Below are 72089 nucleotides of genomic sequence, written 5' to 3'. Positions count from 1 at the left end.
CCTTGGCAAATAAATCCACACACTGGTTTCATTTGTGCATAATGTGTAAGTGATAAAACCAGAGTTTTCTCTATGATGGAGACAGTCCTGGGCCAATTCATAATAAAATAGTTCTTTGGGTTCTATGCAATGTTTCTGTTTTTCATTTCTCTCTTTAAAAATGTGGTGAGCAATCTCAAACTATAAGCATTTCTATGAAAGGAGAAACTGGACATGACCAGGCCTCTAAGAATGTAGTGTGACCTCCACTGATACAATTAGGAAGATCTATCTTGACATCTCTGCCTTTCCCTTTAGAGTGACCAGACACTGGTATTTAGATGACTATGATGAAACAAGAGAATTCTTGTCACTACAGTTCTAAAGCCTTACCCTAACTCTTCTTTCTCAGTGGGCTCTAAGCAGGGAGACCATTCATACTGTGGCAGACTGGAGAGTTAAAACCATATTATTAACAACTGTGTTGGTACAACAAGAATGTCCTAAGAAAACTAGGCCCAATTTTCACCACTGCTCACAGGGAAGTTTGAGAAGATTGGATGACAATCTGAGTTAATTGGACATATCGATTCTAAGAGCAGTTTTTGAGATGATCTTTCTCACAGTGTCATTCCCCAAAGTATGTCACAGAAAATGCCAAAATCACATCAGGTTTAACATAGAGCACACAATCTCAAACACATTCAGAGTGTGTCTCTGTGACACATTAGTTTAATTCCCCAAGACTTTAGGATTGCTCTCTTGACCACAAGAATTTCTCCATGAAAAATTTAGAACAAGTTTAAAAACTATAGGCAACAAGGGGTGTCACTTCTATACTGCTCTGCAGTCCCCAGATTAGAAAGGTCACTAATGTTTTTGCATAATTATAAAGGGAAGGGACAACTAGTCATTTGAACTAACTTCCCTGTTATTTGGTTAAAACACAATAAATAAATTAAATAGTGGAGGTACCCTTCAGGTACCATAAGACAACAAGAACATTTTTACAAAAATCAGTTTTTATATATTGGTGTTAAACATATGACAATGACAAGTTACAAAAACAAAGGCTAGATTTTTTTTCCCTTAAAACAGAATTAACACATAAAAGTCACAATTTTCTTTCTCCTATACACACACACACTATATATATATTATTTTCATAATTTTTAATATTTCATATTTAAGATATGAAATATTTATATTTAAAATATTTTCAATATTTCATTTTTATATAGTTACAAACTTACAGGGAAATTTTCAACTATCCATGTATGTGTGTGTATGTCTTTGTGTATGCTTATACATACATATTAAAATATCTGAAGCTAATATGTGTATTTGTCTCAGCACAGCTACATTAACATGATAATGTATTTTTGTACAACAGTATCATATGTAGTACGTTGACAATTTATTTTTCCATATTTGTTGTTTTATACATACATTTATTTCAAAATTCTCATTTCTTTCTCACCATTGTATGCTGTCCTTGGCTATAATCTTTAAATTTAAGAATTTTTTAACTAAAGTGTTCTTTCTTCATGTGACTTTAAAGGCATCAAATTGTGTATAAGAGATATTCTTTGCAAATGATTATAAATAATTTTTAAATTAAACTTTGAAAATGAGTATCAGTAACTAGTACCAATACTTGAAGAATATACCATGAAGGTCTCAAGATAATTTCAACAGAGAGCTTTTATAAAATAGGTATCTTGTGACTTATCTGTTCTAATTTTAGTCATCTGTGACTTTCAGTTAAAAATTTTGACCTCATTGGATTTGAATGAGGGAATGGTTAAGAGATATAGGTCTTATTTTTATGTCTAACTTAATAGTCATCTTGCAGCAGTCAGTGGCCCTGAAGAAATGGAATTCGGTACACATGCAAGTTGGCTATTGGAAGAAGATTAAGAATTTGGAGTTCTGGGGAGTAAAGCAGGGGTCCTGGGTGCCTGTGTGGCTTGGTACTTAAGTATCTGCCTCATGCTCAGGTTATGATCCCAGGGTCCTGGAATTGAACCCTGTGTGGCTAGGGTCCCTGTTCAGCAGGTAATCTGCTTCTCCCTCTCTCTCTGTCCCTCTACCGCACTTGTGCTCTCTCTCCCACTCCACTCTCTCTTTCTCTCTAAATAAATAAATAAAACCTTTAATGAAAAAATAAAAGCAGAGGTCCTTTCTACATGCTATTTTCTTGGCTTGCTCTTTCTACTCCCCTTCCTTCCCAGACTAACTCTGGTTTATGATTCAGATTTGGTTTGAATAGAACCTCATCTGGGAAGCAAGCTCTCATGATATGAAGGTATAAAGTTAGCTTTATTTCTGTAGTATTACATATATACCTTTATCACAGCATGGCTGATATTTATCTTTCCATAGTATTAACTATAAAATGACATGTTTACCAGTCTTCTCAATTAACAATTTCAGCTCCATTTTCACAATGCATGACTCTCAATTCTATTGCTGAAGTGATGTGCTCTACTTCTAACCCCCTTCCATCAACCTAAATATTCACCGAGCTCCTATCATGAAAGGCACTATGCTGGTCTCCTGTATGTGCCAAATCCCAAGCACATGTTAAATATTTGATCCTGGTTTAAGAGTAAAATGTAACTACTCAGAAAAATAAAAATAAAATTACAATACCACTTAACCTAGTAGTAAGTGCCAGCCCCGTGGTTGTGACATTGCTTCTGATGGACTCTGGGAATTTTCCAACAATCAGAACAAGAATATGCTCCAAACAAGCTGCAGGTATTTGGGCTTTGGTTTGGTTTGGTTTTGTAACTGTAAACAGTCTTGCTTTTTCTCTCTCTCCTTCCCTCCCTCTTTCTCTTCCCCTCTCTCCTTCTCTCTCTAGAAAAATAGTTTTCATTTTTCCCTTGCAGCAGAACTATGCCTTCCAGAGAGACTTAAACAGGAGAGAATTAAATGTAGGATAAATACAGGTTTTGAAGTGAAACTATACTCCAAAATGCCATGATGTGAAATTTCTGCCAAAAGCAAGTGCACACACACACACACACACACACACGCAAACAACAACAACAAACCCTCTAGATATCCCAGTAAAGTGGCTAAAAAGTTGAAATATATTTTGTAAATTTAACAAAGGCATTTAAATAATATATGTAGATTAAGATTTGTGAGGTGACTCCATAGCTTTTATTACTTGTCAAACTTTCTACATTGATTCCGATTGTAGGGAATGTTATACATGGCTGCAATTTTTTTAAAAATTGGAAAATATAATTCCTCAAGTCCCCAAACCATTTAATAATAATGTGATATGGTTGGGTGGTGCAATCAGTTAAGTGTCTGACTCATGGTTTCAGCCCAGGAGGTGATTTCAAGGTCATGAGATCAAGCCCTACATCCTGAGGGTAAAGCCTGCTTCGTATTCCTCTCTCTCCCTCTCCCTCTGCCCTTCCCACTTACATTTTCTCTAAAAAGAAAAAAAGAAAGAAAGAAAACCCTAAAGTATCAGGAACTCACAGGACTTGATAGGATCTGAGAGCTCCTAGGACAAAAGATGAGGGTTGATACCAATTGAAAATGAGTCACCCAAAACTCTCCTTCCCTTTGTTATTTGGGTGAAGGTGTCTGACATAATATTAAAATGGAATATCTTGGAAGGTGCTTGAGAAAGTGTTTCAGTATGGGTATTTATGCCATCTTTGTGAAAACTTCCATCTCTGAGGAGGTCTTAGTCTGGAATAATTTCAGAATTCTATGGCCCAGTAAATAAACTGACCTGAGATTTCTGTTGAACAAAGGTCTCAACTTTCATCTATGTTACCCCTAAAGCTATGGGCCACACAGTGAAGGAGACATGGACAGTCATAACAAATATGGTGCGTCCAATATATACCTTGTTCTTTTACTTAACATGATGAGATCTATACAGACAGGTTACATGAACAGACATACACCAAACAAGTTTCTTGTTCAGCTCTCTCTGGAGAGGGGAAAGGTAAAATGAATACAAGTCTTTCTGTCCCAGTGCATCCTAATTACTGCCTTATTATGCCACCCGAGTGTTTACTTTTTGGGAAAATTTCTCTCTTGGCTTTATCAGGAGACAGAGATCTAACCTTCCAGACAGAGCAATGTCCTATGGAAGAAGTTTGACCCCCAGTCTTTTCTGCTACCTCACCATTCTCGGTTGTGGAAATACCAAAGGGCTCATCCAAGTCTTGAAGTTATAATTTTTAAGACATGGCAGATTTGCAGGTTGCTCTCACCTCAGTATTCTACCAGAATCAAATGCCTTAAACACTAGGCCAAAGCTGGTTATTTTGGAGTTCTACAGGAAACCAGATTATTGGGGTTCAGTCAAATTTATTGTTACCTATAGATGATGATATTGTTCTTAAGGGATAATTACTGTGTTAGAATATGAAGCCATAACATAAGGATTGTGAGACTAATTCTTAACAATGAATTAGAATACAATAGAAAGTACTGGGAAGTGGTTAGGTGAACCCACACTCCAGGATGTGTTCCTGGTTATTTATCTGAGGCAGACAGGGGAAGGTTGTTTGCCCTTGTAGGAAAAGTAGCCTGGGAGGGATGTTATGCCTGGTGGCTGTTCTCCTCACTGGTGAGCACAAGATTGTATGGAGTTGATCACAGTCGGTAGTACAACTCTAGGGCAGGGATCAAGACAGTGCTAACCGGGATTTACAGCATTATTCTCAAATCTCTTCCAATGGCAAGAGGCTCTGGAGGCTTGGAGAGTCTAAGGAAAGAAGAAGAGAAGCCCTGTGTGGCTTATTTAACCACAGGTCCTAGAGTCTGATATCACCAGCTATTTTCATTAACAGATACTTGAGTAGGGTTATTCAATAGAGTACATCTGTGGGCCCAGTGGCCCCATGAGCAGGGTAGACCCATGAGCAGTACACATGGATTAGTTAACAATTTTCTGTCATAGCCAGTATTGAATGGAGGCACTGGTAGCCTGAATATTTACCCAAAGAGCCCCAAATCTGTGAAAAATCCACTAAAGAATTCACAGTATCCCAGGTGATAATCCTGCTGGAGGGATCTAAGGTCAATGCAGTGATGTGCACCAGCCCCACCTCAAGTAGTTTTTGACCTACAGAGGAAGAGGCTACCCTCTTTTTTTTTCCTTTTCAGAAACAGCCATAACATCTGGCCTAGAACTTGAACTATCACCTTGGCAAACATCCTAGAGCTGTTCCATCCCTTGATAGACTCTTTACTATGCCCATCCCAGCCCACCCCACCCCAGGGTTTGAATTTAGAGTGGAAAACACTATTCCAACTGTCAGTTCATTTAAATACAGAAATGCGCTGTCACTCTTATTGGATAAAGTAGCATTAGTGGTTGGATTGGCCTATAATAGCCAGTCAGAGTCAGCAGTGACTCAGGCTTGTCTCCCCACTTGTAGCAGAATGTATTCTGGACATTCAGACTTCCAATGAGTGTTGGGTTAGAGGAAAGGAAAAAGAGGCACAAATTAGAAGAGGCTGTGTCTCAGCACTGCAACTGTCCCATGCACAGCTATTAAGAAATGGCTGTGAGCAAATGGAACTTTAATGATACTATTGTGTTTGGGCTTTCACAGCATTAGGCAAGAAGTTCTGTCAGCTTTTTGACTGCTTTCAAAGTTTTTTCTCTTTTCTTTCAACAGTTTGAATATGATATGTTTAGGTGGGGTTTTTTTATGTGTGTCCTACTTAAAATTTATTATGCTTCTTGAATGTTCAGATCATGTTTTTGATACAATTTGGCAAACGTTCACTCATTATAAAACTTCAAAAATTTTCTATGCCCTTTTCTTCCTTTCTTTTCTTTCTGGAACTCTCATTTTTAATATATTATAATGCTAATGGGGCCTCACAGGCCTCTGTCGGTCTAGTCATTTAATTATTCTTTTTCTTTTCTTTTTTTCCCCCTTCAGATTATATAACCTCTATTGCAATATCATCAAAACTGCTGACTCCTTCTGCTATTTTAAATATATTTAAACCCCATTAGTGAATTTTATTTCACTTATACTTTTCAACTCCAGATTTTCCATTAAACTCCATTTTATAATTTTTATTTCTTTAGTGATATTTCCTAACTGATGATTTATTCCTGTCATGTTTTAATTTGACTCTTTAAAAATTACTTCCTTTAGTGGTTGAACTATTTATAAAAATGATGGTAGAAGTCCTTATCTGCCAAGTCCAACATCTGGGCCCACTCAGAGATAGTATCTATGCTTGCTTTTTTCCCCTTAGTATGAGTAACAGGTTTTGTAATATTTTATTGAAAATTGGACATTTTATATAACATATTACAGCAACTATGAATTCTGAAACTCACAGGATTTTCTGTTGTTGTTTTTTGTTTGTTTTGTTGCAAATTGAACTAATTCTATAGAGTCAGTATCTCTTGTGGAGTCTAGCATCTAAAGTCATGATAAGCAGAATTTAGTCTCTGATATATTTTGTTATTTTCACTTCTAATTTGAGGCTGACTCAAAAGAATTTTCCCCTTCTGTTTTTACAGCTTGGTGATATAATTGAGCAGGCATTATATTCAAATACCTGAAGCTATTCAGGCATCCTCTCTCTCCTCATGGGTCTGTATGTGAGTTGAGGAACACAGTCATAATTCAAGCAATTTACAAATCGTCTCCAACTTTCACTTCCTCTTGGGCCCTCCCATTTCACATAAAGAGGACCTCATAGTTAGCTAGGGATCTATGAATAGCTAGAGCCTTCTCCTTTCTGCACTGGGTATACCATAGAGCCTTTTATACCACTAGAGATATTCTGGAAGTTATCAAGTTCCCGTTTTGTTTTTTTTTTTTTTTTTTCTCATTTCCCTGATAATCTTGTTCATCTACACTTTAATGTTTGCTCTATTCATATTTTCAGTGTCAGCTAGCTGTGGTACTGCACTTCTCTGTTTGCTGCTGAGATGACTACTATTTCTGGCAAAACCTGGGGCTATAGTGTTTCTCCATGTTAAGCTCAAATTCTTTTCAGCTCCCTCTAGCACGGATGCTCTGATTTTCATGGTTTTCCCTGCTCTGGTAAGAAGCACCTTGGTGCACCTGACAGCTAACTGGAGTGAATGGGGAGGGGAATGGGAAAAGCCCCATGCTAATGTGCCACAGAATCCTACTGTTATTACAAGTTTAGTGACGTTCTTATTTAAGTGTTTCTCAATTTGTTCTATACTTTAGATAAATATCCACAGTCTTGAGACAGTTTGTGATACATTACTTTATTGTTACCTTTTGGAGAGAGGATTTGCTGAGTTCCTTTTTCCACCATTTAGGAAATCTGTCTTTTTATTTTCATAAGACCCTGGTAGGTGATCACCTAGACGCTCTGCTTGCTGCATCAACTGTCAAGATTCAAATGATTTCAGAAAACATTAATGATGCTGAAATTGCATTTCCTGCAGGGAATTCATGGGAAAAAGAACATTAGTAGGTATAGGTCCCTGCTAAGGACTCATTGCATTGTGGGCCATGGATGTGATGGCTAAATGGCAAATTCCTGGAAAAGAAATGCAGATATTTTGCAGAACGTTTTGCTATTTGTTTTTGTAGCTGTTTGTTCAGGATAGTTCTTTTAGAGTATGTAATGGAAAAACAATTACTGGATGAATAGTAATAAATATTTTTTTGGCTTCTTGATAAATAATATTACATTGGCTTGAAAGAAGAGTTTATACTTCTCATTAACAAATTATGGTAATGTTTTTCTCCAACGGACACAAATCTGTTGTGACTGATACAAAGGGGAAGAGATATGACATATAGGATAGGCATAAATGTGTCCCTTTTCCATTTCCATTTGATTTGTACTAACATTGAAGGCTTTTCTGTATATTTTTTCACTAGTTATATTTTTTCCTTTCAATATTGTTCTGTTCATGTGTTTTGTAATTTTAATAGTATTTCTTATTAATTTGGATTCATACAGATACATCCTCAACACATCTGTGCTTTATAAACTTTTCTACTGAGAATATTTAAGAGTTATTAATCTGACCTATTATACATTAATCATTTTATTATTAAAATATATTCTAGCATGTAGAAAAAAAGAAAATTTAAGTACCAAGTTTAAGTATTTTTACTTAAAATTAAGTATTTTTAAAAGATTTTATTTATTTATTTGACAGAGAGAGAGAGAGAGAGAGATAGCAAAACCAGGGGGAGCAGAAAGGGTGAGGGAGAAGCAAGCTCCTAAATGAGCCTGACATGGGGTTTGATCCTAGGACCTGGGATCATGACTGGAGTTGAAGGAGGTCAGGTAACTGACGGAGCCACCCAGATGCCCCCGAATTATTTTTACTTAAATTTTACTTAAATTAAAAGTGAATTAGTACACAGTAATCAGGTTTCTATGTGACTATGACAGAATAAGGAGAAGTGGGCAGATGAAGTATATGTTTCTTTATACAGTCATTAGATTTCGGAAAAAAATGAATTTATGAAAATGATTATGATATGTCTTTGAAATATCTCAACTTTTTTCTGCTCCAACCACTAAACTAGCATTTCTACTCTAGTAATAACTGTGGTATAGCATAATGCATGTTTAGAAATACTATTTTAAAAATAAATCAATACAATTTTTAAATGTAGCTAAATTTTTAATTGTACAAAAATATTTTATGTTACTATTTTAATATTAACTGATTTCATTTTCTTGGCTTCCAATAAGGCTTGTACACATATGCCACTAACTTGTGACTCAGATTTTTGTTTTGTTTTGTTTTCTGCTATTATTTATCTCTTTTTCGGTAGATAGATATAATTTGCTTCCATAGTAGATATACTATACATAATTTATATGCCTACTTTTCCCCCCAGTATGTTTAGCCATATAATTTATTAAGTTTTGCAATAATTTATATAAATGTAATCATTTTTCTTGAAGACTAACATGGACATCTGCTTCCCTCTAGAATCAGGAGGCCAAGTAAGTCTTTGGCTGGGCATTCATCACCCCTACTGACTTTAGAGGGAATATCTAAAACTCATCCAAGAACAGAATTGAGCTCGTAAAAAATAAAATGAGGAAAGCTTAGATTTTTCATATTTGTGGGTAGGTTTATTTTTATTATTTTTAGCCATTAAAAAGTATAAACACTGAAAAGGAACAGACTGTAAAAAAATGCAAATGATTATTGTTTTAATTTATGATTAGTTCCTTTCTGTTTTAGTGACATTTCTGCTCAATGGTCTTCCTATCCTGAAATCACATAGAACATCTATTTTATTACAATATCTAATCTGTTTTAAATCGAGTGGAAAGATGATACAATAATTCATTCTGATGTTTTGCTTCCTTGATTTTCTGCTGTTTTGGAAACATAAGTCATTTTCTTAGGTTTATTGGCCTCATTTTAAAATTTTTACTTTTTTTCAAAATTATGTAAAAACATCCCTCATATTTATAGAAACAGTTGAATAAGTCCATTAGTATAGTTATTTGTGTTTTAGATATTTTCTTACTTTCTCCCTCTTTCTTTTTTCTCACTCCCTCCCTCTTTCCTTGCTCTGAGTTTTTGAGTTACTTCTTCATAACCTAATACTTAACTTGCTATCACTCTCCATAGGCATTATAATTTTTTGAATAATACATTTCTTAGCTAAAACAGCTTTACAAGTAGGAAAAGTAAATAAAAGACCATGTGTGTTTTTGTGTCTGTGTCATTCACTTGCTCATATGTAGAATGGCGGTTCCCATGTCACAAACTAGATGCATTCTGGTCATCTGCTTCTAAGGCAGTTTTGTGAACCTCTAAACCTCATTTTTTTTTTCTCTCATTTTCTACATTCCCAGGGCAAGTTATAAAACCAGTATGTTTGGGGAACAAAATTGAGTGTAGCTATGCACAACTTTATACCTTCATTACATACCACATTTCTCTATTGCTATATTCTCATTAGGGAAGAAAGGTCAGTTGCTTCTTGATAGGGTGAAGCTCTCAATTCAGACTTTCTTGCCTCCATGAATGGTATCTCACTGAAATTTTTGATGGGTTCTCCTTGGATAGCTCTGTATTTCTTTATATAGCTTTGTATTTCTTTGCCTTGTAAATTTTTTGCAGGGCCTGTATCACAAGGGGAAACATTTTAATTCTGAAGAAGCTTAAACTCCCTGAAAAGATCCTGCCTAGGGTGGGTATGGGGATGCAGATTGTGTCTAATGAGAAAATACAGTTGGGAGAAGGAGGCAAGAGAAACTGGGATCCGTGACTGGAAGACACCACTTGTCCCTTTGACATACGTGCTGGGTAGTTGGCAAGACCTCAAATGGAGAGACAGACCAAGGAGGGCAACCCCTAGGTTAAGAGTCCACAAAGCAGGCAGGTCACACTGCTGCCAAAATACTAGATTGTGACAATATATATTTTAGCCCCAAATGGAGACAACCGACCACCAGAAGGCCTGCCTGATTTTTAAGCACTGCAGAATATCCCAAAACTTTATTTAGGATAATTCTACAAAAAAAGCCTCAGGGAGAATTAGATGAGGATGCTTCAAGTCCAATTTCAATAGTTTACCGAAAAAATCCTTGTCATGGAAAGAGCAGAATTCTGACATTACTCCCTGAGCACATTACTAAACTGTTTTATTTGATATAGCTGAGTGTGTAGACCAATATTTATCCTTGCTACATATGCATGACTTAATCATAAGTGAAATGCTCATAAATGAGAGTCTGCCAAGGGGCTATATGAGTAAGTACATTTACCATTGGCTACAGGACCTATTAAAATCCTTACATAGGAGGATAATATTTAAGGCACTGGTCAACAGAAGACTATCAACTGAAGTCTGAGACTTTTACCTAGGCTTTAAAGCCGAGGTTGGCAGAGAATGGTTTTTAATCTCCTTAAAGTAAAAAGAAAAAAATTTGTAAAAAGAACCCTGGTGAAGAGAGAAAAGGGAGAAATGGCGGGAAGAAGAAGAGGAAAAGGGATAGAGACCAAATCACCAAATGTGGTACATGAAAGTTAAAATGTTTACCATGTGCCTCTTTACAGAAGTTTATAAGTTTATAAGCTGTTGCTTCAAAATAGGAAGTACTTCCTCTCTCTCTCTCTCTTTTTCATAACGATTTAATATTTTTGTAGGAACATAAATGTGCTTTTATAGGAAGAATTGCTAATTTAAAAAATTGCTGTAAAAAAACAAAAATACCTGTGGCAACCTCTCACAAGCATGAGAAACTGTAGAGCAAAATGGAGCAGGGTAGGCAGAAGAGGTAGCCAACAATGACATCAAGAGCTAATTTAAATTTTGTTAGCAAACATTGAACCCCCAGATTTCACATACCTCCTGATGCTCATCAGGGCTCAACAAGGTGTTTTTCGGTTTTTTTTTTTAAGATTTTGTTTATTTATTTGAGACAGAAAGACACCAAGAGATCACTTGTTGGGGGGGGGGGCAAAGAGAGAAGGAGAGGCAAACTCTCTGCTGAGCAAGGACCCGGATACTGAGCTCCATCCCAGAACCCTGGGATCATGACCTAAGCTGAAGGCTCACTTTTGTTTCCCTTACCTCCAGAGTACGGACAAAAGGTCCTTAAACTACAAGGGTAGTCCCTGGTGGCTTTCAGAATTCTCTCTGTATTTTGCAAGTTGTAGCAGTACTGGTGGGTTTCGGGGGGTGGGGGGGTTGGAAATGACATCACCCACTCTGTCATCCCTGGAGAAGGTAGCTCACACCTGCCACTGCTCAGGAAGCCTTCACAGAAAAAAAAAACAAAAATCTCCCCACATGTGTCCTAGGTTTTCATCAGATCCTTGCCCTCTTCCTGTCTCTGCCTGGGCCTTTCTGGACTTTCCTGAATTTTATCTCTGATGCACAGCTGGGATTCAAAACTCTGAATCTTTAAAGGACATGGCATAGTGCAGACCTGCTCTCTTCCTCCTTTGGAGAGCCTCAAAATGCTGTGTCTGCTGCTATTTAATCCCTTAAAAGCAGTTGCATGGCCGAAGTTGTGCTTCAACTTTATGGTGAAGCGCAGCGAAAACAGTGACCAGGTTATCTGTCCTCCGCATGTTCCTCTGTCCCCTAACAATGAATGGCTGTTCAATGGTGCCCATAGTGTCTTTTGTCCTTGGAAAAGCAATATCACCTCTTACAAATGGACACAAGGAAGAACCATTCTTTCCCAGTGCAACCCAGGAGATCACCACACCATTCCATTCCAGGACCTCTGCCCTCCTTTTCCCCAGGAGCATTGCCATGTACACCTGGCTCAACTCCAGTAGGTGTGAACCTCATAATTTGAGTTCCTCTGCTTACAGAAACTTGTGATAGTCATTTCCACTCAATTCCCCAGTCAATAGTTTTGGGGAAGTATTTTTCTTGCACAAAACTGATGCGTTATTTTCTCCCCTCTTCTCTCTTCCTCTCTCCTTTCTCCATGGAAAGGGCTCCCTTCCCCCTGCTGTACCATAGCTTTTTTTTCCTCCCAGTTCACATCTCTATACCTCATACCTGCCAAGTTCTCTCCCTTTAATTGTCCAAACTCTTCTCTTAATCCTAAGATTGATTTCCTTTGTATTCAAAATGATCTGATGTCTACCCTGCTGTGTTCAAAGGATATGGCAAGCCTAGGGTCTCCTCACTACTACTCAGCCCTCTTAACTCCCTCTACATGTATTTTTGAAAAACAGAAAATGAAATACAGTGAATGAGAATGACTTATCAAGGGCCACTTAGAACATCAAGAACTTGGAAAAATTAATATTTGATTCATATTTATTCCCAGAAAAAAAAGCCATCTTTTAATTAGGATTTAGCAGGTATTTTGGCTTTACTAATATATACACTTTAGTCAATAATTCAGTAGGATTGCCATTTTTTTCTGTAAACCTCTCAATTAAAAACAAAATCAAGTATAGCTAATGACAGTAAACTTGTGTCTGTTCTCTCTAGGTTGAAACTATAAATCCAATTTACTTGGTAAAAAAGGATATATAGGTTTAAGATATCAGTGCCATATCAGAGTTCCTAAAAGATTTAAAGACTTGATGAACATCAAATCACATTCAATTGGTTTTTTCCTTAATTTGAGGGTGAAGATCATACATTTTACATTTTTGTAATTCCCTTAATATTGTGCTTAAACCAACATAAGAGGAGCTGCTGACTTTACCACAATATTTCCTCAGGATTTATATCTTTTATCTGTATAATCTTCACTATTATTCTATTAGAATTATTCCATTTGATTCTTACAAAACCCTTGTAAGGTAGTAAGGACATACGTCTATTATTTTCACTTTGCAGACAATTTAAGGCTACACAATATTGAAACTTTATATACTTAAACACATATATATAATGTATACATTTATATATAACATACATTATATTAAACTGTAATTAAATTTGCTAGTGAAGATGCTTTTCAATGTACCTTACTTCTACAAGAAGATTGACACTGCTTACTGTACAACATCTTTAATCCTATAAAGGAGAACAAGAATAGGCATTGAGACAGAAGACATTATAATAATTTACACCAGTTGTGCCCACCATGTTACAATACTGTGAGAATAAACAAGATTACTCATTCTTGATTAAATAAATTTCCTCACAACTTCAACAAAACAAGGTATAATATCATCAATTAAATGAAAAAAGGATATGAGAGATTAGAAGGAAGGTGAATTTTCTTAATTCAGAATGACCTCAAAAGGCTTCAAAAAAATAAAGTTTGTATTTCAAATATTTTGAAATTGAGAAATGAACACAACAAAGAGGAAATTTTGGAATTAAATTCATATTGGCCAAGCCAAAAGACAAAAATTCAAGCAAAACAAAGGCACATCTCAGTAAAACAAGTGTCAATATTTTAACATTAAAACATACAAATCCTCAACTGACTTATTAAAAGGACAAGAATGAAATAGAAAACTGGGTTTTTATGTTCTCTATTATCGAAAATGAACACGAACTACTAAAATACTTAGGAGAGGGTGCTTAGGTGGTTCAGTTGGTTAAGCATCTGCCTTCAGCTCAGGTCATGTTCTCAGGTTCCTGAGGTCAAGCCCAGTGTTGGGTTCCCTGCTCAGTGGGGAGTCTGCTTCTTCTCCCTCTCTACCCCTTTCCCTGACTGCTCTCTGTCTCTCTCAAATAAATAAAATCTTTTAAAAATAATAAAATAAATTAAAATAAAATACTTAGGGGAAGCCATATGTGTCACAAAATCTACCAGAACAGTATGGCTAATAGAAGAAGGCTTTTCAAATAATTGCTTTTTTCCTGTCCCTCATAGTGAAGAAAAAAGAATCATAAAGTCCTTGGGTGGGGCGCCTGGGTGGCTCAGTGGGTTAAGCCACTGCCTTCGGCTCCGGTCATGATCTCAGAGTCCTGGGATCGAGCCCCGCATCGGGCTCTCCGCTCAGCGGGGAGCCTGCTTCCTCCTCTCTCTCTCTTCCTGCCTCTCTGCCTACTTGTGATCTCTCTGTCAAATAAATAAATAAAATCTTTAAAAAAAAAAAAAGAAAAAAAAAAGAAAGTCCTTGGGAACCTTGTACAATAACAAATACATTTTCTTTCCTTAAGTTTGCTGACTGTATTACATTGTTTTACCATTTCACCTCTAATATGGTATCCTTTAGCCACGTAGCTATTGAGTACTTAAAATATAGTTAGTATGTTTAAGAAATGAAACTGTTAATATTTTAAATTTTTAATTATTTAAAAATTAATAAGCCACCTGTGGCTAGTTGTTAACATGTGAGCAGCACAATAAATTTTCTATTCTTCAAGTAGTTGGCTAAAAAGTGGCAAGAATCTTTAAAACATTTTTCCATTAGTAAACAGTTCTTCTAAATGCCAATTCAAGTTTGAGTCCCACCTTTCCCAAATTAGAAATAGTATAACTAATATTGTATAATTTTTGACTTACTTTCTTCTTTTGGAGGAGAGTAAAAATACAAGGGGCAGACGGAAGTAAATCAGCCAAGGACAATGGGAAGACTGTTGTGATGGAGCAACATTTGGAGAAGATCCTCCTGTTCCCTCCTCCTCTCCTCCCCTGGCACCTGTATCTGCCCTCTTTCTTTCTCCAGTGCATGTCATGCACATTGGTGAGGAAGTAGGCCACTAATATTTTGCTGCCATTTTCACCTCCTATAGGGCCTTGGACAGTTCGCTGAAACTTTCTGCCTTTAGTTTCCTTAATTTCAAAATAAAGCGATGCCATTAGATCACTAAAGTTATTTAGATAAATAATAGTGAAGACTATTATATGTGAATATCTGCGGACATTCAAAAGCACAATAAAACAACTGTGGAAAACAACTGTTATTGTAAACAAACATATAAATGGAAAAAATTTGCAGACCAAAAATTTTCTTTAAAAACATTCTGTCAATATGCATGAAGTTAACTACCTAAAGCTAGAGAAAATGAGGTGAGGGTTAGGAACAGAAAAGAAGGGACAGAGAGAAAGAGGAAGAGAGAAGAAAGTAAAGAAAGATAAAGAAGGAGGGAGAGAAGGAGACCAAATATATTTGTCTTTCATACCAAGATTCCAGTGATACACAAGTCTTCTCATGTAATGTAAATAATGTGCTATTTACTGCTTTAAACCCTAGGATCACTGTGCTCCTTTTTTGGATATTCTCCAAAAATTTATCAACTCAATGATTACCTTTATCATTTCAAGTTAGGTCGGTTTTAGTGATGATATTTTAAAGCAAGTCTAGTTTCAACAGTTTTCACAATAATGAACAGCATTCTACGTTCCTTGATAAAGAAAGTGCAAAACACAATACCACTAAATCAGGCAAATTAAGTGAATTTTAATTTGTCAGATATGGTTAATTTTTTAGACTGTAGCAATTATTTATGAGGGCTGTTCTAGCTAGGACTGTGAAACTTTAAATTCACTTATACTGAATTAATTATCTTGAGCAGTCAGTAGAAAGCAATCAACAAGGTGTAGATGGAAACTGTCTATTTTTACTGAGTGTTGGGAAGGGCCAAGGGACGTGACATTTGTCCAGCCTGCTAAATGAGGACTCTAATAAGGGAAAACAAACAAACAAACAGAGAAATTACACACACTATTGAGTTATCATCTTGCTGAGAATACAAAATAAAGGAAAATTAGGGAGTACCTAATGTATCCTTAAAGTTAACATTTTCTGCAATGACACATGATAACAAATGAAGACAAGTCCTTAAGAATCATCCTTTAAGGCAAATTTTTTTTTGGTCTTCTTTCTAAAATGATTTCAATTTTATTTTTCTGTTAGGGACTCACCAAATTACACTTCTATGAGTAATTAGCACACAGTGGGCCAAGAAAAAATATTCAAAAAAATGTAAAAGAGTATATATTTTTTAAAAAGGCAGATAGAGATTTAACTCTGTATTTAATTAAAGTGAAAATATTAAAATTAGATTATGAAGCTGATCTGACACCAAAGGCAACTGCCCTTTTCCTGAGCATTTAAGAATCACACTGTAGGTACTTTTTTTTATTTTTTAAGATTTATTTATTTATTAATTTGAGAGAGAGAAAAAAAACATGGGGTTAAGGGACAGAGGGAAAGGGAGAGTGTTAAGCAGTCTCCATGCTGAGCTCAGAGCCCAACAGTGGGTTCAATCTCAGGACCCTGAGACCAGGACCCTGAGAGATGACAAGCTGAGCCAAAGCTAGGAGCTGACAGTTTTAACTGACTGTGCCACCCAGGTGCCCCACAAGGTAGGGACTTCTTAGCCTGCTATACTGAACAACAGCTGACAGAACCTTGAAAACATTCATATTTCCACATAGTCATTCCATCGTGATAAAAAGTCCACAAAATCTTTTACCCCAAAAATACAATCAGAAGAGTTGATTCATTAGTGTTAGAAATGGCTTATAATTTTTAAGTCCACTTTGTAGAACTTTTCTATATAATGTGTGGAATCATTACTGCCATTAAAGTGAGAAGCAATCATCAATATTTGTTTTTACTCTGGGTGATAACATATTGTCAGTTCACCCAAGAAGATGCAAATTTCTTAAAATGCCAATGCCAGGCCTAACCTTTAAGTCATTTTATGATGATGAAAATCATGGTATCAACTAGAATAGGACCTGAAACTTTGTTCTTCAAAAGCATCTTGGGGCTCTTGGTGACTTTATTTTCACATATATTTTAATTCATTCAAGTTAAAAATAAAGTTTGAAAATACTATTGCATTTTTGAATTTATAAATATAGCATATTATGTTAACTATGTGGATCTTAATTTACTCAGTTTCATATGCTTATCTACATAGGTTTATGTATAATTTATTATTTTCTATGTGTATTAAATACTCAAATATTACTTCAAATATTATTTTTTAATGCAATTTTCTGTGGCTAAGAGATTGACCTTTTTATACTAAATTTGTAACCAGCAATTAAAATAAACACCCTCGATACAAATACTTTCCCTGTTAATATTTTTGGATTTTAAAAATGTAAATACAATACACAATATGCAAAGATGCAAATTACATTTATTTTTTGCAACTATTTTACCATTTATTTCTGTTTTCCTGCATTATTGCACTGGGTAGCATACCTAATACAATTCTGCCTATAAGTGATGATAGCACACATTTTTGCCTTTTGCTTAGTCTCAAAAGAAAGATTTTAATTATATACCATCAGTTATATTAATAATATGGCCTTTTAAAAAATCCTCTTTTTTAAAGATTTTATTTATTTATTTGACAGATAGAGATCACAAATAGGCAGAGAAGCAGGCAGATGGAGCGGGGAAGCAGGCTCCCCGCCAAGCAGAGACCCTGAGGCTTGATCCCAGGACCCTGAGATCATGACCTGAGCCGAAGGCAGAGGCTTTAACCCACTGAGCCACCCAGGCACCCCCAAAATCCTCTTTTTTTAAAATTTTTTATTTTTTATAAACATATATTTTTATCCCCAGGGGTACAGGTCTGTGAATCACCAGGTTTACACACTTCACAGCACTCACCAAAGCACACACCCTCCCCAATGTCCATAATCTGAACAAAATCCTCTTTTTAAATAAAAATTTCCATATAGTCCTACTTTAATAAAAGGCTTTGCATGTAGAAAATTGGTTTTAATAAAATGTGTTTTGTACCTACTAAAATGTTATATATTATTTTCTTCTTTAAATAGTGTAGATAATTATATTTATTAATTTTGATGTTAAACCAATTATGCCTTTCTAGAATATATATATCTCATTAGGTCATGAAGTAGTGTTAGTCTCATTTCACATAAAAAAATATTGAAAATAAAAGATGTGAAATGACTTATGAGTAAGTGGCTAAAGAATGGCACAAAAAACACATTTGTTTTTTAATTCTATAGCTCATTTTATTATTAGCTATTACAGTGCAATAATCAAGATCTTTAAATCAGAATTGCATGAAAATACCAGATCTATATTTCATAACTATAATTTGAGTACATTGTTTAATCATTATCAGCCTAAATTTTCTCTTTAAAATGAAACTTTGCGCTGATATTTAAGACGACTACTTGAAAAGAACAAAATACGACAATGCATAAGAACAACAGAGTTTTAAAATGTCTTTGTTATTATAAATTTTGATTATTTTCACTTTAAATTTATTTGGTTTTTAATAACCTGGGAATTATTTACTAAAAAACAAATGAAATTTACTTCTTACAAGTGTAAATACTTTTCCTATGATTTTAGAATTATGCCATTCTCCTGTTCTCCTGTATTATGCACAGATTTTTCTTGTGTTATGTTCTTGTTCTCCCAATATAGAAAATATATACTGTTCTATAAGGCACCTTATCCGAAAGGCATGTCACACCTTTTACAAGGAGCCTATAATATTTACATTATGAATTATATGTCACTTAGAAAACCAGATATTCTTGGGTGAGATGGAAAGACAGAAATACCATAGTCAAAAGAGTTAAACAAAATGAAATGGGGGCTGAGGAGTAAGTCAGATTCACTGATTGGATCACTGAATATTTCCACAGTGGCAATACCACCCAAACTAACATATACATACAATGTAAGTCTTATCAAAATTCAAGATGCCCATTTCATAGAAACTAACAAGCTGATTACAAAATTCATATAAAAATTTAGGGCACCTGGGATAACCAAACAATATTGAACAAGACAAGCAAAATCAGATAAACTATACTTCCTTGGTTCAAAACCGACTATACAGTATAGTAATCAGGGCAGTGGTACAAGAATAAGAATAGACATATAGGTCAGAGGAATGGAGTTGGAAGTCGAGAAATAAATACATTAATGGTTAAATGATTTTTGACAGTGATGTCAAGATAATTCAATGAAGGAAAAAACAGTCTTTTGGACAGACAATATTGAGACAACTGAATAATCTCATACATTAGAATGAAGTCAGATGCCACCTCCCACCTTAAACAAAAACTAACTCAAAATAAACCAGGGATGTAACTTTAGAGTTAAAACTACAAAACTCTTAGAAGAAAATATTGGAGTAATTCATTATCAGCTTAGATTACACAATGGTTTCTTAGAAAAGCAGTGACAAAAGAATAAATTGATCTTTATCAAAAGTAAACAAAAAATTGTGCTTCAAAGGATTTCAACAATAAAGTGAAAAAAATTCTATAGAATGGAAGAATGCAAGAATGCATTTGTCAGTCGTATATCTCATATCTGATGAGATATATACATATATAGCATATGTATATGTAGAAGATATACATATGTATGTGTATATATGTATATGTATGTATATATATATGAGATATATAGATATATGTGATATATCTGATGAGCTCTATACAGAATATATAAAGAACACTTATAGCTTAATGATAAAAATATAAACAACCCAATTTAAAAATAGGCAAAGGAAAAAAATGGGCAAAGGATTTAAATCTCTAAAATGGATATACAAATAGCCAGTAAGCAGAGGTAATGCTAAGCACCATAATAATTAAGAAATTGCAAATCTAAAAATATGTGGCAGATCTCATATTAAGTGTTTTCATCCTTCCCCCCAACCCCATAGCAAATGGTGGTAATTGTTGCACAGCTCTGTGAGTATAAAAAAGCCAACTGCAGTATTTAAAAGCATAGCTTTTATGGTATGTAAGTTATATATCTATAAAACATTTTTCTTAAAGCAAAAGCAGTGAGGGTAGGAAAATGTGGGCTTTTCAATTACACAGATTTATTTCACATCCCAGATTCTACCTCTTGTAAACAACTATAACAAGCTAACCATTACTGAATTACAGATTTCTAGGTATCTACTCCTAGAGTCTGATTCAGTAGGGTTTAGGTAAGGACCACAATTTGGTATTTAAACACATGCCTTAGGTAATTCTTACAGTTACAGAGAGTTTAGAGAAATGGTAGCTTAGAGTCTTGCTAAATGTCTGCTCAATAAATAATAGTTTTTGTTTATGCTCTCCTATGCCAGTAAGCCTTTGCGAGAGTGTGTGTTTGTATGTTTGTGATGTTTATGACTATATACACATTCATTTATATCAGAGTTTTCGTTTTAAAGTGTCTAAATATATATATAAATACCCTAGTTGCTTAAGAAATTTCAAGATTTAAAATGGATATATACAATTCTAGCTCATTTCTTTTAGGTTCCAGGAAACGAAATCTGATGCAAACAGACATTAGAAAGTAACCTGGCTTGCCACTGACACATCTTACCTTTGAAAGAAAGAAAACAACTCTGTAATAGGTTATAAGCACAGTGATCTCAAGCTATTCCTTGATAGAAATTTGTCTTCTTTCCCAAAATACTATGTAATTTAGTAAGGTTGGCAGTCTTTGTACAATAGATGCCAAGCAATTGAATAGCAGGGGTGTTATAGATTCGATATGGAGTGCGTCTGGGTAGAGATGTGTGAACAAACCTGGAGAAGAGCCATATGCAATTTCCCTAAGTGGAGTCAGGATTATCAGCATCACACACTCTCATTAGCACCAAATTTTTATGAAATTTATTTATATGTTATAAAAAATGTAGAGTCAAATATAAATAGACTAGAATAAACATCTGTGATTACTGAAATCAACACATTTCCTCTATTAAATGTGCTTTCCCTAAGGAATATCTTCCTACAGAGCAAGAAAATTATTACAAACTCCCATTAGGTTTGCATATGAAGAAACAGTCTCTGTATTTCCTGAAAGATGCTTGAATGTCTATCAAAAATAGTATTTAGTTCAAAAATAAATAAATAAAAGTAGTGTTTCCAAGTTAGTAGATTTTTGGTAAAGTTTCAGAGGGAAATATGTGCAGTGTTCTTTTGAAATTCATTATCATATATTATATCTACTTTTAATTAACTTTATTAATTAATATAAACAGAAGAGCCTGGACACATATATCAGCCATTCTTTAACATTTAACATTCATCTACTCTACCACTTGCTTTTTTAGACATTTAGTTTACTGCCATACTTCACTTGGCTTTTGCTCCCATCTTCCAAAAAACACTCATAGCTCTATACGGGTTGCATAAAAACATTGAACCTAGAGCCCCTTGGAAATCTGTATTTTACAAAGAGTGCAGAATGCAGATGAGTGAATTGCATGAAAAACTGCATGGTTTTCTTTCTTTCTTTTTTCCTTCTGAAAGTCTTCTGATAATGCCAGTATTTTTACCAGATTTCAATTATTCACATCATTTTCCTCCCTGAATTGGTAGAATAAAGTGTCTATAATGCTGAAATACAGAATACAGGAGGTGTCTTATAATGTGACTGAAAAATATTAAATCAAGTTTTATATTACTTGTGCATTATATATGGATAGAGGCAAAAGAAGTCACACTGAGTTTAGAGCCACAGTCAATAAATTATTTTTGATGCGATACTGGTTTAAAGCTTAATAGAGTCATTTAGGTAGAAATTTGTCATCCTACACAACCCTTTAAAAACAAGCATTATGTTCGGGAATGAAGAACATTAGATTCTTCAGGATAGAAAGGAAAACTAAGAAGTAGGTATTTGAACCAAATTTCTTGACAATGAGTAAAAATGAATTGCCCAACATTCCACAGCAAATTAGCGACAGAAAAATTCAGTTCATTGTTACTGCTTTAATATTAGACCTGCTTACCAATTAAGCATATTTCTTAGGAGTCTAAATCAACACATAACTACAGCATTTCATGATTCTTCCCCCTCTCTGGTCAAAGGACACAATTACCAACCTCTAAAATGTTTAATGGATGACCAATAAAGAAAAAAAATATGTAAAAGATATTTTAATAATGCTGACATCTGTAGACTTACTTTTTTTCATTTTACTGCTATACTATAACTTATTTATCCATCCCCCTATTGATACATTTTTATTTAGGTTGTTTCCAGTGTTTTGTTAAGAAACAATATGGTAAGTGGTGTTTTCTACATGTTACTGGTTCACATGTGTGAGATTTTATTCAGTTTATATACCTAAAAATGGAAATCCTGGATGTGCAGTATGTGTCTCTTTAATTTCATTTGATACTTTCAAAGATTGATGTAGCAATTTACCATCTCACAATATTGTATTTTTTAAAAAGATTTCCATACTTATTTTGGGGAGGAGGGACAGAGGGAGAGGGAGAGAGAAACTCAAGCAGACGCCTCACCCAGTACAATTCAGGGCTCCATCCATGAGCAGGAAATCACAATCTGAGCTGAAAACAAGAGTCAGATGTTCAACAAACTGCTCCACCCAAGTGCCCCAATATTGCAGTTTTTTAAAAGAAAAGTATAGTTCATGAGCATGGAATTATTCAATAATTTTTCACATGTCTATTGACCATTTGTATTTTCTACTCTGAACTTCGTGTTAGTATATTCAATCTATCTATTGGATTATTACTTTTTTCATTTGTGATTTTTTTTAGTAAATACTTTTTTTAAACCTTATTTTATTTTTTCAATGTTCCAAGATTCATTGTTTATGCACCACACCCAGTGCTCCATGCAATACGTGCCCTCCTTAATACCCACCACCAGGATCACCCATCCCACCTTCTCTTCCAAAACCTTCAGTTTCTCAGAGTTCAGTCTCTCATGGTTCATCTCCCCCTCGGATTTCCCCCATTTCACTTTTTTAAATTCAAGATCATTTTTGACCATTACGTGTTTTTGTGAATATTTTCTAAAATTCTTTGGATTTTTCTTTCAACCTTTTAAATAGTAATTTATGGTAATAAATTGTTATCTTAGTATAATCAAATGTATCAGTGTGTTTTTATTTGATCTGATGTCACTGAAAATATTATTAACTTCTACTTCTAAAAGTTTAAAAATTTTTATTTCTTCCTAAAATTAGTCATTGTGTATGCTCTAAGATAGTGATCCAATTTCTATTTTCTACATATGAATAACCAGTTACCCTAACAGTATTTAAAATAAATTTCTTCCCTCCTCATTTGTAATATTGACTGTAATGTATATCAAGTTTCCAAACATGCATGGATCTGATTTTAGATTTTTCATTCTAATTGTTATTTGTCTGCACATATGTCAGCATAGTCAACATAATATCTTAATCACTCTGCCTTAAAACATATTTTGATATCTGGTAATGCAAGTTTTCCCATCTTGTATTCTTTCTTTAAAATTGTTAATTTTTTTCTTTACTCTGTAAATTTTTTCAACTGCTTTTTAAAGGTTCTTGAAAAAAATCTATTGAGAATTTGATTGATTGTAATAGGATTCTTTTTAGATCAATTTACAAAAATTAAGAGTTTTATAAGTTTGAGCCTTCTTATCCCTACTGTTGCTCTTTATTAGACCTCCTTTATATCTGTTAGTAACATTTTATAATTAATTATATTCATTTCCTAACATTAGAACATTTAATAGAAGCAAAGATAGATCTCTATCAATGTATACATTGTTATTATGCAACATCATTGTTATATATTATATATAATTATTATATATCACATATATTACTGCCATGATTAGGTTCATAGTCATTTATTAAATATAAGTCATTTATTAAATAATCTGATTCATTCTGTCTTTTAGATGTTCTCAGTAGCTATCTCTTACCATAGAGTGCTTCTGATTTTTGTACATTATGCTTATATCATTCTGATTACAGTAGTTTAAAAAATTGTGTTAATATTTTTGACTTTGTATGTAGACAGTTATATATTTAGTAAATATTCCATTTATAATACTATTGCATGCCAGCTTCCAATCTACCCATCTCCAATCTGTTGTGATGCTGAGACTTTTGGCACCTGACATCCTATTTGGCCCTGCCTAGACAGTACTAGAAAGAGCCTGGAAACCAGTATAGGAAGAAGATATATGCTCCTTTGTGTTTCTTTGCCATTCTTACTTTGTTTTTTATTTTGATTTTTGTTTCTCTATCAGAGCTTTTTCACCCAAGCTGGAGCTATCCTTCCCAATTTTGTTTTCCAACAATTCCAAATGACTTTTCAAAAGACTTTGTCTAGGGGTGCCTGGATAGCTTAGTTGTTAAGAATCTGTCTTTGGTTCAGGTCATGATCCCAGGGTCTTGGGATTGAGCTCCACATTGGGGGTTCCTGCTCAGTTGGGGAGCCTGCTTTTCCCTCTTTCTCCTTCTGCTGCTCCCCCTGCTTGTGCTTCTCTCTGTCTGTCTCTCTCTGTCAAATAAAAAATAAAGTCTTAAAAAAATTCTTTGTCTAATTCACACAGAGTTACTCCTCTGACTTCCACAAAAACAAAAGCAAAACAAGACAAAAAACAGTAGGAATTGAGCAGCACCCTTTCCTCAGAAATTTGAAACCCAGTCCTGCTGTGCCTTTCTTCAAATTTCCACATTAAAATAAAAATTAATTTCATTTCTTCTTTTCTACGATTCTGACGGAGACAGCTACTTTCTCTTGCTACTTCAACAATTTAATTGTGATCTCTTACCTTATGACATAACAGTGATCCCTTACCTTGTGCATTTCTGTATGGGACTTTTTTTTTTTTTTAACGATTTTATTTGCTTGAGAGAGAGTGAGAGAGAGCATGAGAAGGGAGAAGATCAGAGGAAGAAGCAAACTCCCCATGGAGCTGTGAGCCTGATGCGGGACTCAATCCCAGGACTCCAAATCATGACCTGAACCAAAGGCAGTTGCTTAAACAACTGAGCCACCCAGACGCCCTCTGTATGGGACTTCTCTTAAATAGATCCAGGCCAACATGGCACATAATGACAGTATAATTTACTTTCCAATTCCTACAGATTTTACTTTTAAATAGTGAGAATAATCATCACTATCATCATTCTTTGCTATAGACATTGTAGCTAATGCATATAAATTTTCATCACTATTTAGTTTATACATATTTTGATTATCAGATGAAAAAATTCCCTTCTATTTCCAGTTTCCATAGTTTTTCTTCTCTTCCTTTTCCCACTTTGTTTGTTTACCAATGACTATGGTTTGTTGAATGGATGATCGATTTTTGCATTTATTTGGATGATATTTCTTCACTCGTTCATTTTCTTAGTATATTTAGTATATATTGTATAACAACATGTTTCTGCTCTCATTCTATGTCAACATCATAATGTCTTAGTCACTCTGCCTTAAAATGTATGTTAATATGGTAAAGTAAGTTTTTCCATCTTATTTCCCTTCTTTAAAATTGTCAGTTATTCTTTATCTTGTAAACATCCAACTCCCTTATTCTTTGAGTTGAAAAGCGTTATCTGGTTTTCTCTCTCTCTCTTTTTTTAATGCATCTAAATAATGTATTTACCTGTGAAGATGAAATTAGTACAAGTCTGTAAGACTTGATATGTGGTACTTTTTTGTATTTCTAAAATCTGTATTGACCCTTGTGATGAACTTTTGAACAAATGAATAACTTGCAACTTCATTTTCAAGCTTTCAAAGAAATTTACTTTTATTGTTTCATTGCATTTTATTAGCTTTTAAGTGTTATTTTTGAACCTGATTGAATTTCTTATTAATATTAATTTTGTTTTATGTAAAATACTTGGATTATTTTGATACTTCTTTTGTAACTTATCAGGTGGTTGATTTTTTAAATTGCCCATGTATTAATGAAAATAAGTGTATATTTATCTCTAGGAATATGTTTTGGTATGCATCTATTAGATAATGTTTCTTAATTATATTGTTCAGATTTTTACTTACAAATTGTCTACCTGACATACTGACTTTGAATTATATTTGGTTATCTATTAAAGTTATAACTTATTTTCTCTTAAGTGTCTCATAAGTAAATGTAGATATATAATTTTAGACTTGGTAATTTCATGAATGATTGTGATTTTTAAACAGCATAGGTAGAAAATCATTCTACTATTATTTGCAGTCTGTTATTATCCCAATATTTTTATTCATAGACTATATTTTATATGAAATTATAACAGATACTACAGTTCTATTTTCGGTGCACATTATTATACTACATAGTATAGAAATGATGATACTACACGCATGAACATTATTGTACATGTCTCCTGATGGACAAACACTTGACAATAGTATTATATTCTTTACTAGTCAATATTTATTTACATTTAAAAATATATAATTATGGATTTTTAGGCAATTGATGCATTACTTTGCTTTCATCTAGACACATGTTTTTTCTATCTATAAACCTTCCTCTAGAAATTTTTAGGTGAGTCCTCTGGTAACAAGTGTTCTCATTTATGTTTGCCTAAAACATCTTTATTTTATTTTCATGTTTGAAGGATACTTTCACTGAGTCCTGAAAAGTAGTTTGGGGTTCTTATTTTCTTTAAGCATTTTAATTATATTGCTCTATTGTCTACAGACTTTCATCATTTGTTTTGGTAATACTTCCATCAGTATTATGACTGTTCATTAGAAGATGATGTGCTGGTTTTGTTTTTAATCTGGTTACTGTTAAAGTTTTCTCTGTCTAAAATTTTCTCAGTTTATCTATGATGTACTTATATAGGGCTTTCTTTGATTGTTTTGTGTACATGCTTGAAATTTATGGAGATTTTTAATATTTACTCAACGTCCTTTCTGAGTAAAAAAGTTCTAAGATACCTCTTCAAATACTACTTCTGCCTCTCTTTCTTCCACTTCTCTCTCTCTTCTCTCTCTCTTTCCCCTCTTTCTCTCTCCCCTTTAAATTGCTACTCCAATTGTGTATATGTGTGCTACTGGTTTCATTCCACACCTATGTGTTACTTACATTTCTCTTAGTTCTCATATCTTTTCCATCTTTTTTTCTGTATCTCAATAATTATTTTATACTTTTGTATCTTCCAGATCACTAATTCTTTTTTCTGTATTGCCTGTTATTTTACTTGACAGTTGTTGTAATTTTTCAAAACTTCTATTTAAACAGTTTAACATGTTTTTTGATGAGACTCTCAAGACTTGTATTACGTTTACTGTATTTTCTCATAATATCACAATATGTTCTTGAATACTGATATTATAGTTCATTTGAAATTGGTGACTGATGCTCTAACATATAAAATGTTTTTGGATCCGTTTCTATTATCTTTTTTTCTCTTGATTTTTTGTTGTTTTAGCCTGGCTCCTGGCTTGCCTAATAATTTTTTATTTAAAGCCAGATACTGTTTATGTATAAATATATATACATATGCATTGAATGATGCTATATTACTCTACAGAGGATTTAATCTTCCTTTGTCAGGAAGATAATAGTGAGCAAATCTCCTATTCCAGTCAAACATGGTGCCTTTTAAGCTTTTCCCTACTCCTAGGAATAGAGTCTTCCATAAAGTGAGACTTCCATGCTCTAGAGTAAAGCCTTCTATGTAACAGAAAGGTTCCATCCTTATACTATTCTGGGCTATAACTTTAACAGAACATTAGTCTAATCTTTCTTAGCCCTATCTTCACAAAGAAGTTATACAGTACTTCTGCTGTGGTTCAGAAAGTAAGGCTGGCTCTGACCTCTCTTCTCCAGGATAGTTCTTTAAGTCACATTTCCCCACACATGGAAATTGATGGCTGCTCACAACCCAGGATATGTGCTCATCAACATCCTTGGTTTTACTCATGACTTCTGCTGTTTCTGGAACATAAGAATGATTACCTGCTGATCCTAACAATATTGGTTTGATTTTTCTCTGTCTGTTCTACCTGTCATTGCTGCATGTTTTAGGTGAATTCGTAATCAATGATTTTTCCTATGCTTGTTTTTTTTTTTTTTTAATTTATTTTTTATAAACATATATTTTTATCCCCAGGGGTACAGGTCTGTGAATCATCAGGCTTACACACTTCACAGCACTCACCAAAGCACATACCCTCCCCAATGTCCATAATCCCACCCCCTTCTCCCAAACCCCTCCCCCCAGCAACCCTCAGTTTGTTTTGTGAGATTGAGTCACTTATGGTTTGTCTCCCTCCCAATCCCATCTTGTTTCATTGATTCTTCTCCTACCCACTTAAGCCCCCACGTTGCATCACCACTTCCTCATATCAGGGAGATCATATGATAGTTGTCTTTCTCTGCTTGACTTATTTCGCTAAGCATGATACGCTCTAGTTCCATCCATGTTGTTGCAAATGGCTTATTCTCTCACTGTTCTTGTCTTGTAAATTTTGGGGAATTCAGGTATATTTTCTATGAAACTTACATGAAGTTGTGTTTATTATATATATTACATTATTAAACAATATATGTTAATGATATACTTATATAAACAAAATGTTAGCAAACCTAACTCAATAGCAAATTAAAAGGATCATACATCATGACCCAGTGAGATCTATCATTGGGTTTCAAGGATGGTTCAACTTATGAAAATCAATGTTATGTGCCACACTAACAAAATTAAGGAAAAATTATATGATTTTTCTCAATAACTACAGAAAAATCATTTAACAAAATATAATATCTTTCATAATAAAACTTCCCAACAAATTAGGTATAGAAGGAAAATACCTCAACACAAGAAAGGTCATATATGACAAGTTCATAGCTAATGTCACATTCAACAGTAAAAAATTGGAAAGTTTTCTAACATTTGGAATAGACAAGGATTTCTAACATTTGGAAAAAGGCAAGGATACCACTCTTACTACTGCCACTTAACACAGTATTATAAATCTTAGCCAGAGCAATTAGGCAATAAAAATAAATAAAATGTATTACAAGGGTAATGTCAAATATCTCTGTACCAAAGCAATCTACAGATTCAATGCAATCTTTATTAAACTTCAAATGGCATTCTCACAAAATAGAAAAAGATGGTGCTAATTTATAAAGAGCCACAAAATACCCCAAATAGCCAAATCAATCTTGAGAGGAGAATAAAGTTGCAGGCATCATACTTCCTGATTTCAAACAATATTATGAAGCTATATGAAACAAAACAGTATGGTATTGGCATAAAAATAGACATATAGCATAGAGCAATTAAACAGAAAACAAAGCCCAGAAGCAAACCCACACATACATGGTCAACTAACCATTGACAAGGGTATGGTACAAAGAATACACAATGGAAAAAGAATAGTCTCTTTTTAGTAAATGGTGCTATGGGAGAACCTCTTATCCACATGTAAGAGAATGAAATTGAACACTTATTTTTCACCATGTGTAAAATTCACTCAAAATGTATTGAAGATCTAAATTTAAAATCAGAAACCATAAAATTCATAGAAGAAAACAGGGGAAAATTCCTTGAAAAAAAGGTCTTGGCAATGATTTCTTGAATATGACAGCAAAAGCATAGGTAACAAAAACAAAAACAAACAAGTGAGAGTGCATCAAACTAGTAAGCTTCTGCATAGCAAAATAACAATCAGAACAATGAAAGAAAAATTGATGGGAGGAAGAAAATATTTATAAACTATATATCTGGGAAGGGGTTATTATCCAAAACATATAAGGAACTCCAACAACTTAACAGAAAAAAAAAATAACCTGATTTAGAAATGGACAGAGGAAATGAATAGACATTTTTTTTCCAAAGAAAACATACAGATGGCCAACGTATGAAAAGGTGTTCAACATCACTAGCCATCAGTGAAATGGAAATCAAAACCACAACACAGGGGCACCCGGCTGGCTCAGTCATTAAGCATCTGCCTTCGGCTCAGGTCATGATACTGGGGTCTCGGAATCAAACCCCGCATTGATCAATTTTCAAACTTGTTAAGATAAATAAAAGTATAGAAAGACATAAAAATAATTTGTAGTAACATTAATCAATTAATAATTTTAATATCTAATGCTTCCAATTATTCCTAGTTCTTTTTTCTGTACACCCGTGCAATTTGACACTTGACACTTCAAACTAGGTTCATCCTTAGAGTCTATGAAAACTTTGAACAGTATTTATAAGAGAATGATACAAACACAACTGTCAAAACCATAGAAAGCTGCCCTCTCTCTTTTCTTACAAGTTCTTAAGTTATGAAGGTAAAAGAAAATGCAATTAGAATAATCTACTAAGAGCTTTATTTGCCACCTGCCATTCTCTGAATGCCTGCTGATAAAAGTGAGTTTTTAACTTGCAGATTTTCCTTGATAGACTGGAATTAGGAAAGTTTCCCTCTAAAGTGAGTGCTCCAGCTGCCACATGGGGATAAATATAGAACCAATCAAATCAAAGTTTGGCAATATGGAAGTAAAAAATGCATTTGATCTATCCCAAAGATTTGTTATTTGCATAGAAATAAAATCATTAACTCATTTGTTTTTTAAATTTTCCAAAGCTTAATTATAGTTTATTTGATATCTGACCTGATTGTGTCTCACCTTCGGTAGGAGGGCAGATTTAACTGAGTTGTTCCTATGATTCTGATGACTTACGAGTAGAATCGTTTTTGAAGCCATAAACCCAGGCTGCTATGGGACAGTGATGAATCACATTGTTTCCTGGTCTATATGGCCAGACAGTGTATGAGAGTCACGTGATTTTAGCAGCCCTCGACAGGGTAATGAAACCTCAGGATAGAATAAGCAAAACTCTAAATCTTTCAGCAACTACAGGGTGTAAACAATAGTTTGTTAATTCTTTTAGTTTTTCTAATGAGACAAAATTATCTCTACAGGAACGCTGACCCTATTCCATCATTCTTTGAAAAGATGATGGCATACAGAAACATTCTGTCTGTATCAGAATGCTCTATGCTTTGGAGCTCTTTAAGAAACTATCTCTAAAAGGCAAGTTTCATGAAAGTATATATGGCAATTATTTGTCATTACTCTTGACATTTCTACATATCATGACTAATGTCAAGGCTTCTATGGGGAAGGTTCTCTGGGTTGATTAGAGCCAAAGAAATTAAGTTCAGATGTTAAATTGGATACAGATTAGGTTAGTTTTCAATGGGACTAGCCCTAGTGACACAGGGTAACGTGGGCACTCAGCTACCTTTCTGCTATTTCTCAGAAGTAGCTGCTGCTTCCTACCAAGCTGAGTATTTCAGGAAGTAACTGTCCTCATACCTCCACTGTATGCATTGTGTGTGTGTGTGTGTGTGTGTGTGTGTGTGTTCATATGCCATCTTCCCCACTCCTCTCTCCTAGATGAAGACAAGTGAACATCAAGGAAATCTTTACTTTTATTTTTAACATTGTTTCAAAACTTCTCAGTAAAAAATTGTCTGAATGAATGCGTGATACCACGCTTCAGTTATTTTTTAAACAGGCCCCCAGGTGCCCCGAGAGAGGAGGTACTGAGCTGTCCTTGCTATTGCTGTCATTTTCTTCTGGGCAAACAGAGATCATTTGCTTCCTCCACTTCAGTTATATGAGTAAACACTCCACGTTCATGCTTTTAAAGAAAGTAGAGACAGAAAAGTAAAGAAATAGAACCTGGGTTATGAAATGGGAGAGCAGAAAGTAAATGGAAAAGAAAAAATATATATCTATTTAGAGGTGTCCTCAGATCATCAGTAATTTCCCCAGGAGTCAATCCTGCTAAGAATATAATGCACCCTTTCACCAGGAAAGAAAACAACAAGGTATTTTTGGTTCAGTAAGAGATGGCATGGGACCTTGAAAAGCACTCATTTCCAGTAACATCTATCCTGAGATTTGAAACTTGCTTCATAAAGTTCAAGACCTAAAATTTTGTGTAGTTGATCAATAATTCACTTCACTTCACAGAACCACTCTGCAATAATGACCCAGGGATTCAGGCTTCTCTTCATGCAGAGATTTTTAATACATGGATCACATTTTATGAGCAATAACTCATTAATCTTTGCAATAACCATATTCAGTTAAACATTATTATCCCACATTATAGGTAAAGTGATGGAGGGGAGTTTTTGACTTGCTGAAGGTCAAACTGAAATCAGAAGCACAAGTAGGATGAGGTATGAATGTGATTCCATGACTCCAAGTCCTAACTCACAGTAATACATAGAAAAGGCCAACTTTTTTTACTTTCATTTTTTTTTTGCCTTCTTCAAAACTTGCCCTTATTATGTAATTATAGCTAAAATGTCATCATGCCTTTTTAATAAACTGTTAATAAGAAAATCTCAACTAGAGGCTTCCTCTTCAACATTAAATATCACTGCAAAAAAATTATATTTTTCTGTGAGATTAAGAGTCACTTATGGTTTGTCTCCCTCCCAATCCCATCTTGTTTCATTTATTCTTCTCATACACACCTGTACCCCTGGGGATAAAAATATATGTTTATAAAAAATTAAAAATTAAAAATTAAAAAAAAATTATATTTTTCTTTATGAGTTTTAAGTTTTAAAATATCAGCTACAATAAATATGAGGTTTTGTATTTAAGACATATGGAAATCAGCCTAACTCTTCTTAAAACTGTTGACTAGGTGTTTGGAAATTTTCTGTATAAAGATATACCACAAGATATGTGAAGTATGACAGAGAAACAGTGGCAAAGAGTCAGGTAAAGAAAAGAAAAACAAGATATCCACTAGTTTCTCTCAATCCTTAGGGGGGAAAAAAAAGCAGTGCAAAAGTTTCTCTCACTGATGAAATGAGCTCTTTACATATAAATTATATTGTAATAACAGAGCTCCTGGGTGGAGAAGAGTTCCTTCTCCTGCTGACAAAAATTAAAATAATCACAGATGGCTAATGATCAAAAATACTGACTGACAGCTCTGAAGTATAAGACACAGAGAATATTCTCCACGGAGTGAGAATACTTTCAGTGTTTCTCAAGCCAACACTTAAAGTTGGTGTAGGAGCATCACAAAGCTTTTTCCAACCACACATTCATATACAGGGAACTTCTATTTTATTTTGGAAACTACCATATAGACTCAGCTCCTTTAAAAATTAATGTAATTCTTTGTCTCTGTGCTTACTTTCATAATTTGGGATAAAATGCAAAAATTCACTAGGGAAAGGGAGTCTTATGTGATATGAAAAACCTTTATAATTCAAGCATTGGGAATCCAGTCTCCTATTTTAAGCTATGGGTGGGGAGGGGGGATAGGGAATCTGCCCAGAAGAATTCAGTAAGTCTTTATAAATATGTCAAACAATACCAATAAATAGTAAAAACTAATAGTTATTGAGGATCTACTTTGTGTTTAACATTCTTCTAAGCACGTTATTTATTCACTCTGTTTGATTTAAACAAATAGCTCAATGAAATACATCACATTATTATTCACTCACTTTTCTTAGACAAGGAAACCAGAATCAGAAATGTTTCAAAAAGTCACCAGAGTCACATTATAGCTGAGGAGTAGTTGAACAGAAGCTCAATCTAGTCTCTAAGCCTGGTGCTTAACTGCCATATAGTCAATGCATTAATTATACAATAGGATATAAACTTAAGAGGAACAAACACTGAGACCAACAACAAAGTGTCCCATTCTCTATCACTTTAAAAGGACTTGCAAAATCACTTGATTTTACAATCACCCAACAAAAAAAGTACAGTGCTCCTGTATCTAATAATGATTAAACTGTGACTTAGAATTTAATATTATTCATGTATTTATTTGTGAAATCAAAAGATGATTAATATGTTTAGTGCCTGTAAAGTTTTTATTTTGAGAGAATCAAAACGTAACATTTTTTCTTTCTTATTAATGTTTATATTCTATATGGAAATATGCATGGTATATATGTACCATACATTTATGCACATGGATGATTCAGGAAAGATGTGTATGCTGGAGCTAAGGTATTGGGTGGAGAGAGTAATCCGTGCTACCCGGTCTGTGTTTATCAAAGGAGGCATTACATATAGGTAAGAATCAAGTAAGGGCGTCACGTACGGGAAAGGTTTTGAGAAATGGATGGAACTTTGCTAGAAGAGAAAGTTGAAAAAGGATTGTCTTAGTAACTGAAGTAGTTCTGCACATGCTAAATATGCCTATTGAATTAATAATCATACATTTTCCATATCCATCTTGGTAAATTATAGCCATAGCTGTATAAATCCCTTTAAAAATATAGTCACATTGTTAACAAAACAAATGTTGTGGGATATCATAAGCAAGAACCCTTTTTAAAGTAATTTTTTCAAAGAACTTTGGCAAATCAAATCATAAGGGTGGCAAGAGCAGAATTTTTGGAACAAAACTTGCTGTTCTTAGCACTGGATGAAAGAAATGCAAGTTACTAACCATTTAAATGGCTGCTTTTTTATATCCTTGCCAGAATTGCTTATAATGTGCGATTTCTTCATTTGGATGTTACTTGTTTCAACGAAAACATTTCCAAGTCAACTCACTGTACTTCACAATACACTGAAATGAGTAAAAGTATTAAAAGCATGCCTGAGGCGACAGAAACTTTGAGGTTAATTTCCATTTCTTCAAGTATATTTGATGAATGATGTGACAAAGGAATCCTAATTAAGGTTGAAATCCTGAATACTAAATAAATTAGAAGTGCCACTACATTCATCTTTCACAGTGATAATACTGCCACTTCTGCTTCTCTTTAGCCTAGCCCTTGACTTTTTGGGAAACCTTTTCTTGTGTATTTTCTTCCTCTATCACTTTTGCTGAGAGTAGATTATGAGTATCCTACCTACTTTTATTCAAGCCAAAAATCTACAAAGTCTGTCTTTGTTCTTTTTCTTCTCACTTACTCATCTTTATCAAAAGCAAACATTTCATTTTATATCCAAGCTCAAAAATGGCTTCACCTCTCTTAGGGCTCTTCCTGTTTTCACATTGTAATATCTACAGGCAAAATTATATGATCTGTAAGGATCTTTTAACTTTTTCTAAGAAATAAAACATAAAGTAGTTATAACAGTTTCAATAAACCTTTTCTATTTAATGAAACCATTTTCACAGTTACTATTAGTATTCATTATTCATGTGAGTCAAGAAGTAAGGGTGCAAATTGTTTCATCTCTCACTAGCTGGGGATCCTTGGGCAAGTTACTTAATATTTATGTAACTCGAGTATCTTGGTTTTGTATATTCCCTGTCAATCATGGAAAAAAACCTATTGGCTCATTATTTTAAATACTCTCCTCTGAGATAATTTAGTCTAGAACACAAAAACTTATATTCACAAAAATGACTAGTGAATATGTTTATAGCACTTACATTCATAAACACAATCATCAAAAGCTGGATTGGACACCAACGTCCTTCAAAGGGTGATGGATTTACAAATGGTAAACCATCTGTATAATGGGGTACTCTTCAACATTAAACAGAATGGGCTTTTATTTTTAAATTTGATTCATTTCAAACTAGTATAAACTAATTCTAAAATCTGATCTTTGATTTGGTTATTGGAGTATTTTAAGGTGTGTTTTGACAACTCGGGCATGCAAATCTTAACAAAGTCAATTTTACGATATCTTGATAAAAATCAAGTGTATCTGACGAATTTTAAGTTACGAATTGAGATATTCTACAACTGTAGAAGACAATATATTTCAAGACTCAAAGAGAATAAAGGACTATATATAACACATCTTAGTCACTATTCTGATGTGGATTACATTTTGAAATAAAATTTTGATTTGGGGGCATTCAATATAAATGTTCTAAAAACCAAAACTGAAAAGGTGAAATTGTCTTTATTTTTTAATCAATTTTTATCAATATATATCAATCTTTATTAATCAGGCCTTGATTATGAAGTTATATGGCCTTTATAAAATAAATTGGAAGGTTTTCCAGTTTTGCTCTTAAATAATTGCAGTTATTTGGAAATTATTTGATCCTGTTGCTCTACACCAATTTGTACTGCGCTAATAGGTCCATTCAGACTTTTAACTTCTTGTTATGTCAATATTGACATTTTACATTTAAATGGAAAATCATACATTTATCATGATTTTCAAATCACTACAGGTTTGCACACAATGTTCAAGCATAATTATTTCAAACTCCTCTGTATTAGAGGTGTTTGCTTTCACATTTCAAAATTTTTGTTTTCCCTCTCTCTCCTTTTTTAAAGTCATCCTCAAGAAGTGTTTTTCTATTTTATTCATCCTTTCAAATAACCAGTGTTTGGATTTACTCATTATTTCTGTTTTATTTATTTACTTGGCAAACACATATATAGCATTTACTTCATGCTAAGAACTGTTCTAAGTACTTTATAAATACTGGCTTTTTAAATTCTTTATAATAATCCTATGAGATACTATTACAATCCTCATTTTATTGGTAGAGAAAGAGAGGAACTAGTTATTTTGGATTTCTCTTTTAGAATAATACTTTCTTATTAATTATTTCTATCAAGACCAATGTCTAAATGCTTTATAGGTTTTGAGATATTTCTTCTATTTGTACCTCTCCACACCACAAATTTCATTTCACTCTCTTCAGTGTCCATTTTTGTTGCACTTGTTTACTATTTTTTTTAATTCAACAATTATAGTATTTAGACTCAGCATGATGGTTTTCCATTTTCCTTAGTGCTTAAGATTACGTATTGTTTGTCCAAGTTTTCCTCTGTCTCCTCCAAAAGGCTCTCTGTGTTGGCTATCTTCCTCTCAGGCTACTGAGCTCCTTAGTTATATTGTTAAATGCTGCTGTTTTTAATGTCACTGTTAGCTTCTGGAGTCCTGTTCTACTAACTGGAAATATCTTTCATACAATTATCTCTCAAATGATAGAAAGAGATGGACTCCTATCTCTTTAGCAGCTGCCCATCTTTATTGATCCCTAGCCCATCCTAGATGGAGAAAACATATCAGGTCTGAATGTTCCTTCCACTCTTCCAGTCTCAGAATAGGGAGTTTCTGCACACAAATACAGCTAGCTCCTACTCAGTCTCTTGAGTTACTGGAAGCCTATACATTTTCATGCAGGGCCAATATACATCCAAAGTATGAATCATGTCTGTGAGAGAGATGGAGGGCTGTTTGGATTTGGTGGTCCTCAAGTATGTGAGCACCTAGCTCCTTTAGTACTATATTTAGACCCTAACATTGGAGACCACTGTATCTTTAGACTTTCCTATAAAAGGCAAAATACTCAGCAACCTCCATCCCCACTCCCCAGTTTCTACCATGATCATACATGTCAGGCTGACCAGATCCTTCTAGCTTAAGAATGATGAACAGTCAAATACAAATGTATGGGAGATACATTTAGAAAAGGCTGCCTTGTTTCCAGAATCCTCTTTTTAATAAATCTTAGAAGATACATACTTTAAAAATTATAATAATAAATTAATAATAAATAAATGAAATCTTTTAAAAAATTATAATGATATGAATCCAGAATACAATAATATCAACAAAAACTGGAGCATGGCAAGAGAGATGAGAGGAAGTAAGAGGACTAGTCTCTGTCTCTTACACAAGAGAGAATCAATATATTTGCAATCATCCATGATACTGATAATTAAAGAAATATAACATAGAACATGTTTTCTCAAATATAAACCCTACTAGAACTAGAAATAATATGTAGCTATGCAAATTTCTATATAAAGTTTCAGAAACCCATATCTTTCAGAAAACTTTAATCAGTCATTAGCCCTTGATACAGTACTACTACTTAACAGAAGTATAACAGTCATATTGATTCTACCAATAATGGGCAATTACTATGGATTTGACTTCTGCTTCTTTTTTTAATCATGCCCCTGCCAATACCATCATCCCTGGACTTAACTCAATATCATATTCCTAGCACAGAATTTTCACTTAACATCGGCTATGATGAAGGGACATATGTCACAGTAAGAGAAGAGAGAAAATGAAGTAGGAGGACACAGAGACAGAGTAGCAAATTGGGTTTTACACAAGAATATAAACTTCCATCTCTTTAAAGCTAACAAAAGTCTGAGTTACAGCATTGTACCTATAACTTAAACAATTCAGAGTATAAACCTCTGTGGGTTTTCATTTGTTAATTAGATTATTCCATATGACAATTGTGTGCATGAATATAAAGTTTTAAATGCTAAAAGTCAAAGACTGCTATAGATGTCAATCATACCGAAGTTAAGTCCAAGAAAAACAGGAAAAACAGCCCTTTTTACAATCTTCTCTGAGAGAACAACATAAGAGAGTCATGTGACCTTAACCTTCCTATGCACTTTGAATGAAGAATGAGGACTTGGCAGAAAAGAAGTCAATCCACAGGCAGTCCAGTTATCCATGATTATGAAAAGAGCAAAAATTTTGAGGACAGTAATTAGCTGAGTTGATCAGAATGCCCATTTCAAAAGTAAAGAAAGTATTAGCCCCACATAAAATGTGAAGAGAAGCAAAAATGGGAAAACTGACACATAAGATTATTATGGAGGCATAACAGGTTAAGGGGAAATTTTTTTTAATTTTTTATTTAATTAATTTTTATTTAATTCTATATTTATTTAATTTTTTAAAATTTAATTCTGTAGGTGTCAGAACCCTAAAGTGAAGAGTCATAAAATTCTGAACTCTAAGAATTGCTTTTAATGCAGATGACCATCCTCCGGATCCCTCCCTCTTACAGTTCTCATGCTTTGATACATTGGCTAGCCTTATCTAGTGTTAATAAATTTTCTCCATTACTTGAAGAAAATAAGTCTCTGTTTCTTCCAATTTAAATTAAAACTGAGAAAAAGAAGCAGCAAAGAAACATAAAATTCAAAATTAAAATATGTAACAGAGTAAGGATATAACCTATAAAATATACCAATAAATCTAAATGGGTTAATCACTTGAATCAAATGTAAAAGCAACATTTCAACAAAAATTAAAAATCTGAGCTGATATTTTATTTTATTTTATTATTTAGATATTTTATTTTATTATTCACATAATAGTAATGACAGTTATTGGCTAAGGTCAAATGTAGACCAAGAGGATATTTTGTGTTTTTTATTTAACTTTTTAAAAATATTTTATTTATTTATTTGAAGAGAGAGACAGAACAAGCAAGGGGAACAGCAGGTAGAGGGAGAGGGAGAAGGAGGCTCCCCATGGAGCAGGGAGCCTGTTGTCAGGCTAGATCATGATCTGAGCTGAAGGCAGACACTTAACTGACTGAGCCACCCAGGTGCCATCCCAAGAGGATATTTTAAAATTCATCTTCCAATAATGTAGGGTAGCTGTATCTGCATTGAGAGACAGTAGTAGCCAGGGAATCTCGCATGAAGGTGTAAGGAATTGGCAAAACCTTTCTTTCTTTCCTTTCTTTCTCTTTCTTTTAGCAAACTGTGGACTTTCTAAATGCCTAAGAAGCAGAACTGCACAGAAGATTATAGAAAACAGTAACTACTGCCTCACATCACAAAGCAGACCACAGTGTTGTTAGATATTCGGAACAGTGATTAGTTCCTTTTGAGCACTGCTCACACATACAGATAGTCATCATCATGGGAGTATTCTTAAAACACACAAAGAAGTAATGGTGAGTTTTAATTAAAAAAAAAAAAGAGAGAGAGAGAGAGAGAGAGAAACTTTTTCAATTACTGCTGATCAGATTCCAAAACTCACTACACATTTTTCTTTCCTTTCTGCCCCCTCTCTCTCTTTACGTGGAGTCAATAAACAAAGGATTAGCATGATAAAACCTTTCAAATAACCCATTATTTAGTTTTGACTCTTGCTAGGAGAGAGCAAGGAAGAAAGAGGGAAAGTGGTGAAGTGGAAGAGGGAGAATGCCTGAATACTTCCATAGAATGGATGAAATATTCAAGAGAATTCAGGGCCTTTTGTATCCTGAAAGAAACAAGGAAGGGCCTAGTAGTCTCTCAAGTTTAGGACTGTCACACCTTTGATCAGTTTCAGGGGTTTTGGGGTTTTTGCATGAAATGCTACTTTCACATTTGATTTGGAAGAGAATATTGAACTGCGTATAAATATGAAGCCTTTGAGACAATACCATCTGGAGCTAATATTTGAAGTGATTTATACAAGAAACAGAAAAAGAGAACCCACACAAAATTAAGTTTTAAAATTTTTTAACAGATCAACAGAAGGTGTGTACTGAACCTAAATTGTACCTAGGTTGTTAATTAAAATATATTCCTTTAGAGGTGTTTGGGTGACTCGGTTGGCTAAGCATCCAACTCAACTCTTGATTTTCACTCAGGTCATGATCTCAGGGTCGTGAGATTGAGTCCTGCATTGGCTTCATGCTCAGCTCAGAATTGGCTTGGGATTCTTTCTCTCCCTCTTTGCCCCTCCCCTGGCAGGCTCACTCTCTGTCTCTCTCCCATAAACAAAAATATCTTTAAAAATAAATGAATAAAAATAATATATTCCCTTACATTCCTAGTTGTTGCAATGATTATTAAATGTAATTAACTCAAAATTTCAAGTATGGAGATATCCCTTGACTTTTGCCTTAATGGTCATTTGACTATCTTCTACTCTAAGTTTTCCCTCTCCCCATTCTATATATGTCCCCTACTAAACGACATACACATGCTAGGATTTGGGAAGTCAATAGTGAGTATTCCTAGACAATGGTCTGTACCTTTTGGGGATAAGAAATTAGCTAATAAAATAGGCATTAACCAATTATTCCCACATTTATATAGAACATATGCCCAGAAACAGTGGTACATATTGCTATAATAACAAATGTTAGAGGAAATTGACCTACTGAGAAGTCACCAGAGGCTTTCAAAAATTGGTGATTATTATGCTAAAATTACTGTCTAGTTCTTATTATTCCTATATCTTTCCAAAGAAAGTGTATTAGAGCCAGGTCAAGTCTTAAACCAGATGTTGCCACTGTTGTTATAAAACACTAAAACCATATGAATGAAGGCATGTCAGCTGTATCTGGAGCCACGGGTCAGTTTCAAAGTGTGGGCCTTTCTCACTGCTTATTTTTATAAGAAGAATTTCAATAAAGACTATAATTGCTGATGTCATATATGTTCATCAGAATTATATGATGATTGAGTGTATAGTACCATTTTAGTTATTTGGAAAATTCTATATGCTATTCTGATGGTTCATTCTTATTCTTCATGTGGAAACTTGAAGAAGTTTCAAGTTTCCACAAGAAGTTTCAAGGAGAAACATGCTATGTGATTTCCCAATCCAGGAAATATTTAAGTTGCTGATGATTCACTTTAATTTTTCCAATTGATTCCTACTAAATCATGGGAATATGGACATAGAAGATCCTGTTTCATATATAAACTTCACAGCTGTCCCCTTCCCTAACATCCTTTACACACATACATAAGCATATATATACATAAGATTTTATCTTTTGCCCCATAAATGTGCCCATATACATCAAGGTAATTTAAAGCGTTTCCAACTAGAATTCCAGAACTCTAGTATACTTCAAGGTAGGTTGGTCCAGAGGCTCAAAAAAGCATAAGGAACTCAGTTTCTGTTTAATATCTTTTCTGCCTTCCCCCATTTTGTTTATTCATATGATTGGCTCCCTATGTTGCTTTGAGTGCTCTTCCAAGAGTGACTGGAACTTTATAGTTTTTCCTTCTTTTGCTGATAGAAAGGTAGTTTTTCTGCCTCACAAAAACAATCAAGAGTTCCTAGGATCCCCCTAATTGGATCAGGTCGTATGCCAATGACTCTCCTGGGGAATGTGGACATGTTGATTGCTTTCAGGCATCAAGCCCACCTCCAGAATTGTAGAGGATGCTTGATGAAGAAGAATACTTGAAGGGAAATGTGTGTGCTGTTGGAAAAAATAAAAAGGTAGAATGGATTGCATTGGGAGGCAACCATAATATCCATTTTACCACAGTAAAGGGCTTCCCTTGGGATCAAAGAAAGGGAAATACTCAAAGTTTGTCATGAAATTTTCTTCTAGCAACTTCCTAGTATACTTAATTTTCCCACGCAATGGGAAACCCAAATTGACAGTTACTCTACTGCTGAGTCATATATATATCTATGAACATAGATATATATATGAACACTTGTCTGCCAATGCCTTGTAGTACTCAATGCCAGATATGTTCACTTTTAACGTTTTATATTCATTGATTTTAAATTCTTTGCTTATTAATTGTTAGATCAACAATGACATCCTATATTCAAAACATCTAGTTAGAGAGTCACCGGCAATTTTGAATGGGGAAATGTCCAGCCAGTTTTTCAGTAGCTATAAAATGGGATTTATAAAATATCTCAAGTTATTATTTGGGGAGGAATTGAAGAATGCATTCTTCACTTGGCAGACAGGTATCTGTCCATTACAGTGTTGCATTTGCAAAGAACAGATCTGTGAATGGCTGTGTAATACAAATTCTAAGGAACTACGGGACAGCTTACAAGTCATGCCTTGACTATACCTAATAAAAAGAATTCTTAGGGCAAAAGTATCATTTTGGTTAAGTCTAGTAAACCTTGTCTCTAGGGAAAAGGAGTTAAATTTATCTTTTATAAATGGCACATGAGGATATAGGAAAATTATCACCCAGGATCCCAGATCGAGAAGAAATCATTTTTTTTTTTAAAGATTTTATTTATTTGTCAGAGAGAGAGAGGGAGAGCGAATGAGCACAGGCAGACAGAATGGCAGGCAGAGGCAGAGGGAGAAGCAGGCTTCCTGCCGAGCAAGGACCCCGATCTGGGATCATGACCTGAGCCGAAGACAGCTACTTAACCAACTGAGCCACCCAGGCGTCCCAGAGAAGAAATCTTTTAAACAGCAATCTCTCCTATAAGCAATGAACAGATGAACACTATGAAACTGTGAAACTAAGTTGACTGATGCTCAAAGAGGTAAAGCAACTTGCTGGATATCTTATGGATTATAACTGACAGACAGTGTACAACAAAACAAGGACCAGAACTCGGGATGAATCTGACTTTGGGAGGGAGCAGACAGAAGAGTGAGAAAGAAACTGAACTAGTTCAACCTGACTCAAAACTCCATGCTCATATTAACACACCGTGTGCATAAATATTTTGCTCATTTATCAGTTAGCTCAAGAAATAGGGCTTTTAAATAATGTGTCTACAATTGTATACTCTAAAGGTAATCAGCAGCATATTAACCTTAACCATAATAACACATTATCACTATTTTGTTTCAGTTGGCTAATTTGCAAAACAATAGTGAAGATCCTACCCGACATGTAAGAATTTATTCCTCAGTTATTGGCACTGAATAAATACAGTGACCCTCAGTGGAAATATCAGGGACTTGGGAAGGAACCGCAGTTTGCCCAGAAGGAAGGAGGAGTTAGGGAATTGTAGATCTCGTGAAGAAGTCAGGGTTAAAAACAAACATGGGTCAACACTTAGACATAAACTGATGGCAGTCAGAACCAGACTTGGAGCTTAGGTTGAGGTCAGTTTGATTTCCTCCAATGTGTTTCCTACTTTGCTAAATATAAAAGGGAATGAGTTATGTACTGAGAGGTTTGGCTCATGAACATAGTTCTAGTAGGACTTTTGGTAGCTATAAGGAAACTGATGCTCTATTAGATAGGAAATAATTCCTCCAATGATTACTTTATTCTTTCAAATAATCAGTTGAAAAATTTCTTTCAAGTTCAACCAAAAAAAAATTATTTAGGTTTTCAGATCATATCTTTTAAATTTTTTGGTGTTGTTGTTGGCCCAGACTAAAAGCAAGGCTCTAAAGCCACTGGCTTCAGAAAGCAAAGATCTGTCTTGTCCTGTAACTAATTGAAAGCCACCAGTCTTTACGGCATGCTTTTCTCCAGACCCAAGGAACTTTAAAAAAAAAAAAATCAACAAAAATAGCAGGCTCAGACCAAGGCCCAACACCTATTTTTGTCTTTAGAGTGCCACTAAAAATGGATCAGGTGGATTTAATTTCCTTCCCAGTCATTTTCTCTGATATACCCTAGAAGGTATGCACTATTAGAATGGTGACTCTATGTCCTTGTGTTCCATGACATACCAGAGAAATGTGTGGAAATTCATTCAAGCATGATACTTTCAAAGAGGACAGTTATGCACACTGTATTGAGGATAAAGAAGAAAAACTGAAGACACACACAGGCATGGAACCTTTGCTCACCACAGCACGAAACACGGAGATCACAGATATTAAGACATCTTGAAAGATTCTAGTGAGACAATAGATATAGATTGGATGATAACCTTTTTTTACTTTGCTGGCAGGATCTTTTTTAACTATTCTCTTGCATACTCTCCTCTAGGCAAATGGATTTCCTTGGTGTAACTGTAACATGCACATATTTCTTTGCACTAGCTATTCCTCTGCCTGGAATGCTCTTCCTTCATATATTCACTTTCCAACTTTCTAATGTCTTTCAAGTATTTGTCCAAATATTATTCCAGTTAGGCTGACTCCAATCATCCTATTTAATACTGTACCCTGTCTTCTTTTTCTGCCCACTTCCCAGGTAAGTTCAAATCCTCTCAAACTTTTATCTTTTCTTGATTCCATAGCACTTATCATCATCTAATTTATTATAATTTATATATCTATTATGTTTACTATTATTTACTATCTCTTCCTGCTAGAGTGCAATCTCCATCAAGGCAAATATCTTTAAATCCAATTTTTTTTTTTTTTTTTTTTTTGTCCTCTTTGGTGATGGGTGCAAAGTACCTACAACAACGTGGTACATATAAGGCACTCATTAAATGCTTGTGAAAACAGTGAAAGATTTCTGTAATGTGATAGAGTGTAAGCTGTCTGGAAGCAGGAGCATTATTTTACTCAGCATTACATACGTGGTGACTATTTTAGTACCTGAAAAATAGTAGATGTTCAAGCAGTTTGTTGAATTAACAAATAAAGTAATGGGTGAGTATGTTTTTCAGCAGAGACACAAATGAATTATGTGTGATTGAAGAGAAAATAAGAAACAATTCAATATGTAGACTTGGGAAATACGTTATAAAACAGTAACTGTTCTGAGTTTTAAAGTAGTGATATAAGAAACTACATAGAAAACTAATGAATCCTAAGAGATTCATAAATTCTGAAAATATGTAGAAAAGGCAATATTGAAGTCAAAGAAAAATGAAAACACCCTATTTAAATCTTCAAAATTGTAAAGTATTGTGGGAACCCTCTATGGAAAAATCTTATGGAACATAAAACTAATAAACTTAAACCTACATTTAAAGTTATATTCCTGAAATACTAAGACCATATTAAAAAGTTTCTTATAAATAAAAACAATATTAATTTGCTTCTCCTCAAAGGTGATATTTCCAATGATTCATCATTTTCCCCCTAAAATTTATATATGGTCCACCAAGATTTTGAGCTTAGTATTAAATAAAAATGTGAAAATGAAACATTGTATACAAAAATCTTAAGTTAAAATGCTTACCTTTCAATGCTTCGATTGCTCCTACACAAAGTTCCTAATCCTTCAGTTTTGGTATGTAAATGTCCATTAACACTGAAATGTAAAAATAAATAAATAAATAAATAAATAATAAAAAGGCAAAATCAATGAGAGTTCTCGATACTTTCAGAGAAACTGAGTCTATGCAGTAAAACACTTGGTCATCCCCAACCCCAAGAAACCCTGATAATAATATCTGCATCTTCTCTTTCAAATGAAGTGTTTACGACATACACAAGTCACATCAAAAATATTTATCAAATCTCCCCTTTCTTCTCCCTATGCTACTTACTATCATAGTTACAAGCCACTGTTATCTGTGCCTAGAGGACTGCGGGGCCCACACTGTCAGCTTGTGGTTGTGATTCAGTGAATTCCTTTGCATTTCCACATGTTGACAGCAGAAATCTTTCCAAACACACACCTAATCATTTTAGTCTCCAGAATTCAATGCTTTACCAAAAGCCTCAGAATGCATTTCATAGTAACCAACAAGGCTTCCTAGGTGACACTCGAATATCTAGTATCATCTTTAAACCTTTCACTCACCATATCCTTTTTTATTTACTATAATGACATCACTTACTCCATTGTAATTTTCTAGTTGCTCCTTTGCCTCACTAACTATATAACCCTATTGAGGAAAATACAAATATCTTATTCTGGCTTATGATTAAATACTTAATGCCTATTGTGGTATAGGTAGATGAAAGAATTAGGTGATTTGAAAGAAAAAATTATTTTTTTCTCAGTGTTTTTATTTTAGATAATGAAAGGGAGCAAAATATTCCACCACAAAATGTACCACTTTGATATATGGATGATTTTGAGTTGAAGACCATCAAGACTCAGCAGACTCAAAAAGGTTTTTACTTCTCCTTTAACTGCCTAGAGGAACCTAGAATGGGGGCCTATACCAGGAAGAGAGTTATTACTAGAGGTAACTTTATCATCTGAGACTTATCTGCAGGACAGAACAAACATTTGTTTACCAATCATTTGTTATTCTCATCTTCCCTAGAATTGTCTTCTTCTTTAAAGCCTCAGACCCCTACCATTTTCATTAGCTCAGCAGGGTGTATGTTTCAATTGCCTGTCTGACTTTGGGTCTCCTATTTTCACGAGGCTCCTGTATGTAAGAAATTAAATTTGTTTTCTCCCATTAATCTCCTGACATCTATTTAATTAGTAGATCAGACAAGGAAACTAGAAGGAAAGACGGGCAAATTTTTCCTCCCCTACAATAACTTCTACAGAATAAGACGATGCAAAAAATAAAAGTAGAAGGTGGAAGGTAAAAACTATCCACGTCTGTATAAATCATAACACATTTGTAAAATTCTGAGTAAAACTGGAATACACTTTCTACTGTCAAGAACATTATTTGTTTTTATATTCAAATATCAATAAATGAGATACAGAAGTTGTAGTTTGGGAGGTGTTCATTGCCTATTGTAAAAACCAAATAAACACAAAAAGAAAAAAACATTATCCAAAAGTATACCCTGGGTCTATCTTTTTATTACATTGTATTTGTTTTTTTAAAATTGAGGTTTGATTTACATACAATAAAATGTTGAGATTTTAAGTGTACAGATCAAGGAGTTTTGACAAATGACTATATCCTTATGATTAAAATACAGAACATTTCTACCATCCTGGGAAATTTTCTTGTGTTCCTTTTTCATCAGTAGCCCCATTCTCATTCCAGCCTCAGGCAAAGAAAGTTCTGGCTTCTACAATATAGCTTAAATTATCTGTTTTAGAAGTTCTCACAAATAATAGAATATGTATGTTTCTGGACTATTCTTTGCATGTGTTCTTTCATGAAACACAATTCTGACATTCTTTCATGCTGTTGCATATGTCAGTAGTTCATTTCTTTTTAATTGCTGGTTATCACTCCTTTGTCTATCCATACACCTACTCATGGAGATATAGGTTGTTTCCAGCTTTATTGGAAATAAAACTGCTGTGAAAAATGGTGTACACATGTTTGTGTGAACCTCTGTTTGTTCTTCTTCTTGGGTAAAAACCAAAGAGTTGAATAATTGAGTCATAAGGTGGGTATATATATTTCACTATATAAAAATGTCAATTCTTTCTTCCAACCCTTTCTGTTGCTCTCTCAGCAAAAATATATATGAGAGTTCTAGTTTCTCTACATCCTCATCAACACTTTATAATGTCATTTTTTTTGTTTGTTTCTTAACTTTTCCCATGAACAAAGTGTTCTCCGATTGTGCTTTTAATTCACATTTCTGTGGTATGGTTGACTGATGTTGTTGAGGATTATTGGCCATTTTTATACCATTTCCTCAAGTCCTCTGCCCATCTTTTATTGAGTGCTTTATTATTGTTATTATCAGTAGTACAGTAGCTATTTATATGTTCTAGATAAGTTTTTGTCAAATATATGTAGCACCTAATTTTCTTAAATACAACATATCCTTTTAATTTTCTTAAATATGAGCCTTGAAGAGTAGATTTTTTTTTTCATATAAAGTACCCGACTCTTATATGTGGAATTCTCAAAACTTCTGAGTAAATAGTGGGATTGTTTATAAGATACACTTTATTTTGTTTCTTTGACCAAAATAGAACATAGATCATCAATTTTCTATGCCATGCATTATTACCATTATACACTCAATTTTAGCTAGACTTATTATAATTACATATCTCCTTAGGTTTTGTAAGAAAAAATAACTAAATTTTACAAAAAGCTAAAAACAACTTCAAGGAATCCATTATGATTTGGGGTTTTCAAGGTTAGATGACCTATAAAAGTCAACAAACACTATTAAAATTATAATATACCTAACTGCTTCACTGTATTTATATAATTTCTTGATAAATACCTGAAACTAATGTAATATTTTGTGTCAACTGAACTCAAATTAAAAAAAGTCAAAAGCAAGAGAAAATACATTTATAGCACTGCACTGTAAAAAGTTCACATGTAAGTGGAACCAGGCAATTCAAACTTGTGTTATTCAAGGGTCAACTGTAATGAAATACATACACTAACAAATGTCATTTCAATTAAATAAGAGGATAAAGAATGATAGTAGGAATTTAAAAAATTATAATTTTAGTAAAGATTATAATATAGATTATCCTCAACCTAGTTTTTCCACTTTGTTTACAATGTTAATGGCTATCAAAAAGCTAATGTCATGTAAAAATGGTAAATGACCTGACTATATTTATTTACCAACTAAATTTTTTTTTTTTTTACCAACTAAATTTTGAAGTGAGTAAATTTAGATAGATTCCATCATTTTTCAGGTAAGTAACTAGAGAAAGAATACAATTAAGCCATGTTTTATTCATACCACTGCTTTAACTATCCATATGGCCATGGGAGTCCTATTGCCTTCCTTGGTTCTTAATGTTGTCAACTATAAAATGAAGGCAGAGATCCCCCTAGGATGTTAAGTGGATACTAGAATACTAGGATAATCTTGATAGTCACACTCTGTAGAATAGTAGCTATTTTCTATGTTCTATATCTAGGTGTATTTCTGATATGTATTTCTGATAAGTAAAGGGCATGTTTAGGTCAGTCTTAATACTTAATATCTTTCACAGAGAATTATTTTTTTTTAAGATTTTATTTATTTATTTGACAGAGAGAAATCACAAGTAGATGGAGAGGCAGGCAGAGAGAGAGAGAGGGAAGCAGGCTCTCTGCTGAGCAGAGAGCCCAATGCGGGACTCGATCCCAGGACTCTGAGATCATGACCTGAGCCGAAGGCAGCGGCTTAGCCCACTGAGCCACCCAGGTGCCCCATTTCACAGAGAATTATTAGATGTGTTTTCTAAATGGACTATTCTTTCGAGTAATAAGATTTAGAAAATGAATGCTATAAATGGAACTGACCCCTAGGTTATAATTATGCTCTAAAACAAAAATTCTTATGAAATTAAAATATAGTTTTTGATGAAAAAGGTTTAAAAAAAGTGTATCCATAAAGCAATGCTTTAGAAAAATAGACATACGCACAACTTGTAGTGATTATACACATGCTCCCTTGCCACAGATAGCTGCCTAAGATACACTTCAATATACACTATACCAAATATTCATGCAAGAATACTTTGACTAGGGAAAGAGACTATTTATGCCAATTCTTGAGTTTTCAGTCATTTGTTAATAATTACGGGAAATATATGAGAGTTACTGTATTCTCTTTTTCAGACTTAAGTAGATATCCTCTAGGATTACCGTGAAGGACTCTTCTCTTCTTTGAAATTTGTTCACTTAGGCAGCTCAAGAAAGGAAGAACTCAAAGGCGGAGTGCACATACTTGAAATCAAAGGTGAGAGGAATCAAGAGAAATGTTTGCGGGAGGGCTTATCAGGTCAAACCTATTTAATAGAGAAACAAGAAAATTCTGTAACATAAAAAAAATATTAATATTGCCTGCATATCCCTTATAATTTTAATGTCTTACCAGGCCTTGAAGTGTTTTTATTTGGGTGCTTTCTTAGTATTACCCCTTTCTTCTCTGACAATACAAACTTGCTGTACAACTTCAATATAGAACAAGTTAGGGTAGAGGAATCTTTATTTAAAAAGAATTAAAGTAAAAGTGAAAGATAGTTTAGTAGTAGAAGCTAGAATTTTCTGAAAATAGGAACTCTACATATAAAAATGAAAGTTATTAAAGAGGTAAACTATACAACCACTGGATGAAGGACAAGGACTTTGAGAACTATTAAATGGAAAGTTCTTTGAGATATTCCAACATTGTTGACAAGTCACATAGTAATTGTTAATTTTATGGTTATTTATATAATCCATCTGAAAAGGAATTAGTTCATTTTATTAAAGATTTTTAAATATTTTTAAAATTAAATAACCCTTGGTTTCCATGTTGATATATCCTAAAGACATTCATTATATATTACTGACTGAAGGCTTTCCGTGAAGTAAAGGTATGGAGTGAGTTTCAATATTCATATTCAGTTTTTCTATACTAAGAAGTAAGTGGCAATTTGTAAAGTCATTTTTTGTAGCTTGTCCTTGGCCCAACTGCTGACTTCATGGTGCAGAATCTCTGTAGACATTTTCAAGTATAGCGGGTGACTCAGAGTCTTTACCGAGTTCTCTGCATACATGGCTTTGTTTTATTCAGGTATATAACTCAAAATGTTGGCTCTGGCTCTCTATTTCATCAGTTTTCTTCCCACTCTAAAGCTAACTGCTATCTGTGTGTATTCTCTCTGCCAAAATAAGCATTGTTATACAGATTGGCCGTAGGAGAAGAATGGTTAAATGCCTTTTGGTCAAACAAAGCCTTTACCTCTTGCTGCCTCTCTAGCCGCTCTAGCACTTTATTCATACCATATATCATACTTAATTTCAATATATTATAGTCTAATGCTTATGGATATATCTTCCTTTTTCTTTAGAATGTGGAGTTCTCTGGACAAAGACTATGTCCTGTTAATATTGGTATGATGCTGCTTGGAATGTGGGAACACCTGAATAATTACATGTTATATTAAATGAATACAAGAATAAATATAGAGTTCTCCAGCCCAAGGAAAACAGAATGAATATGTACTGTTTCCCAATCTTATAAATTGAAGAAAACATTTCTCTTGACACCATTGCTGATAGCTACAAAGGATAACAGATGAAGGTAAAATGTTTAAGTCCCTAGATCTTTTCTATCTTTTACTTAGACTCCCTATGGAAAAGTATGATGCCCTTGTGGGTCATGATTAGTCTTTGAAAACGAAAAATTTAGAAATAAGAAACACTTTCTCTTCTGAAGCCTACACAGATACACTGAATCTCCTACACATGTGCTGGTAGGAGATGGACCACTCTCCTTTATGGAGCTGGGAGGAAGAAGAGTTCAGAAAGAAATAGAATTAAATAGATCAGAGAAACCAATGAATAAGAAGCTGTAGTCTGTGTTGGGAAAGGGTGGACACAGGTGTCGCCATGTCCCTTATCAACTCGTTTCTGGTCTCCACCAGTCACAGCTTGTGGGTGGGAGTTAGGGAAGGGGAGGTATACTTCCACTGCATAAATATGTTTCAGGAAGAAAAGTCAGGAAGAAAAGGAAAGAATATAAAATTTTAAATGAGGTGGGTTAAGAAGGAAGATTTCTTTCTTTCTTTTTTTCTTTTTCCTCTTGTTTTCTCCCTTCTACCCATCTGTTAATGTACCTTTTTCTCTGTCATACAGAATACTCCATATTTTAAAATTCAACATAATTTATTCATATTACATAATTATAAAGAAGAGTGCAGGAGAACATCAAATGCTAAATCTCTCCATATACTTTAAAATAAACTTCAAACCATCAACACTTAAGATTAGGTTAGGTATTGTTATATAGAAAAAAAAAAGTTGCTCACTGTGTTAACTGATTATTTGAAACACTTCCCTAAATGACAAGTGGTGGGAACATGGCATGGAATCAAATTTCTAAGGACAGCTTTTCAGCTAATGATTTGTTTGAAGAACGTAAATTGATGGTCAACTCAAAATAAAAAAAATAGACCCCAATTTATACCACCACTGGCTTGTTCTTTCTTCATTCAGTAAATGATGGCCTGGTTTGCATAACTGATCTACATTGATTTACAATAAAATAGCAACATGTCCCAACTTCATAAAAGATTTATATTTTTATTCAGTGTTTATGTTGATATCTTAAGTAGCAAGCACATCGCACTTCCCTATGTAGTGACAAGACCAAATGCGCTTTGGCAGAGCTTCAGTATAAAAATTAGAAGGTGTTGATTTCATTACCACTCTGGCAATACATTTGAAAGAGTGTTAATGACTATTAATGGCCTAGTCCTCAGCCAGAAGAATGCCTGAAGTCAGTGAAAGTGGCGTTTTATCTGCTCTTAAATATTAAAAACAGAGAGCCTCCTACAGTTGCATTTCTAAGTGCCTTTCCTGCTCTACAAATAATCACATCCCCCACTTAACTGAGCTTTTAAAATATGTTTAAATTCAAGGCAAACCCAATTTCTCCACTCTGGAGGTTTTGCCCCCTTCCTTTTCTTCATAACAACTAGCACATTTAGCTCTTGTCAAAAAAGTAGTTGAAGGTGAAAGAGAACAAAATTATTTTTAAAAGGACCTATAGTATCTTTCCAACTTTGGAATATAGAAGAAACTCCATTGTTTTAAATTTAACAAAGAAAGAGTTACTTATTTCCTGTTCTCGTTTATTTTTGGAGACATAGATGAGTCCAAACAACCTTAGGAAGGAATGCACTATGAATCAATCCATGTTTACGAAGCCCACATGTTTTCAGGGTTGGTTTTTTTTTTCCTCAAGTTTGAACTTTTTGTTTGTTTTGGGAGGGTGGTATTTTTGTTGTTGTTTTTGTTTTTTGTTTTGTTTTAGTTTTTTGGTCCCTAGAGAGTCCTAAATCAACAAGTTATTAGATGAGGAATGGAAACTTCTGTTGCAGAAAACGCAACTGCAGCTAGACAACAGAAAACAGATGCCAATTATTTGCCAATGCTGCTGGAAAACAAAACATTTTATGACATTTACTTTGTCTTAGCAGCACTGCTGTTGATGCCAAAGAAATATAAAGTGGTCAAATTACCAACAGCCGGTTTTGAAATGTGGAGTATTATGATTTGGAATCTTGTTCTGCATTTGACCATTCCGTGACCTACATACTTCTTTTAACATTGGTTCTATAGGCAACTTGATATTTTAACAGATATATAAGAAAATATGTGTAACTGACATGTATAATTAAATATTTTATACATTTCAATATTTCATCCCATTGCCTCCTAATTCTGCTAGTCCTTTATATAGGAACATAAATAATTTTTGATGTTTGCTACTTGAAAGTGATTTCCTTGACACATATTTTTATTTCACGTGACAAAAGCTTCAAATTAAACATCTTTCTTCCATTGAATCCAGCTGAATTATTCATTGTGAATGTGATGTCACAAGCAATGTTTGAGTATTTTTTTCCAGTAGTTAACAGAGACTTAATTTAGTCACAAGCAATATCCATCTAATGACACAAGAATATAAATTTTGCATGAATATTTTTAAATGAAATGTCTTTCTTTTGAGACACATTTCTGAAGAAATATCTTGGAACAACTTCACTGAAAGGAGCAGTTACATCAAATAAATTTCTACTTTTATCAGCATGAGATTGCACTGTGCTAAAGATTTGGATTTGCAAATAAAGCATTTTGGAAAATCTTATATAAGGAAAAAAAATACCTAGTTCTCCCTCTTCTTCTTTGAGGGTGTGAAGAAAAGCAGTTAATGCATTTTTCTTGAAATGTATAGAGTTGCCACAAGCAATTGTGTTATAAAATCTTTCATAAGTGTCTACATTCCCTTAGTCCTGAGTGACTAAGAGGTAAAGTAAATTAGGGATAGCACTTTTATCCCTGTGTATATGTTGAAAATGGAAGCTGAAAAATTAGGATGAAAGTAATTTAAGTAGTGTCATGCTTCTTAGTTTTTAATATGCACATAAATCATCAGGGATCTTGTTGAATGCAGATTTTGATTCAATAGTTTTGCCAAGGGGTCTGCAATTCTGGATCTCTACAAGTTCCCATGACACTTTCAAAGCAGCTGTCCAGTGGACTGCTCTTGTGGAAGAGTGAAGATGACTTGAGATGGGGCCATTCTTCTTTGAACACAGTTTTCTGAAGTATCCACAGTCAATCTCAATTTCAAGGTGATTGACTAACTTCTAGTCAGAACTTAGAAAACCCAGATCAGCCCATCTCGTGATTAATGATTGTTCTCAACTTCTTGGTTCCAGGGTAATGGGTGGAGGCTGAATGGGACTGTCTAGGACATGCACCTTCTCCTTGTCAGATTCAACAATACTAAGAGCTTCTATGGAGTATGAGTGTGAGCACGTGCATGCACGTTTGGAAAGAGTGAGAGAGAGAGAAAATTCAAAGCTAGAGACAAATAAATATGATAATATTATGTCATGATTAGAGAAAAGGGGAAAATATAATTGCATTCTGAGTTATGACCCAAAGAAGCTATACATGCAGTTCCCATTAGTATGTCTTTCTAACTTAGACAGCAATCACACTGAACATCTGTATACCCATCACAGCAAAGGAAAAGGAAATTTAGTCTCACTTATTTTTATTCCTATCCTCCTCAGCAACAGAATCTATAAATGGCTATGGAATCTAGATAATATTTTAACAACCCTGATGCACAATCCTTCGACCTACATATAGCTAATGTAATGGCGAGCCCAGCTCCCCTTATTTCACTCTATCCTCAGTCAGAGGAAAACTTCCTATTACATCAAAACTACACGACACCATCCCACAAACTATGAGTATTCTAGATTACATTCTCTGAACCCCTACGCCCACTCTATCATATTCTCCAAACACTGGAGAAAAATCATTGGCTGCTTCCTCAGTAGACCGGTATTTGTACAGATTGTTTAGCTAACTAGAGAGTAGCTGGCAGGATACTAAAACCATGTAAGGGGGGCAAAAATATTTAGTATCTTTTTGAAAGATTTTGGGACTGGTGGACATATTGAATGAATGGATTCTGAACCATATCACACCCCTCCCACCCCACCTCCAGTCCCCAAGTACCACCAATATTTCCACAGATATATTTCTCTCCCTTTTATTTATTTGTGCTCAGCCTGACCTCATGAACACATATCTAGAGTATTCCAGTTGTCTTATAACTGGTCCACTTGCCTCATGTTTTTATAAAGTTAATAGCATCTCATTCATTCCTTCAAACTCTGTTTTCTGTTTAATACTTTCTTTACTTGGCTCTGCTTAGCTATAAGAATAAGTCTTACTTCCACACCCTATTGTGCAAAGTTGTCTACAAAATGTATTTTGAACTTCCAAATAGTTGACCTCTACCATGCCCCAAACAATCCATGTTTATTATTATGTCTGCTTAAATTTTACTTACCTTCCAACCATTTATCTATAACCTAACCATTGGTCCATTAATTCTTCCTTGAAGCCTCCTATGACTAGTCCAATCCTTTCTAATTCCTTCCACAGCTGTTGTCACTACTAATTTTGTTACTTGTTCATATACTACCTGTTTTTTTTTTTTCCCTATTGCTATTACTTGCTTTTAAATGCTACATTTGTTATATATAGGTCTTTTGTGTTCTTATCTCTATACGGATAAGGAATTGGAGTCAATCTGGATTTGAGTCTTAGTGAGTAAATGCTAATTGTCATCTGTAAATCTGGGATGAAAACATCCAGTTTTTCAGTATTATTATGGTGTTTCAAAGCGAATAAATTTAAAGTACCTAGAACAATTCCTGACATATAGTTTTTTGTGTTTTTTTTTTGACATATAGTTTTATTCTCAGAAAATGTTAGCTTTTATTAAATGCTGATATTAACAGACACTAAAGGCTTTGCAAGCTATGACACATATCCATCATAATACATAGAAGAATGTGCTGTATGGAGGGGACATATAAAATGTTTCATTTGATTCGATTGAACTTTTCTGGATTAAATGTTAATTTGTGGCTAAGGAAATTACATGATAGAAATCCTGGCCAACTTATTATGCATCTATTGCTTCTAGAAAACAATTCCGTTATAGCCATATGAAACCTGTACATGGCATCTGTGCCTTTGAGATACTATCATTTATTTGACATGATTATACCTTTCATGATCACTTATCATTAATACCCACAATACAGGACAACTTTAGCAAAATTATTAACTGGAATCAGAAGAAATTTTAAAAATTGATCTTATAAATCACTTTGTCTTCATGAAATTAAAAAAAAAAATGGATTTGACCTGAACTGTGATCATGAATAAATTAACCAAACACCCTGAGGAGGTAAATATAACTTATTTCCATACAAATACTACAAAATTTGGCCCATGACAGATATTAAATAAATTGTTATTAAATGAATGAATGAATGAATAACTAAACGAATAACATACTACAGATTAAATTCCTATGAATCTCTGGTAATAGCTTTGCCTTCTTATCAATATTAAAGAATTTCTAATTTATAATTGACCAAAACAATTTAAAGTTCTTAATCAATATACTTATTTATAAATTATCTAAATATTTATCAATCCCATTATATGTTAGGGTATGTGTTCATATAGTTATAAGGAAATTGCTAAGTATGGATATCGGCCAGAAATTGTTTAACAGTGATACTAGTATGCTCCTATCACTAAGCTAAGTGTATTTTTTAAGGAGAAGATCCATAAAGTGATTTGATTTTAATTAATACTAGATCTCATGACTTATGTATTGTTGATAACAAGTAATTTGGCCTAATCAAACTCTTATACATCTTGGGCATTAATTATGGGCAGAATTTTCATGATGAGGCTATTAATTTGATCGAAGACATGATTTCTACAACATGTAGTTTTCAATGCCATTGACTGTAGAACACTTACAAAGTACTAGAACTTTTATGGCAAATTGTGGATCTGAAAATACCTTCTGAATACCTTCTTTGACATTCTCTTGAATATGTGTTGTGAAAGACCTGGGAATAAGAACATGTTTTTGATATCTATAAACATCTAAACAAATTAAACTGCCCATTTAAACTGATGGGCATTTGTGCTCATAGCATCCACTTGCCACCACTTGTGAATATTTTCAATCCCTATCTGAACAATTTTTCTATGGAATGTTTGGAGCTATCCTTTATTCCTGTTTAGTCAACTAGAATGTCATTTAGCTCAAATTGTATACCTGAAGCTCTCTTCCTCTGTTTATTTCATTAAGATATAACTTGATTTATGATCAGCACTATTTTCTTAAGACAAACATTAATCACAAGCTTGATGAATTTATTCCACCAAGGGTGAGTCCAATTTCATCATCCTGAAAATCTACAGTTGACTATATAATAATCATTAACAACAGTAAGACTTTTAATTTTAAAAAATTAATGAATATACACCTTAAAGAAAAATGTGTTATTTCTGCCACACCTAAATTATTAACATTGTTACTAGTTACATATGTATTAATATTAATAAAACTACAATTTATTACAAAAACAGGAAAATGTGCTATGAGGGATATTTTAGAGAAAGCTGGGATAGGTAATACTTCAATATTTTGTTACTCTATTTTTGAAACATTAATGTTTTATAATGTTATGTTGATTGAAAGTACAAATCAACCTTAAATAATCATGGTCATGGAATTATTACTTTAGTTTTTGAAAGCTTTGGAAGATGTCAAATGGGGCATAATGATTTCATAAAACTTGATTTAAAGTTAAAGGCTATGTTTGATAGTGGCTCCATTGAAAAAGTGAATTTCTAATTCTTTAGCCAAAATCTTCCTTTTGAGAGAATTTATATTCTTTGAAAAAAATTATATAGGACAGTGTGTTATTTAAATTAGGAAAGAATGGGAAGGCTTACTATCTCTGTTCTGTGGTACAAAAATTAAAAAAAAAAACCCTCATTTTTCAAATAACCAAATGTCAAATTACATTTCAGGCTAACAAAATCAAGAAGCTTCTGATAAATTAAAGAATCTGGTTATTTTAAATGATTATAAATAAGTACCTCTACTGTGTATAAAAAATTATTTCTCTCTTATTTTCAACAGATCCTGGAAACATTAATTCTCTTCTTAGGTCCTACTGTGTCTGTAGGTTTTGAACCTGAAAGCTCTTTTAATATAAAATTTTAATATAGATAGATAATGAGGATACAAGTCAATATTTAGGTTAGGATATATTCTAATTTACAACAGGAAAGGATGGTTGGAAATTCTTCAAGTACTGTTTGGATTATAATCTATTGTCAGAGGTTTTTTTCTAGGGGGGACTGACAGGAAACTGGAGAGAGAATCCCAGGCAGACTCCCTGTTGCCCATGAATCCTACACAGCACTCAATCTCATGACCCTCAGGTTACGACCTGAGCTAAATTAAAGGTTGGACGCTTAATTAACTGAGCCACCCAAGCACCCCCAGGGTTAATTATACAAATAAAACATTCTATACCTATTAAGCTTATTATGAACCTGAATAAACATATATTTAATGTTTGAAAATCACAAAATGTCATCGAGTGGACATTTTTAATGTAAGCATTCTAATGGCATTCTTACTAAAAGTCTGCCTCATTAAAGATTTCTCTTATTGATCTCATGTACTTTTATCCAGTGTGTTCTTTTTCTTGGATTTTTATTGGCAATATTAATATTATTTATTTGTCCTTCTAAATAATCAGATTTCTTTTTAAAAATTTTTAAACTTTTTTATTATTAGATTTTTCTTTTAATAGAAAGTTTAACACTTTTCATGAATAGTTGTCTTCAAGCATTCGGCATATTCTAGTTTTGCCAAATACATAATATAGTCTCCATCTAAATAAAACCTGCTTTGATTATCCTTGATGAAATTAGTTGTTTAGCGTTCTATGCTCTCACACAGATGCAGAGAAAGAAAGAATCAAAACAGTTTTTGAAGAAACAATAGCTAAAAACATGTCAAATATGAGGAGAAACACTCATCTATATACCCCCTAAGATCATCAAACTCCACAAAAGATATCTACAAAGAGATTTACGTGTAGACACATCACAGGGGTTAAACTGTTGGGGGGAAAAAAAACAAAACAAAAGGGGAATCTTCAAAACAATGAGATTAAAAGTTATCCAATACATGAAAGAGAATTATAATAAAATTAACAGTTGACTTTAATCAGAATTGATGGAGACCAGAAAGCAGTGAGATGACATATTCAAATATCTGAAGGAAATAAAGATATCAACCAGTAATTCCATAACTAACAAAAAACTCTGTTTTTTTAAAAAAAAGATTTTTATTTATGTATTTGAGAGAGAGTGAGAGACAGACATAACAACAGAGATAAGAGAGAGATTACCAGTGGGGAGGAGAGGGAAAAGCAGCCTCCTCATTGAGCAAGGATCCCCACATGGGGCTCAATCTCATGACCGTGGGATCAGGACCTGGTTAAAGGCAGATGCTCAATGGATGAGCCACCCAGTCATTCCAATTAGCAAAATTGTTTCAAAAGTGAGAAAAAGTAAAAATCACCACCAGTTCCTCTCTCCAAAAAAAGATCAATATCTAACGGAAATTCATGGGAAAATGCATCTAACAACAATAGAATATACCTTTCTTTCAAGAGCAGATGGAAAATTCTTCATAATAAATCATATGCTGGGTCATAACATAAAATTCAATAATTTTAAAAGGAATGAAAATAAATATGAACACAATTAAATTAGAAATCAATGAGAAAATATTAGAGAAATTCCAAACTTAGGAAAATAAATCACATATTACTGAGTAACCTGTGTCTCAAAGAAGAATTCACAAGAAAAATTAAAAAATATTTTGAACTGAGTGAAAACAAAATATGACATATATATAAAAAGTTCTATAATGTAGCTAACCATATAGTTAGAGGGAAATTTAACTTTAAATGCCTATATTAGAAAAGATAACTTCAAATCACTAACTTCCTATTTAAGAAGACAATAGAAGAAAAAAATTAAATGTAAAGAAAACAGAATGAAAGAAATAATAAATATTAGCATAGAAATTAGTGAAATGGAGAAAAGAAAAAACCAATAGAGAAAATCAATGACAATGAAAGCTGGTTCTTTGGAAAAATCAAAAAAGTTGATAATATTTTATTGAGATGGACCAAGAGTAAAAGAAAGACAAAATTTATTAAAATAAAAAATGAAAAGTGTCATATCCCACTATGAATCTTATAGAAAATAAGGATTTGATTTATTTTAAAAAGATTATAAAGAAATATGAACAGTTTAATGCTGGAAAAGTACACAAGTTAAATTACATAGACAAAGTCCAAGAAGTAAATTACCTAAGCTGATAAAAGAAGAAATGAAAATGTGAATAAGTGTACAGCAAGTAAAGAGTTAAATTGATAATTAAATTATATCCAAAAGAGAAAAACTCAGGCACAGATCATTTTACAGATAAAGTCTATCAAATATCTAAAAAAGATACATAAATTACCCACCTCCTACACAGCTTACACTCCAGAATGCTTCTCAACTCTTCCATTAGGCCAACTTTGGCCCAGTGCTAAAGCCAGATAAAGACATGACAACAGAAGAAAACTAATACTGATGTTTTTCATGAGTATTGACAAAAATTCAACAAAATATTAGCAATCCAAAATTCAGTAGCATATAAAAATATACATCATGACCAAGTAAAACTCTTCCCAGGAATACAAGACTAATGCAATGTTCAAAAATCAATTAATAGAACACAATATTTGTATATTAAAAGATAAACCCCTCAGGGTTATCTCAATCCAAAAAAAAATTTAATGACTCTAGCACCTACATATGATATTTTAAAATTTCTCAAAAAATTAAGACTAGAAGGTAACTTCACCAATCTGATAAAGAATAGCTATGAGAAAACTGAAACTAGCATATTTAATGCCGAATAAGTAAATCTCTTTCATTCAGGTGCCTGCATGGTGCAGGTGGTTAAATGTCCAACTCTTGGTTTCCACTTGGATGATGATTTCTGGTCATGATCTTTGGGTCCTGGGATTGAACCCTGCGGCATTCCATGCTCTGTGTAGAGTCTTCTTGAGACTTTTTCCCTCTTTCCCTACCCCTCCCCCTGTGCTCTCTCTCTCTCAAATAAATAAATAAATCTTTTTAAAAAATTCTCCCTCATTAAGCTTAGGAATAAGACAGCAATACCTGCTCTTGTCACTTGTACTTAACAACAGGCAAGGAGTTCCAATGAGTGCAAAAAAAGCAAAAATCAGATATGAAAGTCCTCTAGTATAGAATGGAAAAATAAAACTGTCTTGATTTGTAAACAATATGATCCTATATGTAGAACACTCTAAAGAAATTTTTTTACAAATGAATGGAATCAATAAGTGTGTACAGCAAGTTCACAGAATGTAAATCCAATATCTAAAAATCAACTGTAGTGTTATAAACTAGTAATGAATAATCCAAAAGAGAAGTTCAGAAGAGTTCCATTCACAAAACATCAAAAAATTAAATCCTTGGGAATAAATACAAATTAAATACTGCCAATTTCAAAACTATGCTGAGAAAAGTTAAAGATGATCTAAAGAAAGAAATATTCCATGTTCATGGATTAGAAGATTCGGTATGTCAAGATGATAATTATCCCAATTTAAATAAGTCCTAGAATGAACTAAATTATCTAATTTGATAAAAGAAGAAATGGAAAATCTCAACAAATCTATAGCAAGTAAAGGAGTTCAATACACATTTAAAATATTCTTGACAAAAACTCAGGCACAGATCATATTTAGAGATAAGTTATATCAATTAACTATATGAGAAATACAAACTATTCCCAAACTCTTAATAAATGTGAAGTCTAGAGCTCTTCCTGACTCATTTATTTCTTTGTCTATTTCTCTAGAACACAAGGAAGTTTCACTCTGAGGTTAGTTCCTTTGGTCCTTTAATTCAGGGTTTATAAGCATAGTATGTAATAGCTGTAATTCAGGCCGTGAATATTTTAATATTAAGTATCCATGGAATTTTGAACTTGAACTTACACAAGAGTGCAGGAAAACAAGAATCGCTAGCTTACTGCCTAGTTAACAAGTAGCACAATACCTAATACAATGTTTAACACAGAGTTGGTTATTAATATATGATTATCCTAAATTAATAAGCTGATTAATAAATAAATATTTGTGTACAGATTGATGCCAGGTAACAAAAAACAATAACTGTAAAAGCTAATATTTGTTGATAATTTTCTCTGTGTTAAATACTAAACTAAGCCTTTAATTCTTAGCAATAACTTGATGATACCATGTGGGTGGATTAATAAACTGCTCAAGGTCACGTAGGTAGTAAGTTGAAGAATAGATATGTGATCATAAGCCCATCTGAGCACAGAGCTGGCCCCTTCAATCATTCAGCCTTACTGCCTCAGTTCGTCCTAGTCACAGATAAATGCCCTAAATCAGAGTATGCAGAGGGTGCCCTCTGTATCTTCTGTGCCATCTCTATGCCACCAAAGGATTCAGAATCTAGGTTAATCAAAAGGAGACTAATAATGATGCTATGTGAAATTTGAAACAAATCCTTGACCAGAATCCTTAACAAATTCTGCTCTTGAATACAAGCCAGTCACCATAAACTATATTTTTATCTAAAGTATTATTCTTTTGTAGTCATCACAACTGACCACTTCTCCCACATATCATGCCACATTTTTGCAAATGAAAGTGACACAAGTAAGGTACTTGTACTTACTCCCAACACCCCAGATAAATTAGTCCTTGGTCATGTCATCACACCTCAAAACTATTGGGTTTTGTTGTTGTTGTTGTTGTTGTTTTTGTAAGTACTATATTTCTTATTCCAAAACTCTGCATTTCTCTATATCCTACTTTCAGGTCTACTTTTTTATTATTATTATGTTCAGTTAGCCAACATATAGGGCATCATTAGTTTTTGATGTAGTGTTCATGACTCATTAGTTGTGTATAACACCCAGTGCTCATCACATCACCCTTCTTAATACCCATCACCCAGTTACTCCATCCCCCCCCCCACTCTCCCTTCTATAACCTCAGTTTGTTTCTTGGAGTCCAGACTCTCATGATTTATGTCCCTCTCTAATTTTTTACCATTCAGTTTTTCCGCCCTTCCCTTATGGTCCTCTGCACTATTCCTTATATTCCACATATGAGTGAAACCATATGATAATTGTCTATCTCTGCCTGACTTATTTCACTTAGCATAACTCCCTCCAGTTTCATCCATGTCAGTGCAAATAGTAGGTATGCATCCTTTCTGATGGCTGAGTAATATTCCATTGTATATATGAACCACATCTTCTTTATCCATTCATCTGTTGAAGGACATCTTGGCTCCTTCCACCATTTGGCTTTTGTGAATGTTGCTGCTATGAACGTTGGGGTGTATGTGCCCCTTCTTTTCACTATGTCTGTATCTTTGAAGTAAATACCTAGTAGTGCAATTGCTAGGTTGTAGGGTAGCTCTATTTTAATGACTTGAGGAAACATACTGTTTTCCAGAGTGGCTATACCAGCTTGCATTCCTACCAGCAGTGTAAGAGGGTTCCTCTTCCTCCACATCCTCATCAACATTTATTGTTTCCTGCCTTGTTAATTTTGGCTATTCTAACTGCTGTAAGGTGGTATCTTATTGTGGTTTTGATTTGTATTTCCCTGATGGTTACTGGATGTGGAACGTTTTTTCATGTGCCTGTTAGCCATTTGTATGTCCACACTGCTATAAAGCAATTTAATCTTCAAATAGAAGATAAATTCACATGAATCTTTGATGTGAAAAATCAGACATACACTTTATTTGTTTTAGTTATTTCAAACCCCTCAGTTTAATCAGCTGAAAATATTCAGGGGTATTCAATGTGTACTTCTAGCTCCTTGTTATATAATCCCAATGACATATAATTTATCTCAACTTAGTTTTACTTTTATCATATTAATCCCAACATACTGGTAATATTTTATTAAATATTTTAAGACATTAATCTTACATATTCTTGATAAAACAGTCAACTCCTCCTAGTGGATACTAAGGTTTACCTAATAGTGCTAATATTTCTAAATTTTAATAATGTATCATTATTGTTAGTTTTAAATATATGCTTACAACCCATAAAACATGGACAGTATCTATAAAGTTGAAACCAAGTTATGAAAAACATAAAGAATTACATTTAAATATAATCAGTTTACTTTAAGTGGCACTTAATTATCTCTATGTGACTAAATATCTTAAAGAGCCATAATGGAGATTTTAACCAATGGGGTATTGCATCTCTTTCTCACTAATTCAGTCCCATTTTACAACTTCCTATCAAGGAAAACTGAAAAGGAATAGCTAGGGGAAAATGGGAAGTAAATAATATCAAATTCTAGATTTTAAAAAGGTGGGGTAGAGAGGATGAATTTTCTAATTATCATATTAATGAACAAAAATGACATACAGAGTATGATTTGAAAGGAATACACAAGATAAACAGCAATATTAAGCTCTTTCCCAGGGGGGAAAAATGCTTGTAAAGGGAAGTGTGACGCCTGATAAACCACACCCATGTGTGTGGAGTGCGCATCTGCTCAACAGAGGCCCAGCCAAAATCTGCAGGTGTCAAAATGCCAGCAGTACACACAAAATGATGGAAATGGAGACAAATTATCTTTTTGAGAAGTGCCCATATTCCCAAATTTTGTTAATTCTGCATACATGCAATAGCATTTGCCTTTTTTTCCCTTTATCATGTTGTATATGGAGTTTTATGAAAGTTTAAAAATGAGCAATGGAAACTGCTCTCTCTGCAATCAACAGAGCAACCAGATGACCAGGCTGTCATCTTATCAGTTCCCCTAGGGAATGCCTTTATGGCACCATCACTGTCTTCATTCCTCTTAAAAAAAAAAAAAAAAAAAACATCGGAAAGATGAGCTATCTCTCAAAAGCATTTTGAGAGATACTTCTATGAAGCGTGCTGAATTTCATGAATCATTGGTTCCGTGTTTGTGGACTGTAAAGCCAACCAGTTACAAATTACAGGCCATGTGCTACTCACCTTCTCAATTCTTGGTCTGCAAAAAGGCTCCAGGTGACTTTGTGAAAATGACACCCTGAATTATTAATACAGATTTTGTCCCTAATATGCTCCTCTTTAAGCCACCAAGATGGGCATTAATTGAACAGTGATTTGCTATTATTCTGGAAAATGCTGTTTACCAGTATGATTTATGCACTTTTTATTTGGGTACCTTCATGAATAGTTTTTTTAATAAATATGATAAAGTTTATTTTATTGTACCACTTTAATAAAGCAGTTCATTTGTTCATCAGAGAATCCTATGTGATAGAAAGCTTCACATTTTTATTATCTGATTACAGATGTGGAAAAAATGTAGTAGTTTGCCTAGCATCACACACATAGAAATGGTGGTAGCAACTCTGCGACCCAAGTCTTTTGACTCTTACTCTAGTGCTCTATTTTTATTATTTATATGTTAAATCTTTGTTTTCATAATGCCCATTTGTACAGAGTCACTATCCAATATTATATAAAACCACCTGTTTAGACATATTAAGCAAATTTGCACAATGCCTTTCTAACATTTTACAGGCAATGCACATAGATAGTAGTAGTAGTCCATTTACTGTATAAATCAATCAGTGAATGGACCTAACCATCATTAGAACTTAGAATTTACAGGGGTGCCTGGGCAACTCAATTGATTAAGCAACTACCTTCAGCTTCAGCTCATGATCCCAGGGTCCTGGAATCCAGCCCCTCATTGGGCTCCATGCTCAGTGGGAAGCCAGCTTCTCCTTCTGCTTCCCTTGCTTGTGCTCTCTCTCTCTCCCCACCTCTCTCTCTGTCAAATAAATAAATTAAAACTAAAAAACAAAACAAAACAAAAACAAACAAACAAACAAAAAACTTAGATGTTACAGACAACCAGATAAGTAGATTATGGGGAAAAATAGTATTAACCACTGATTACACAAACCATGAACCAGAAATAACTACCTGTATTACTTTCCTAGGGCTGCCATAACAAAGTTCCATAAACTGGTTGCTTGAAAACAATAGATATTTGTTCTCTTCCTGTTCTACAGGTTAGAAGTCCAAAATCGAGATGTCGGCCAGGACATGCTTTGAAGGTTCTAGGGAATAGTCCTTTCTTGCTTGATACTAACTTCAGGTAACCAGGAGTTTTTTTACTTCAGGCAACATAACTCCAGTATTTGCCTCCATCATTATATGGCCTTCTCTGTGTTCCTCTGTGTGCCTGGATCTTCTCTTCTTATAAGACCAATCATATTGGAATTAAGGCCTACTCTAATCTAGTCTGACCATAACCCATCTTAACTATGTAATCATCTACAAAGACCTTTTTTCCAAATAAGCTCACATTCTGAAATGCTGGATAGGCATGAATTTAGGGGGCTATTCTTCATCCCAATATACAAGCCTTGCCAGAAACCCAGCTATAAATACTCCTTTCCCTCCACAATACCATAATATATAGCATCTCTTTCTTCTCCTTAGAATCCTCTCACATTACAGAGTTCTTTTTAATCTTACTCCACCTAGTGTGCTATGTAGAGGTGCTAAGCAGTCACATCTCAGCAAAGGGGAACAGAGAAGGAATGGAAGAGACAAACTGTTTCTAGTACCACAATTTTATTGTTGTCCCAACGCACTCCATTTAAATCTTCACTTCTTTACTTTCCACAAATGTAAATTTCCCCAGATCCCAATGACTTTGGAGACCTCTTTCAACCCCCTCAACATAAGTGAATTTGAAAAACTGTTAAGAATACAAGGGGTGTTAGAGAGGAGAAGGGAGTTGGAGGAAATTGGAAGGGGAGGTGAATCATGAGAGACTACGGACTCTGAAAAACAATCTGAGGGGTTTGAAGTGGCGGGGGTTGGGAGGTTGGGGGTACCAGGTGGTGGGTATTATAGAGGGCATGGATTGCATGGAGCACTGGGTGTGGTGAAAAAATAATGAATACTGTTTTTCTGAAAATAAATTAATTAATTAAAAAAATACAGGATAGATCTTAAAAGAGTGGATCAATGTACGTGTTTAAAAATCTAACCAAATCATTCTTCAGTAACTATTTTATGCATTGAAAGATCCATTTCCTGTAGTGATTATGGGTAAAGAGGAATCCTGATCGGAATTCCAGGTAGTGGCAGGTAAAAGAAAAGGAGATAGATACTAGAATAAAAGTAACATTTATTTACTTAAAAGCTAGCCAACAAATATACAAACATATATGCCAATTCATATAAGTAACTAACATGGGTTAAACAATTGTAGTAGTTTATGATGTGATCTCAGGTTGATCTCTGAAAATATTGGGTTTTTACTGGCCCCTAGGCCAGATATTAACATCCCTTGTAATGACTGGAAAGGGTTAGTAAATTTGATTCTTTTCTGGAACCCTATTTTTGACTTTCTTCCTTTCATATCCACCCTTTAAAAGTCCCTAATTACTGATATGGAGTTGTGTGAAATTTTCTTCTGTGTCCTCTAAAATCCGGAACAATGGGGGATATACATTTTGAGTACAAGCTAGGGCAGTGAATGACATTGTCCATGAAATCATTATTTTTTTAAATTTTTAAATATAAGGTTTTTAAAATTAATATCTGCAAATTTAAGATCATTTGACTTTTGGCAGTACTTTTGAAGTGGTTTAGGTATAAAGAATCCAGTATTCTGAATATTTTCAGTTTTCATAATAGAAGCCACATATTGTTTTTTAATTACATGCTATGTGTATCTTCTTATTTATTTAAGGTGTTTGAAGGCAATATCTGGAACAACATAGATGCCCACCACTTTTTTGGCTGAAGAATGACAAGTGAGTTTAATGTTTTAATTGTGTCTTTTCCCAAATAGAAGTTAGTATGTACTACTTGATTTAATCTTTAGGTACTCTGGTAGTTACTAAAGTTCTTCAGCAACTATTAATTGTTCTCTCTATTTCTGGCACCATAGGAGGAATGAAATTGCCAGTCTCTGTGATTGGATAAGGTTATATTAGTGAGTTGTTGGCAGAAGAGCTATGTCACTTTTGGACTGGAACATTTAGTTGTTAATGTAATACCTTTTAAAGCTCTCTTTCAATTTTTCAGGCTCTGGCTTAACCATAGTGAGCAGTCTCCTGCCAAACTACATTAAATATGTTGTGTACGTGAGCAATAAACTTTGTCATTTAATATCATGGAAATTGGAGTGATATTTGTTACCAAAGAATAACCTACACTTTTCTGACTGATACAAATGCTAACTTTTCATTATTTGACTGTATCTAGTGTCATATAAAGGCTACTATATTATGTATTTATGGGAGTCCATGACAAAAGCTCACACTTTGCTTTTCTTCTCCCAACTGTGACAACTCTATGTTCACCATACTTTGAGATCGTTGGTCAAACATTTTAATAAAATGAGAATATTTCCATTTTACAATAATTTCCATTTGATCTTGGCAAGACTAGCTTTCTCTGCACTCTTTTCTAAGTGTTTTCTTTAAGTTCTGATTTTAAGTCAGTAACTTCAATCTGCCTAGACAGTCAATTTGCTTAAACTTTATTTCACAATTTCAAGAAAGCCAAAGGTGCTTGACTTGTACTCTGTTTCAATCTTAATAACACTCAATCATAATTAATTTTGATGATCTTAGGCTAAATTAGAAGCAATGGGTAGCTCTGCAGGAAAGGAAAAGGATAAGGGCACCTTACAAAGTGCCCAGTAGGTAACTCCAACCTAATTTAAGGTATGCTTGATATGTAGCAATAGACCCTGGTAAAATAGCAGGTGATTCTCTAAACAGAATAAAAGTAGCAGTTGTATCCCTGCCCAGACACAGTAAGTTTGTATGAACACGGCACTTTTCATTAGGCAATCAATAATATAGTTTATTGGTTCCAGAACACTGCACAAAACCCACTAGAAGTCATCTCACTCTACTGTTTTGTGTGAACAGTACAATTAACCAAAGAAAAAAATAAATTAGTTTTTCTGAAATCTGGAGGTTTTCTAGTTGTAAAAGCCCAATTACAAATTAGCAAGCTGTGAATAATCAGATTACAAAATAATCAGTCTCGAAGCAGCAAGTGCTTCACCTATAAAAACCTGCAAAGATTCACAAAGTTAAAGTAATATGGTAATTGATGGTAAATGGAAATAACAATATTGAATAGAATCATTTTTACCTCAAATGTTAGTAGATTTACTCTATAACTTTTTAACATTTCTTCTCTAAAAGAAGTAAAGGTTTTGAAGGAAAGAATATGTTAAGCCAAAATAGTTTTTACACATTCAAACTTCAGATTATTTGCCAATAAATTACTGTCTTCTATTTTATGATGCTACTGCCTCATTATTTTTCATGTAGTATCATTAACACAGTCAACTTCATTCCACATCAAAAAACATCATTTAACATTTTATAATGTTGGGACATATCTGTTCATCTGTCTGTTCATAATACCACTGACAGAATGACATGATTTGATGTCCACCATTTAGTTATTTATTATTTCCAGGAAAGAATAGGAAAGCAAAACCAGAATTCTTTCAAAAGGAATAAATGTCAAATAGAACTCTTTTACTTCCATCTCTATATTTTCTTCCAGGGCCTTTTCTCCCAAAACTGGGTTCCACACAAAATGGAGTATTTTTCTCCTTGACTTCCATATTTTTGCCTCTGCAGATGTTGTCCTCACCTGAAGTGGCCTTTCAGATTGTGTCTGCTTATCCTTACCCCACTTTTCTTCAAAGTATAGAATATCCTTCTTATTTTTCAGAATGTGTGTGTGTGCATCTACATATTGCTATTGTTGCTAAACTCTATAATAAACTCTGCACTCTTGTTAAGTTTCACTGCAGGGCCTGATAAAACTTACAAAACAAATTTTAAAAATTAGGAGGAAGTAGTGAAAGATGGCAATAGTAACAACATACAATTCAGTCTCCTCAAGTACCACAGTAAAAACATGGAGATTAAGATAGTTGATTAAGGGGCGCCTGGGTGGCTCAGTGGGTTAAAGCCTCTGCCTTCGGCTCAGGTCGTGATCTCAGGGTCCTGGGATCGAGTTCCACATTGGGCTCTCTGCTCGGTGGGGAGCCTGCTTCCTCCTCTCTCTGCCTTCCTCTCTGCCTACTTCTGATCTGTCTCTGTCAAAGGAATAATTAAAAAAAAAAAAGATAGTTGATTAAAAAAAAATGGAAAACTTCTATAAAAAAAAGTTTACCTTGTCATAATCAAGGTAATTTGTGGCATTAGCCACAAATGAGCCTTTTTTATCAGAGGAACAAAGGGAAACAACAAGAGATTTGATGGGTGTGATAATAATAACATCTCAAAAAGTACAATAGGTTATCATTAGAACTTTGCAGGGGTCAACTTGAGATGAACAGCTTGGACAGGGAAAGGTTCACGAAGGAGGGCATGCAGTCTGTACAAAGTAGGAAACAACTGCATTAGACAATTTAGTGATTGATAGGTCTTCACAGAGATCATATAAATAAATTTCAGCCCAACAGCCAGAATTCTACTCAATATAGAAATAAGAAATATTCTACTAAAATCAGAAACAATACAAATATGTTACTTTACTACCATGAAAATTTGTTTTGCAAATATTTGTCATTAAAATTAAGTAAGAAAAAAATTAAAGGCATACACTGAAAAACAAGAGATAGAGAAGTGTTTTTTTTGCCCTATTTCAAGTTCTCCATTTGGTAATTTGGAATAGTTAACACCCATACCTGTTTGATTTCTTCCCATTTCTCTTCCCCGGAATTTTTGGTTGGGGAGGAAAAGGCTAGACTATTTTTTTTTCATATTTCCCTTTATGAAGTGATCAGTGTTATACCAATTTGGATACATAGTTATTGCTTACAAATGATAAAAGACTGAGTAATTACTTTATTACCTTAAATAGTGTTTAATGACAAATAATATAGAGAGTATAATCAAGTAAATTAAGGAATTTTGTGAGAAAGTAATTTGACCAAATCAATATTAGAAAGAGTAGAGTACACGTTAAATATTATTATCCTATTATGTTTGAAAGATTTAACATATGGGTATACAAATATTTATGTGGTATCTGGATATATGGGCATATATGTAGACCCAGTTGTATTTAGCAAGGGAAGTACATTGGTAGTTTCTATCACCATCACTATAAACACACTCATCTTCATTTTACAAATAAAGAAACTGGGATTTAATGAAATTTTATTTTTCCAAGTTCATCAATATAATGAAAGTAGAATTAAAACTACAGCAGTGGTTCTTAAATTTTGTTGTAATGAGAATTCCCTGAAAATGTCTTAAGAAAGAAAACAAACTGATATTTGACTTCCACTCTTTAGAGCTTCTAATTTAATTGTTAGGTATGACTTGCACTTTCAGATCTCTAACAGCTCACCAGATAGTTCTAACATGCAATAAGACTTGGAACTAAGAGATCTCTCCCTTCTGGTCTTGTGTTCTTTATATTTTCTATATTTCTATATTTCTTTCTTCCTGAGGCACAAGGCTCCCAGATCTGGAAACACACAGTGGTTAGATTATAGAGTTCAGGTGTCTCTTCCAAGAATAGTGACTGATATATTAGGGAAAAAAAATGTTTTGTGAATAGTAGAAAGTTTATTAGAAAAATATTTAATTTAATGTGAGTAGAGAAATTTTGGTATACCTCTAATGATATTTATATGAGGAGAACTTCCAAGTAAGAGTAATATGCCAAAAGCCTGGCAAAAACAAAAATAGATTTTTAAACGTTTTCTAATATTTATTCCTATCATTTCATTTCTTCTGTTCAACTATTTCCAGACATTTACTGAAAGCTGCGACAATA

This window comes from Mustela putorius, unplaced genomic scaffold (assembly GCF_011764305.1).
Source record: "Mustela putorius furo isolate JIRA1106 unplaced genomic scaffold, ASM1176430v1.1 tig00003845_pilon_pilon_pilon, whole genome shotgun sequence".
In the NCBI taxonomy this organism is placed as follows: domain Eukaryota; kingdom Metazoa; phylum Chordata; class Mammalia; order Carnivora; family Mustelidae; genus Mustela; species Mustela putorius.
The sequence above is the reverse complement of the archived record's forward strand: the minus strand, read 5'-3'. Positions refer to the sequence as shown.